Genomic DNA, 72089 nt, shown 5'->3' with positions numbered 1-72089 from the left:
TTTGGTTGATTCGGCTCATAGATGTGAGACGAACCTCAACCTGGTTCGCCGAACCATGAAGCAAAAATCCAAACTTTTGATAATTTCGAGCTATAGAAGTGAGATTGAGCATAAGATAGAAGTATACCTGTGTATTAGAAGCATTGGGTTCCTCATATATGTACTCATCATCTGGATTTGGCTCATAAAAATCATCATCTTGAGTTTGTGTTTGTGTTTGAGCTTGAGTTTGAGTTTGTGTAAAATTATTCTCATAATCTAAGAAATCAGCCATTTTGGAATCATTGTTGTAGTTGATATGTATTTTCCTAGGTTTTTTATACGAATTATGACCCTCCTCATCCTCCATTGAATCAAGAATTAAAATGTTCTCACTTTCTCCTTCTCTTTCTCTCCTTCTTAACCAAAACTTTGATTTTTTTTCCCCAAAATTTTTCATCTAAACAACCTTTATAATTCTGAAAATTATCTTAATCACTTAATAAAATATTTATTCACTAATCCAGATTACTAACACTAATACGTAAAGGGTAGATTTGTCATTAAAAAAATTGGGTTAAGGGGATATCTGATTTTGTTATTTCACAACCTTTTTTGTCTTTATTCAGTATGCCTAGAAAGATTTCAGTATTCCCAAAATCAGGGTTCTTCTGTAATGCTATTACATACACAAACAAATTTACTCTTACTACCACTAATTATTTACTTAAGTTTACAGTATTGCTAAATTACTAATTACTAATCCATACAGCATTTTATACACTCAGTCGTCAAGCAACATGGATTCCATTTCTCTATAAATACCACCACAATACTGTCTTATCTCCTCACAACATTTGAAGAGTATTCTAGGGTTTCCTTAAGAGTTAAGATCTACCATACATCAATGGCTTCCATCTTCATGGATATGTCAAAGAAACCTGCTCCTACTGTTGTCTCCTCAAACACTTTGAAAAACAAGCTCGGTCTTCTTAAGAACCCTAACCCCAAACGTTCTGCAGCTTCTTTTGTCCCCATATATTCTTTCCCACTTAACATGATGAAAAACAAGAAAGGGTCTCACACTACTGATGTTCTTCGTCCCAGTTTCACTACTGATCTTCTTAGTTCGGGTATATATAAGATGCATATGTATCTTCAGCCTTTAAATCCAAGTTTTTGTTTTCTGATGTGTTTCCTTCTAACTTGTGGTGTTTTTCTCTGAGTTTTTATGTATTTTCAACCTTTAAATCCAAGTTTCTATTTCTGATTTGTTTTCCTTTCTAACTTGTGATGTTTTTTTATGATTTTTTTGTGCAGATGTGTTTGATTCTGATATGGAGGAGGTGAAGCTGTATGACAAAGAAGAAAAAGATGTGATGATGAAGAGATGGAGTGCGAAAGAGCTGAAAGAAGGTATTCAATTGAAGATCAACTTGCCTGGGTTTGGGAAGGATGATATCAAAGTCACTGTTGAGGGTACCTCTCTTGTTATCACTACTCTTCTGGGTAAAGAAGAAGATGATGTTCTTGTTGTTGGTCCAGATGTTAATGAATATGATATGAACACTTTTATTACTTTCAACCTGGATCTTGATTTCCTTAACTTACAGGAATTGAAAGCTGAGATGAAAAATGGACTTCTTAAGATCTCTATTCCTAAGGAGGTTGAGGAGAAGGATGTCATCCTTGTTAAGGTTGAATAATAGTCGATCTGGTCAGCAGTGTTCTAGATGAAGAAGGCGGTGGTTGTTGGTTTTTATTTCTGTTGTTTTAGCATAAAATTTCCCTTCTAGTTAGTTTATCTTCAGTGTTTTAGGGTTTATGTTATTAAGACTTTTGTGGGTTGTGGTGATCAGATTGATGTTTCAAGTAGTGGATTGTCAATGAATCATCATGTACTAGTTATTCATCAATCTTAATCACAAACAGTTGTTTATGTTATTTTGTCTCTTTAAATTTCTTTTCATTGTTATGATTTATCATCAATATTCCTAGTTGATGGAATATTCAGAGATAGCTTCCATTAAAATACAGTGTTTATGAGCTTCAGGCAGAGAGAGCTAGGTGTATTGGAAAATACAGTGTTGTTTTCCTTATTTTGTTGTATTTGTGGCTAGAGTCTAAAGTTCAGAATTCGTACACTTAAAAGACACTTTTTTTACAGTAAAATTCCTGGAAATTTTGAAAACCTAAAACCCATATTCGTTTCTTAATTCATAAGTTACAACTTTTCTGTGTCCTTGGATTGTCAGACTCTGCATTCAAAACAGCTTTCCTAGCCTCATTCTGGATGATAGCTTAAAATGGCAAAGCTCAAGCCTCGAGACAAAGCCAAGGTCAGAAATGGTAACACAAATGGGGTAAATTGAAATTTTGAATAACTGAAAAGTTTTACTGGACTCACATATGACAACTCACGGCAGTCTCACGTTTTGTGTACTTAATTCAGAGAAATAACGTGCTTAACTTGAGTATCCTATCCACTTATTGTTGCTATGTTATGTTTGGTTTGGACTAAATGACTATATGCTTTAGAAAAAAAGGGTAAGCAACAATGCAATGTTATTCTGGTGGATCCAGTTTTAGAGTCACATGTCACTGATAAGCCCATTTAAACTAAACGAATTGTTTTTCTTGAAAGAAAAAAATAAGCAAGAGAAGAGAGCTCACCTGTAAGAGGGGAGGAAAAAACACTACATTAGAGCGAGTAGAAATAGCATAAGCTGTCTAGGAATGAGCCATGACTTTGGCTTCCTTGTTGACAAAGCTAAACTCGACAGAATTGAGCATACCAATCTTTTCCCTAATTCTATTGTGGAATCCTTAATACGCCCAAGGAAAACTTGAATGATTAACCTTCAAAACATTGATGACAGTTAAATAATCACCTTCCAGAATGATGTCTCTGAACCCTTTGGTGATAGCCATCTCAATACCTAATAAAGCACCATATGCCTCAGCTTCAATAGGAGAGATGAAACTTGACTCCTTAAGTCTGACCACCTTAAAATCTAAGCATACTGTCTGTAGCTACCGCTGCACAAAAGCCTTTCTTCCCAGCGGCACCATCAAATTTACTTTGATTTTATTTTCAGTAGTCGGGGACCATCGAGTACATTGAGAGTCCAGCAAGTCCTGCTCAGTAGGAGTAGTCACAATTTATTTAGGATGCACATCCATATTGTTCCAGTAAAGCGCCTCTTTTATGATGGACTGAATGTTGAGGTCGACACCCTTGAATATAATGTTGTTTCTGGACTTCCAGATGGCTCAGAAAAGGCAAACTCCCAACTTCAGCTTAGCTACACCCCCGCTGTCAGACAACCATTTTTCATCGTGATCTTTACATGAAAAATCGGGAGTCTCATCAGCTCTGAAATTCATTGTTTCCTGTTTCTACAAAGTTTGCAGTCCGAATTGACGTCTTTAACAAATCTCCCTACATCGCTAGCTGCACACAACCAATCCATTATTTAGCATTCTCCATAAGAACATATGTATCATTGGAGGGATAACATTTATCTTCCAGAACTTCTTCCAAGAGATTTCATCATTACTAGTATACTACTAGAAGCGGAAGGCACTGCCTGTACTTAGGTGATAGACCCTGCCACCTCAGGGTTTAGATGGGCATGGGCACATTTTAGATGTTCGTGTCCATATACAAATTAATGGATTAAAATTTCAAGTTTTACAAAATAAATAAAAATTGTACATACAAAATGGATTCAAGATAAAATAGTACAAAGGATCAATCAAGGTACGTAGTGCTGTAGGTTAACTAAGTACTTACAATAATTATGTACTCTTTAGATTCTAATAGTCGAACTTCAGTTTAAATAAACCGAAATGCTAGCTTGATTAACTCCTACACATTATTATCAGTAGTTGATGAACCGATTCCTACCTGCAACCACGGTGACGAAGAACCATTGTCTCCCATCTTCATATCCTTTAGATCACTTAACTTTGCCAACTTCACATTATTATTTTGATTTTGTTCCTCGTCATTTTCATCATCAGTCTTTCTCATTTCTGGAATTTGTCCATCTGCGTTGTTTTCGTTGGCATTGTTATTAGTAGACAGACCTATCCATGGAACTTCAAATCCTAACTTGTTGTTCTCACCCTTACCCACGGATGGTGGCGCAGGTAGATTAAGATCAAGTACTGATAACTGCAAATCTTCGGACACAATCTGCTTAGTGTTATAGAATTGAGAAGACGATGATGACCGTTTATGAAAATCATGGAAATTTTGGTTTCTATCTTTTAGTTGTTGTTGGTGATGAAAGGAAATTGAAATAGATGTGTTATCCGGGGAGTTGGAAGTAACCCAGTGACATCTTTTATGTCCACCTAAAGCTTGTCCAGACGAGAAAACTCGATGACATATGGAACACTCATGCACTTTGGATTTCCTCTTCGATGTCATCGGAGATGGGCTACCACCATAACTTTCACGCTCAAATGATTGATTGATATTCATAGTTGATTTAGGCGAGACAAGATACTCATCGTTTGTGATTACGTCTTCGTCCATTAAGATACTTTGATCATCGTTTTGATATTGCTGCTGTTGTTGATGCATTTCATTTTTAGCAGCAAAACAGCCTTTAACTTTCTTGTGACTTGCTCTATGCCCTCCTAACGCTTGATGAGAATTGAACACTTTCTTACACGCTTTACATTCAAACAACCCTTTAGATGATAGTCCCTTGGCTTTATTACTGTTATTATGGTCATAGCTGCTTTGTAGTAGTAGTTGATGATGACTATTATAATGATCAGTTCCTGATGACATGTAAAAACCATTTGGTTTACGCCTTTTGTTCTCTTCTTTACTAGCCGAAGCACAAGATTCTTCCGTTTCGGCTATGAAGATGGGATGATCAACCTGTGCACTTGATAGTAAAACTAAACAGTTTGCAAGGTCTTCTTCTTCTGTTGATGGGCAATTCATCATATTATTCGAATTAAATCCTACTTTTGCTCGTTTCGACCGGATTCCTTTGGACCATGTACGTGCCACCCCGTCTTCTTCATCTGATACTTGAGGTGTTATGACATGATTATTAAGCTCATCACCATACCCTCTCGATGAACTGCATTTTCCGTGCTCAAGAAAAGCTTTCCACGACGAGAACTCCATTCCACAATTCTCACAAATTCGACAATTCTTGAACCGATTTGGATTAGTTCGCAAGGCATACATACGCTTATTACTTGGTGGGTGATGCTGATCCTCGTTATCGTCTGTGTCGTTTGATGTATCTTCGTCGTCTAAGATAATATTCTCATCTCCGATTCCATGAGCTCTCATATGACCACCTAATGCTCTTCCACAACCGAACCCTTTCTTGCAAATCCTACAAAAATGTTTAAATTTAGGCTGTTGATCCACAACCACAGCCATTAATGGGACAAACTACACAAATAAAAAACAAACTTAGTTATTCTCAACTGATTTCAGAAAACCTGTACAGATGATATCAAATGAGAAGGTTAAAGAGTTAATCTGAGATAGTAAATTAAGCAAGAAATGGATGTTCTTAATGTAGTAGACGATGATGATGGGCAGTGCTCATTTATATGGTGTAAAAGAGGTGTGACTAAATTAGTATAGTGGAGAGAGAGAGAATACCCTAGTTTTCAGTTAGAATACTGGTGAAGAGAATGTGCAAAATGAGTTGCAGAAGGATAGGTTACAAAGATTAGGAGAAGAGGAATTAGTGGAGAATTTTTCTGAATACAAAATCATGAACGGATATAATATGGAGAGAGAAATCGAGATTTAGAGAGTGAGAGTATTTTGTGGGGGTGCACTGCATGTATTATTATTACCCTCACCGTCTGGTCAAAATTTGTATACACTTACTTTGGTAGTCATCTAAAATTAACTAACTGTTAAGAAAATCAGTAGTAACATACAGTGAACTTATAAATATAGACAATTCAGGGTTCAGCCATTTTTTGTTCTAAAATGGCCTTCGCATCATGCATGCATTCCATCTTGTCTTCGATTCAAAGCCTAGCAATTCGTACCACCTAAATATGTTAAAGCCCTTGTATCATCTCAACTATCGCGGATTGATCTATCCTTAACGAATATTAATTTTTTTTAATAGGGCACAACCGCAAGCTAGTTAGAAACTATATTTAGCCTAGCATGTAACGCGTTGGGTGCTATACTTCCACTAAAATGAAATTTGACATCTTTAATCGCATGAAGAACAGTATTGGGGGTGGCTTAGGGTGCTCCGGCCACCCCCAAATCTCAAAAACTCACTCAAAAGTCATTTTTTCATGTGTATTTTTTGGAAAAAATAATAATAGCCCCCTAAGAATCTACCGTTTAGCCCATCGTGCTATTTTAGCTCACCTAGACTTTAAATCCTGCTTCCCTCGTTGCATAAAGTAATAAATAGTTTAGCTGCATGTCGAAATTTGGTGAGTTTTATGAAAGAGTATGATACATAAGTAGAAAGAATTAGTTTGTGAATGAATTTCATTAGCTACGCACGACCATTAAATTTACCATGTAAACCAAACCACCTAGACAAAGAAATGTATATCTAAATTGCATTTAGGCACCCCCTAGACATTATAGATCAAGGTGAAAAAGACCTTATTGGGTTGGTGTACCTTGGAATGGACTCCATGTATGATCAAAATATGCTTATATGGCATAACGGCACACTTAACGAGACTTTTGAGTTTTTGTTATTTTGAGTATTTTAGAAACAGTTTTAAGTTATTTCTGGATTTTGAGATACTGATTCATGGAATGTTTAGGACTACTTAAGAGTAGGAAGTTTGTGGTGGATTTGAGTCCACTAGGTGATGGGATTAGCTTCCAATTTGACTAATGATAGTAAACAGTGAGTGGTGATTAATGGGATCTGGTTTAATTAAAGAGACAAAGAGAGCATCTGCGTTGCACGTCGACGACGCTAATTTTTTCACACTTATCTTTTATTATTGTAGAACTATGATAATGCATCATAACATCTGTAGAACAATTTATTTTATTTTTTCTCATTCAGAAGTTAATAATTCAGCAATACTGCCACATAAGTTAAGACATACGTATAAACAACATTTATGGTACTCGTTCAAGCTGAATCCCAGCTGCATCAACGCATCTGATGAGTGACAGCCTTCAGCATAAAACTTCTTCTTTGATAAATTACCAGGCCCTAGCATCTCACAAACATCCTAGGAACCCATTCCTTGCCCATTAACCCTACAAAAAACATACAAATTCAAAAGACCATACACAGTACAACTAAGTACCAAATTTAAAAACCATATGAACGAATATTTAAAAACAACGTAAACTGAAGTTGAAAATTGTGGCAAAGATATCGTAAACTGAAACTGAAAGGCATCTATATCTATCAACTTTTCACTTTATGACTAATCCCTTTTATGAGAAGAATTTTAAGTGGGCAGGCATTTAATTGACCATTAATTCATATCTGTTCTAGGAAAATTAACCATAGACACAGAGAGAACAGTACTGGTGCTTGCCTGCTTACAATTTGCTGAACTGTGTCCCTAGATATTGGCCATATAAAAATTTATCTCGCTAAATTAAAAGGTCCTGGATTTTGCTTCCCCGCCTAACAGAAAACCGTATCTGGGACATGTGATCAAAATATATAAACTATAAGAGTAGTATGATAAAATCGAGACCAAGCATTAATCACTTCATGCACTCTGAAACTTGACTTCTTACAAAGTACAAACTGTGCTTAATTCGTCAAGCTTAACCAATCTTTCCTTTTGCATATATTTTTATCGCCAACTAACTGGATATCAAGATCTTGTACAACCTCACCATAAGATTTTCAGCTCAATTTGAGAGAACGATTAAGAAACAGTAAAGTTGACTATGACTTTCTATGACAATTCAATCTGAAAGAAGAATGATCCCGAAATAATCGAACTGAATTGAAGAGACTCTAACTATAAAAATTCGCACCCTATTTTGCTAAATTCCAAACCCCCCAAATTGAAGTAAAATTATCTCAAATTACCTTCCAAATTAACTCATTTTATAAGCCAAAATTTGAACATAATGGATTGATGATTTTTTTTTTGAAAGAATTGTACTTAACTTGCCATGTTATTATATAGAATAGTTTGTATGGATGTTTAAGCAAAATCAAAATCAAGTTCAACTTGACATTCATAGGTAGGATTATGTGTGAACTCAAGATTTTTTACAGCATAATGGATTTGAAGCAAATTTTAAATCAGATCCAAAGTCAAGTCTTAAATTTTAAAATGCGTAACAAACACTTCAAAACCATTTCATAAACACAAATCAAACAAAACCCCTAAAATTTATAGAACCCTAGAATTCCATATCACAACATAAAACGATTCTAAATTTAGGAAGTTACCTAATCAAATAAGAGAAAAACAATCGATTGAATTCTTGATCTCTGTCATTATTGTTCGAACCTAGTCGAAGATTCAGTTGTTTGGATTTATCTGATTGGAGAAAGGTATTGAGAGGGAGAAGGAGAAAAGAAGAACGATCGAATAGGGAGAAAAGAGAAGAGTTAATAGTTTATGAGAAGTCCTTATTCCATCAACGGTTTCCATCACTTCAATACAGACGATCCAACGGGTGTGATGGATAGTTTAGACGGAAAAACATATTCAATCTAACGGATGAGTTATAAATACGAATTATATCTGATGGCTCTCGTGAATTGTTCAGACGGAAATCCTTTTCCGAATTTCTTCCAATCTAACGGCTTAATTTTAAAATAGGTAAATCTGACGGCTATAAAATAGAGTTTTAAGATTCTGTTGCTGCCATTAAAAGGGGGGGAGATTTGAATTTATAAAACAATACTAGTTTATAACTGAACTGAATTAACCAAAATAGGGAAGCACGACCCAGGTCATTGATTTTTGATTTTTTTCTCCTACCTTTGCTTTTATTTAAGGGGAGGTTAACATTAGTATACATGTCATGTCGCAGTACACATATGTAGGCAACGTACAATTTGGTAGGCGAATTTGGTACGATCATGTCAAAGAATTATCATGTAATAGACATCAGGTTGTTGTTTTGTAGAATTTGAATAGTGTTAAATAGAATGAGTGAATTTCTGTCGAGTATAAGTCTCATCACACCAAAATGAAGTACGGATCGAGAAAGAACTGCAAGTCAACTGGTATCCCATTTTTTTAAACCGAATTATGTTATTATAAAAATTTCCTATCGGTAAAAAGAAGATTATCATTGATCAAAAAAGCGAGGATACACCGGGATTACACCATCCTGAACAACGAAAAGCAAAGCCCAAAAAGAAAAAAGACAAAAAATCGGTAACAGACTATCGACTCAGTGAGGATCAAAGTAAATGTTATACTGATTTTTCACCACTTCAAAAGAGTTATCATCTTCAAAAACTTTGATATCCAAAGCCCAAGTGAACAAACAATAAATTGCTTTATTGATCACAACCCTCACCTTACCCCTTGTATTAGATAAAATTCTTCCGTTTCTTTCTTTCCATATACTCCGCATAATGGTAGCATAATCAAATTCCAAATTGAAGTATTGTTGGCTTTATTGTGGTGTAATGAACTCCAAGCATGTAACAAAGAATCAACATCTATTGGCATAGATAAAACTAGCTTAACTAACACATAAAATCCTCCCAGATTTTCCTGGCAAAGGTGCAATAAAGTAAAAGATGAGAACTAGTCTCTACTTGATTGCAGAATAAGCAGTTTTATGGCATTTCATTCATCTTCTTCTTTTTCTTCTTTATAAGTCTCTACTAGAAAATTTATTATAAAAGTAACCAAAGAAAGAAACCAATTTTAGGAGGGCGTTTTATCTTCCAGGTAAGAGAAAAAATGGTACCAGCTAGAGGTGAATCTTCATCTAAAAATAATCTGTCATAGACTGGTAAGTAGAACTAACAGAAAATTGCTTGTCTTTAGTAATTAATCAATGCAGATCATCAAGAGTGTCCATTTTGAAGCTAAAGTAATTCAAGTCAGAAGATAAGATGGGATAATTAGTGTTTAGTATTCAGGTTTTGACCAACACTAGGTTTTGGTCTAACATTTATCCAATGTTAGTGTTTGGTACTGGACTGGATGTTGACCTACATTGGATGTTTACAACCACATTTTAGTTAATTTAATAAATTAAAAATAGCATAAAATTATGAATTTACAAGTCTACCCCTACTCTGTTCATCTGTTTCTTCCCCACCCAACTACCGGCCACAGGAACATACAACTATTGGCCGCAAGAACACCATCTTTAATCAACGGTATTATCTCAACTTCATTCCTTATCCGTTTTATCTTCTTCTATTCTTCCGGAACCCCATGGAAGTTTTTAAATTTGATAATAACAGGAAACAAAACTTGAAAAAGCCATAGATCAGAAGAACATCAATATCAGACCACAAATAACATCAATACCAGACCACAAATAAACCCCTTAAACTATTGTCGTTGTTGTTGTAATCACAACCAACATTAATCTTAGACAAAACCCATACTAGAAAATTCCACCACTGCCTTCAATTGTACCATCGATTCAAACCACATTTTAACTCCAAGCTTCATCTCCTACATCTTACAGAAAGAACCCTAAATCACCATCTCAGTTCATCTTTCTTCTTCTGAAATTCGAGCACAAACTCATCACTGGGTTAGAATTTGAAATTTCTACAAACCCAATGTTTGATATCCTCCTCGTGCTCTTAATCATCTCTTCAATCTCCATTAAATTACTTATTTAACTGAATCCTACTACTGTAACTCATTCAATTTCAATCTTTCCCAAAACCCTAAATTAAATCTTGGTTTCTTTCCCTGAAACAATTCTACACCATGAACGGCAACCCATTACTCCTCTCTGTTTAAGAACCCTAATTTCACCATTTTCTCATAACTAGATTAGAACCAAAAATTGATGCAAACTCTATGTTCATCCTCATGTTTAAGCTTATTATCACCATAAATTTCCTCCACCAACCTCTTCTTCGCATTTGCAAAAGCAACGAAAACATCTCATTCAAATTACCTTTTTTTCCATACTCATTAATCAAAGATGTCCAACAAACAACATTCCTTCTAACAGGCGCTTGTTCAAAAAACACCCTTGCGTTTTCTATTTCCCCCAAACTAACATAACCCGAAATGATATAATTCCAAGAAACTTCATCTGTTTCAGGCATTTCGTCAAGCACCTGTGCAGAATCAATACAGAGACACTTGCAGTACATATCAAAGAATTATTTGCAAACAAATCATACTGAATCCAAACTTTACAAGATGGCTATGTATCTGTTCTCCTAGTTAGATTGAAGAACATGTGGAACAAGCCTTAAACAGAGATGGGTATGTGAAATTACTTGGGTTATGGTCATTCTTTGGCATTACAGAGTACAAAAATAATGAATTTTGAGGAAACCCATTGACAGTATAAAGTCTAATCAAGGAGTTCCATGAGTAATCATTTGGTGAAGGTATCATAGTTTAGGGATGGGAAGGTGACAGTGGTGGGGGATATGATGTTGTTATGCAAGAAGAAGACGATGGAGGTGGAGATTATGAAAATGGGAGGAAAGAATATTTTACAGAGGCGCGGAAAATAAGAGTGAAGAAGAGAAACAGTTTGGGTTAGGGTAATGTATTAGATCTAGATCGTAGAGTAATTGAGTCCATTAAAGTCGTTGGATGGCTTAAAGTGCTAGGAGAGTGAAGGGGTAAAATAGTAAACGTATATAACCATTTCATTTTTTATTTCATTTTTTTGTTTTTATTTAATTTCTTAACAGAAGTAGAAGTTAGTATCTAACCGAGTCAATTCAAGTCAACATCCAGTCCAGGTACCAAGCCCTAACGTTGGACAAATGTTAGACCAAAGCCTAATGTTGGACAAAATCTGAGTACTAAAGGACAATTATCCCAGATAAGATAGCAAACTCTATTTTTGTGGCAACATTCAATCTTGTTGGGGTATTAAAATTTCAAATCAGAATTACCAATAAATTGACCCGTTTTAGCAACAAAAAGATGCTTAGCTTTAGAAAGAGCATAGAGATTTGGATAACAAGTCTTAATAAGAAAATCATGTAACCAGTTATCATCCTAGAATCTGCAAAGAGTTCCACTGTTGACTTTGAATTTAATAAACTTTAAGAAACTAGAAATATGCTTCATTATTGCTCCGTAAACATATTTTCCATAAATGCAAGTAGTTTTTTTATTTTGAAACCCAAATAACCTCACTAGGCCCATACTTCTCCATACCAATTGATTTCCAGAGTGGTTTATCCTCAACAGATCTCGAAGACCATTTGGTGAGTAGAGCTTGATTTACCTTTTTCGAATTTTTGATACATAGTCCACCACACTTTTTCTTCCTTGAAAGAGAATTCCACTTCACCAAGTGAATTATCCTTCTTCCTTTGTTACATTATGTTAAGGAAAGTATTTCTTAATTTTTTCAAAAAAAAATTCAAAATAAAGACATGAATCTCACTGATAAATGCATAATTTACATGATTTAAGTGTGCATTTCAGAAAAGAAGAGGAAACCAAGTACACGACCAACTTTTTCATTCGGAAACCTATATGGACAAAACCTAATACAATTTCAAGTACACCAACTTAATGATCATTGACAATATGTATGTAGAGTTTATATCTCTATCTCTTCTCAATCAGAAAGTCTAGACAATGGAGTCTCTAAACCTGATTGTTAAGAAGAGTACTTGGACGATATCAAAAATCAATACCCAAGATCAATCTAGTGGTATCCAAAGAATCCAATCGGAATTCTACCAAGTATGCAACTTGTCATCTGTCTTTCAAGATACGAATTCTACAAGAACGAGTCTCTTAATATACCACAATTGATATGGACGTATATACTAGATCATAAAGATAAACAATATAATGCGGGAAAAGAAAAATACAAGGCACCAAAGTTTTGTTAACGAGGAAACCGCAATAGCATAAAAATATTAGGACCTCGTACAGATTTGAATACCAAATTGTATTAAGCCGCTACAGACACTAGCCTATTATCAGACTTCGTACTAGAATATAGTTGAGACTGAGTCCACCCTTTAAGCGATTCATTTACAATCGCGCTCCTTACGTCTCTTGAACCTCACAAGGATGTACGCAATTGATTTCCTTAGATGACGTCCTTATATCCTGAGTGAAGATTTTCCATACCAATCTGCCTCTAACAGATAAGCTTATTTGATATCCCTTTAGATCAAAAATCGCAGGTTGGAAATCTGTTTAAACTAGACAAATTTAGCAAACCTCACAAATCCGGGACACTTACACTTAATTAGCTGAGAAGACTGGGTTCTTAACCACCTCTCACGAACAATCATGAACTAATCAATTAAGAATAGTTTTTAGATATCTATCTCGAGGAATCGCAAAGTCTGAGACGAATAGAACTTTGTGATTTCTATCCATATTGCCTGAAAGAGATTTCAAAAACCTCGATAACATAAAAGTAAAATCAGGATACACGAACTATCAAAGTAAAGATAGTCGGACCTGGCTTCACGAATCCCCAAGTGAAATCTTTTACTCGTAGACCTAATTATTTTTCTCAAAGGAAACCTAGGTCAATAGAGGACTTTATCTATCAACCAGGACATGGAAGTGTCACGTATTGAATTTCCCAGTCGAAAGAGTGTCTCTAGTTATAGATGTTCAAGACAAGGGGATTCTTAGAATTCAAGCTAAGATAACTTGAGATTCAAGCAAACACTTTCGTTGTTGAGATGAAAATTTAATTAGGGTTTCAAATAAGCATACGAGAAGTTTGTCTTGAAATTACATAGAAGAATATGTAAAGTGGTCCGGGTACATGAACCGTGTATAATCATAATTCTTAGCAAATATGCTTTATGAACTAGTAAGCAATATCTTGTTCATTTAAACACTTAAAACTTTAATCATGATCCACATCCACGAGTGTTTTAATGATCATAGATGTCTTAGAGGTATTTATGAGAGTCATATCAATGCTAAACACATTTATAAAATAAGTCTTTGAGCATCTCTTAATGTTTTACTAGGACAGTTGTGAATCGATTCGGGAACCATCGAGAAGTTCACAAGTCAGGGCGCTATGGTTCGTGAACCGGGTTCGCCAACCCTTCAGCAGCTTGTGAACTCAGATGTCAGCGGTTCGTGAACTGGGTTCGCCAACTGTTAGCCTTTTTCACCAATTTCAGATCATCATGGTTCGTGAATTGTCCCGTTATGAACTTGTGGTTTGCGAACTGGATCGCCAACCTTCTTCTATTTCAGAAACTCATATATCTATGGTTTTGAGATGGTTCACCAACCTACCCTGAGTTGGAATTACAGAAGTTTTGAAATTTTCTCTTTGATGTTTGAAACCTTTCCAAATAATAAAATCATTGCTTGGGCAATTTTCAAATGATCCATAAAATTAATTCTTAAAAAATAAATTGTTTTGAACTAATATTGATAAAGACCTATGAACATCCAATGCTTGAATCATATTTCGAGATATTTAACAAGACAAGCTTGACTCAAAATTTCTTCTTTGCAGTAAATCTACTAGAAGTCATACAACATACAGTACAAGAAACTTAACCTATTGTAGCACCCAATGGTTATGGATTAATCCCATACTAGTGTCGCGATAACTTATGGAGCAAGAAGTTTATTGTTGCACCCATTCTCTATTACTGCAGTAAGAGATTATACTTTTTTGCCACGCTCTTTTCATATTGTTGCTGCATTTTTATGGCAACAACTTGATTTTGTAACAGTAAATTATAGCTTTTAGCTGCACTTGAGAACTATTGCGACTAATTTTTTTTCTTTTGCAACATATATATTGAAGATGTGACAATACATAGTATAGCAATAGGTAGATTTTCTTGTAGTGATAGTCTCATAAAGATATAATAGTAAAGATTGTGAGTAAATATAATGGTTTAGTCTTCAAATACTTTATTGATGAAGTTCTCCAAATATCTTCGTCGATCTTCAGTCTTCGAGGTGATGTTTGATACTCAACTATTAACTTTTATACCTAGTCCGAGATTGACTTAGTAGACGAGAAATCAAGATGTAGTTTTGTCCATCTAATATTGAGCACAAGCTTGAGATAACAAAACTTGCGAATTCGACCGAGCAGTGCTCTAACAATTTCATACTTTTTTTAGCGACACTTCTTTCATATTATCTTGTATTACTCTTGTTTTCTTTTATTTGTTTATATTAGGTGAATCACCCTAAGAAGAGATAAAATAGTTATAAAGGAGTTAAAAAGTGAAATACTCCAACTTTTTAAGTTTCCAAGTCAAAGAGAAGTGAAAGAAGTGCGACGAAATCGAGCAAAGAATGCTCAAAAACATGAGAAGAGCCAAACACCAAGGTCAACTAATCCAAATCCATGAGATCCTAATATCCTTTTAAATAGAACAAAAATACAAAGTGAATGGAGAAATAATGAGGTCATTCCGAGTTCGGATGAAAAATTTACGAGCAAAACAACCGAAGCGAAAAACAACGATTTAAGACAAAAGAATCGGCATTGTTATTATCTATGCCGGCTGTAACTCTATTTCAGGCAGAGAATTTGTATTTTTGAGCTATAGAATTAATATTGTTCAATGCTTCATTTGTCGTGGATTTGGGCATTTATCATTTGTCTGCCCTAGAAAAAATTACAAGAAATTAGCATATAGTGGAACTCCCGATGATTATTATTAAGAGTGTCAGACAGATGATCAATACACAAACTCTTACTCTAACGAAGAAGTGCTCCATGAAGATCCGGTTTCAAATAAACTTCTAGGAATGTCATTAGAACTTTGAGAAACTGAAAGCTCCTTAGTATGTAAGAAAGTTCATTATGATAAAATGTGTCATAATAACGAAAACTTACAAAAGAAACTTGATTTTGTTGGTGCAAGCGATTATCTTAAACAAATACAAATCTTAAATAAAAAATCTAAGAAGGTCATGATCGAGAATAAATACTTCAAGCAAAATTAGATAACATGGAGAACTATGAGATGGACTTATTTTTTGAATCAGAACAAGAAGATCTCAAGGTTCAATTTGAATCATCTAAGAATGATTTAGTTAATGTTCTTGAAAATATTAAAAGGTTGGAAGAAGAAAATATGAGTTTAAGAGATAGCTTAAAGCTCGTTAATAGCTCAGACAAATTAACCTCAATAATAAGAGCATGTATAAATCATCGTGATGCACGAAGATTGGGATATGAAGGAATATACGCCCGAAGTACTTGTCAAGTGGTAAAATTTGTAAGGTCAAAGATTCTTCCCCGAAAAATGAAGGCTTTCACTAATGTCAAAAGTTAAATACCTCCATTGCCAGTCAGCGAAGGAAAGAGCAAAGTTATCGAGCTCCAAAGCCAGCACATACGCATCCAGGTAAGTACACTCCTTATGTTTAGTATTATTGTGTAAATAAAGGCCTCCTGCAAATTAACATATAATAAGGATGTCAGTAGTGATCCGACCTAGATCATATAATATTGTTCATGATAATATTGTTCGGGTATTATAAGTAGTGATCCGACCTAGATCATATAATAAGGATGATCCCGTTGATTATATGGGTTATAAACATCTAAAATTTAGGCAAAGAAATTGGTTTTATGATAAACCAAGTTTTCCTTATAAATGCTCTATGAAGTCCCTTCATAATTGACAAGATTATAGAAAGTAGACAAGGTTTGATGCTCTCAATTGGAAAAAAAGACTAACTTGCAAAAGAATAATCATCAATCCAATTTTCTCCTGAGAAATCTTAGAGATAATAATGGGAAGAAGATTTCAATTGTTCCTAAACCCACTAAGAATTGGATACCAAACAACATTAATGGAGCATTAAGTTCCAAAAATAAGGATCTCCCAAAAAAGGTAGAGTCTATAATTATGGATGCTGGAAATATCATGGGAAAGATGGATATAAATCTCAAGGGTTTTAAAAGTGATCCGTTTTATGATAATTAGAAGGTAAAAACAAGAATACGAGCAAGAAAACTAACTGAGCCAAAACCTACATAAACAAACCATAAGTATAGAAAAGTGTGCTTCAATCGCCCGTAATGAACAAAGCAATTTTCACCCCAACACAACTTGATTATTTTGAAAGTGCATATCCCGTCCAAGGTTTACCTAGTATGAAAAATGGTAAGGGAAGCACAAGTTTTATGGGGTATATATTATGTTTGGTAAAATATGGAATATCTGGTGATGTCGTAAAATTCATAGTGTGGTTCTTCAAAAAAGGTACGTCTATTGACTTGAAAAAGTTTATTATTATTATTATATGCTTGATGCCATGTTCAATTAGTACCAAAATACTTATTTTTGTTTTCACACTCTTATGTTTGGGTAAGTGATTTGGTAGAAATCGTAGTATCATCATGATTAATTATTTATATATTTGAGATTAAATACCCAATATTTTTGAAGACAATAATTTAAATCTCTTATTCATGTTGAGACATTGCTCCATAAAGATGAATTCATGCCAAGAGGTTACATGACCTGCTTTTGAGAATATTTATGTCTCTAGTCATGATTGTACGCACCCATAAATTGAAAAAAGTCGATATAATTATATTCGTCTCAAGGTGTTACCTCATCGCTAATAGTTAGTAAAAATGTAATGACTCAATGTGGTTATCAATGCTTCGTATGATTTTTATAGGTTCACCCTGCATGTTTGCCTCCTATGCAAGAGCAAGAACATGATCCATGGGAATAGCCACATAACAAGTTAAGAAGGATATGTGCTAGATAGTTATCTATTTAATCATAATGTTGATATTTAAACTTAGGTTACAATTTTTGGGTAGAAATCTCAAGACATGATAATCAAATAGATTACGGGTTCATCATTCACCATTAGTTACGAGATAATATATCAAAGGTGAAACACTTACAGTAGGCAAACCAATGCAATAAATGATCCATATACCTTGAATATGATTCATATTTACCTAACTTGATTTGTGAGTTCTTAAGCGTACAAGTTAGAAGAACCGTAAAAAGTCGATGTCTTTTGTTTTTGATGAGTTGCATAGAAGAAATTTCGATAAATATCGAATTATTGATTCAATCAATCGGAGTTATCAAGTTATTTTTTCTTATTCACAATTTCTTTTGACCATCTCACAAAATTGAAGCTTTACCAAAAAAATAGACTTGATATTTATCTCTCTTAATTACTCACGCCTCACGAACTGAATTGGACAGTTCGCGAATTTGAGAGAGCTAGAGAAAGGTTTGTGATCTCTTTTGTCACCTTCATGTAAACAAACTGTTTTGGACAGTTTGCAAACTGAGGAGAGAGAAAGGTTCATGAACTTTATTTGCACAATAAGTACAGAATGTACTAGACAGTTTGCGAACTTATGTATATAAGTAGTTCCACAACTTCGTGTCGACTGAGATGTTCACAAACTAATTTGAAAATGTCGCGAATTAATTAGGTATATGATAAATTTTCTAACTATAAGGTGGATTGAAGGTTCACAACTTAACTTGGTATACATGTGAACAAACTTTTGGTGTATGGTCTTTATTGACACACACACACACATACACACACACATACCAAATCTTGTTTATACAAGTTTGTATCTTAGTTAAGATGATCACAATACTTGATCTTCGTGAGTATACTTGTGTATTGCTTGATTTCCTCAGGACAGTTCTTTTCCATCATAAATTTATAGTTAGAATACCACCTCACTGTGATCGTTCCTCAAAAATTATGCTCTTAACTCTTACGTTCATAACTGACTAAGAGGGATAAAATTTTGTTGATGATGAATACATATTTACTTGTAAATTTGGTTATGTCCACAAAAATTCTTTACTTGTGAAGGTCTTCGTGTTGTTTTCTTTGAGAATGACATATAATGGGGGAGAGTTCAATTTGAACTTGTACTTAAACATTATATCTTTGTTGAGAGCGCGTCCGTGGAATTTTAGGAGATGATATTACCGCTAAAATTCTTTCCTAGGTGAAGATATACTAAGTTTCAAAACTTAGAAGAATCATCGAAAAAATATGGTATGTTATCTTTAGTCTTGATAATCTCTTACGACGTAATTCTTTATGGTCCCTAATTGAAACCTTTGTCATTTTATAACAAGTAGTGGGAGAATTATTTAATAGGAATCTACCAAGACATATGGCTTTATTGTGCTTTATCTAAGTGGGGGCGAATTATATGGACGGAGGTAAACTTCAAATCTAACAATAAGAGACAAGTAAAAACTAAGGGGGAGAACATACCACCGTAGTAAATTGCTTTGGTTTTGGTACAACAAACTATGAAATATGTAAAATACTACTATTGGCATAAAAACTTGAGTAGATTGATTATATATTATAACTACTCTAAGTCGAGTATTCCCATAAGTTATTATTATGCTACCGATCTTTAATAAGTACAGTATGAATGAATACATACAACATCGAAGGCGTTGAAGATTCAAGAAATCAAGAAGCATATTGGAATTAGAACATGATGTTTTTAAAATTCCATATGTAAAATGGTTTCTCATCAACTCCAGTAAGAAGGAAATCAGGGGTTCAATCCCCACATAAAAGTTTGTAATGGTGTAGTTGTATAGTTGGGCTATGGAAGGATGGGTCTGGAAGTGTGGCTAATTCGAATGGTTAGGTTTTGGTATGAGCCTGAGTCCGGATTTTGGGTATCAAGAAAAATAAAAATGGCTTCGTCATTGAAATTGACAAAGAGGTAGATTGTTAGAGCACTGCTCGCCTGAACCCACTGGTCACTACACCATTTTTAAGGATTAGCAACGGCCTCTGGCTGTTGATGACTGGGGTTGCAAGGACAGATCCCTGTTGCAAAACCGCGTGTTGCAGTTTTTCGCAACGACATAAGCTCTGTTGCGACTTTGGGTCAGCAACGGGGATTCGCAATGGCCGTTTCCGTTGCGAACATGTTCATTCCCAACCGAAGTCTTCCGTTGCTAAGTTGTTGCTAGTTACAGGAATACCCCTACCCGGAACTAAATGTTATTGGTTCTGGTTCTAATTTAGCAACAGAACAAAGACGTTGTTAATTTTTTGCAACATAAAAAGAAAAGGTCAAGTCTTCATTGACCTGGCCAAAATCCATTCCCCCTGCAGTTACCCAGTTCCCCATATTCAGCATTCCACAGATATAAACTATGACACATTCATTCACTTTCATTTCCACATTCACCATTATGAAAAAATACTTTTCCAATTGAAGTTAACAACAAGTATGAGTATTTGATAAAAACTATGTCATTCATTTAATGGACATATACAGAAACATACTTAGTTCCTAAGTTCAGTTCGTAGAAAGTTTTGAAATTCCTAAGTTCTTCTAACTTAAATCTCTATAAGAAGATACTACATTAACTTACAAATCTTGCAGCTGCTAAGGGACCTAATGGCTGCTGCTTTGGTCTCCAACCTTTCTGATCTCACAACAGAGCATCATTCAATTAACCTGCGAGCAAAGCATCACAAATTCTTCTAATCAGATATCCAGTATGCTTATAATAATTGAGTCGAAGACTAATAGGCTATATAATCAAATCAAAATAACCCACATACTTCACACTAACACGTAGCTCATGCAAAAGATTGAAAGTATCAAATTACACTAAATGAAACATGTATGCCTAGTTTTCCTAAAACCCACAAACATCCCTATCACTACTTATATGGTTCTGTTACTCTTGCTATCAATAGACATATGGTGCAAGTCCATACAACAAGCTTAATGTCCTACCTGGTGGCGAGTTCAATTTCTGTTGAACTGTATTTTCCCTGGTATATTCAAGAGATGTCAGTTGATTGCTTCAGCTTTAGCAAGGCGCATTTCAATTTTAGTTGACATGACTTCATATTTGCACATCTCAGGCTTAATCTGCATGCCTAGAAGTGAAATCAAAATTCAAATGATTTGGAAATCCAAGATAACACTAAAAAACAAAAAAAAGTATAACGTACACTAGAAAACTGATAAACTATATCAAAGAAGCTTGGTGACAGACATGTAAACCACATGCTTAAAATAAAAACGAACCACATGCTTAAAATAAAGTTCAGGGTTGGAAACAAACAGGCACAAGCAGCGCCAGCTAGCAAACTCAAGTTTCGGCAATATCTGCAGCAAACCCATCATAGATGAACTAATAAAGTATCAAACTCTGCCATGGCTTACTTGCATACATGATTAATACTGGTCACGAACAATTAACAACAACACTTTAACGTTTACTAAGAGTATAAAATTATAAAATTTTGAGACAACAGAAGTGTTTTTGTACAAGGAAATAAATCAAAATCAGATATGGTATTTAATGTAACCAGGCAAAGACGAAAATGAATAAATTGAATATTACTTAGTGAAGAAGAAAAATATACCTTGGGAAGATCAAGGTTGATCACATGAGCAACTCTAGTGACATTTAAACCACGAGATGCAACATCTATGGCGACCTGGACAGTGAGTTTGGAGGTTAAGTCGTTTCCGGGGTGTAATATAAACAATGCGCATTTCTTTAACTTAATTCAGATACATAAGAGCATGGAGATACGGAATATTAGCTAAGCTATTTCGAAAATTGCGAAGAGCTGCTTCTCTTTCACTTTGGCTACGACCACCATGAAGAGAAACAACGTGCAGACCTTGCTCTATCAGGGTTCTGCAACTTCATCACACCTAGTCTGAAACATCATATTAACATAACTTGTCAGCATCTCATAGGTGCTTCAAAAGCTCAAGTCATCAATCATGAAAAAAGGTCATTACCTTCCTTTCAACAAAAAGGTAATACATCATTTGAAAGCCAAAAGGTAACCAATAAATGGCATGTACTATTAGACACAAGCATACACACGGTTTAACACTGAAAATACGACGCTCATGACAACCAAAAAACCAGAAATAACAAAAGTAGGGAGTTCAAGTAAGAAGCTAGACCTCTCTTATATATGGCTCGAACCCCATGTCCAACATTTTGCCAGCCTCATCCAAAACAAGGTACTTATTTGTTAGTTATGAACAATCAAAAATACAGGATAATACAAAAGAAATAACAGAAACAACACATATTTCTTATTTTTCAAGCTTTATATAAACACTGGCAGCAACACGATATAGAACGAAGGCGATTTGCTCATTCTCATCTTCTTCAAGGATGGAACAAGTATCAACAAACATCCAAACAGCTTCATCAGGGAAGTCTTCTTCACGAGCACTATGACATGCCAGGAAAACGAAACAAAAGCAAAGACTAATAATTAGCATGCCAGGAAAACGAATCAAAAAGCAAAGACTGGTGGAATAGGAAATCGTGAAAACATGTATAAAGAGCTCAATGGATTAGCAAGCTTACAAAGAGGGGAACTTAAGCATCCAAAAATATGTATGTCGACCTGCATATTGAAATAAATAAAGGCTTTTAAGACAGTATGTCAGATCAACATGCCAGGAAAACAAATAGCATGTTGAATTTCAAAATCAAATACTTTTGAGTTGTTTGTAACTTACTAATCCATATTTATCTTGTTGGCGATTCCTTACAAGATTGCATTGAGCTTCTTGTTTCTCTTGTTGTTTCCATACACCCTAATATCTTAAGTACGACAGACCTAACAATAACAGCAGGTTGACTGGTGGAACTTATGCGAACAGGGGGTAGTACAACATCGGATCGAAGAAGCTCCCTACTGCTGAAATTGGATCTGTGGGTTGGTAACAGTGAGATGGTGGCGGTGAAGTGCAAAGCTTGCTGCTGAAGTAGTTGCCTGCGAACAAGTGGAGTGCTGGTGATGGATGGAAGTTGTTGTTGGGAGCGGAAGATGGAACTGAAATGTAGATGCGAATTTTGGTGGGTGTATGCAGGTGATAGGTTAGTGGCTGGAAAAGATGATGCAGATGGAGATGATGATGGTATGCAGATGGGTGTGGTGAACTGGAGATGCAAACTGTGATGATGAATAAAGTGCAGGTGATGAAGTATGTTATAGCTTGAGATGCAGGTGGTAATGGATTGGTGTAGTTGTATGCAGGTGAGATGAATGCAAACTGGTGGAGATGCAAAAGATGGACAGGGAATGGTGGTGACCATATGCAGTAAGTTATAACCCACCTTTCCTCTTCCTGACATTGCCTTCAATCATCTCCATTACTCCTTCAATGTTCTTCAGATCTCCAAAGTACTTCAGTTCTTCAATCTTGACAAACCCTAAAATGGAAACAATCAAATCGTATTAGATTCACATATGAAACCCTAAAACCGAAAGAAATATAAGAAACCGAAAAACTAAAATCGAAAGATTCAGATTCACAAATGAAATCGAAAAACTAAATCAAAGATTAAACCCTAAAGTCGATAAACTTAAATGGAACCCTAGCATTCTATAAACTTAAATCAAAATCTCTCAATATTAGAATCAAAGTCTCTGAACCCCAAAAGTCAGAACTCAAACCTTAGATATCAAAATTTGTAAACTCTAAAAAATATGTCAAAGATTATACCTGATGATAGAGTTCAACACGATGTGATAGAGTAGGGTTTAGTCTTTCTGAATAAAGAGCTCAGCTGAGCAGGTGGAGATGGAGATGGAGATGGAGAGGAGATGAGAGGAGAGAGTGAGTCGAGAGAGAATACGTGCTTGTGGTCGAGAAAAAATGAAGAAGGAAATGGATTAAGGGAAGGATAAGGCTAGATTGGGATTAAGGGTGGAAAAAAAGAAGAAGAAGTCTTGACCAAAGTTTGACTGGGGTGTGTTTATCAGCTCTAGTGTTCCGACCGCACATGCGCTTCACACACTTGAACAAATCGCAGTTGCAATTCGCAACCTACACAGCGAGGTTGCAAAATTTGCAACAGATTTCGTTCGTTGCTAAATTTTCGCAACGGGGATTAGCAACAGCCGTTTCGCAACGGACCTAGTGCAAAGTTGCAAATCTGGGTTGCAAAATCCTTAAAATGGTGTAGTGGGTGTTGGTATGTAAATTCAATTGTCAACTATGGATGCCAAAATGCATTCTTGATTTAGTCTACTAAAGTCAGTTGCAGACTAGATTAGGTTCAAGAAGTAGAGTTTGGAATCAAATATATCCTTGAAGATTGAATAAGACATCTTTAGATAAGTTCATTAAAGGTTAATAATAAATGCTTGATTCTCTTGTTTATTCCATATCTCTATCTATCGAAACAAAGTGTTCACTCTTTGGTACAATTCTTATGACGATAAATATACTTTCGTATATACACCTGAGGAGATTTTGATCCTAAGAATTTTAGTGAAAATGACGTTTGAACTTTAAAAGGTCTTCATGTCACAATGAATAAGAATAAAAAATCAACGAGCCAAGAATCACTTTATTCCGAGTTATGACTAACAAGTTATGACTGGTTTACTAAAGCTGGAAAATGTGTAGCTAAAGTTGATTTCGCGAATAGGAAATTGTACACGAAATTTTAGCAACAGTTCACGAACAAAAAACCACAACTACGTGACCATAGACCTATTTTAGTCAAGTACTTGGTGTTTACTTTTCTAGATAAGGTGGATTTATTTTTAAGAAACCTAGCCTTGATTATTCATTATAAATATAGGTTTCATGTAACTACAGAAACCATCACTTGGAAAATTGTGTGTGAGTTGCATAAGGTTGTTTTCCACATCTTTGTTCTTCACGAACAAGAGTGACCTTTTAAAGACTTTGCTTAGGGATTGTAAATCACCGGTATATCTAGGTGATTATATATCATAAATCCTAGATTTGATAGATTCAGATACCCCTATAATATTTATAGTTGATCTTGTAAGGTATCAATTAGGTTACCGTTAGGACGTGTAAACCCTAATTGTTGAGGATCATCTTCTAAAGATAATTAACGGTTTACTAGAAGATATTCACGAGCATATTATAAAGATAATTTGCATTCTACTATAAGATCTACAAGAGTAATTCCTAAATAGTATAATTGTTTTGCTAGGAGTTATACAGGTGCATGAATACAACTGAAGCAGGTATAACATCTTGTTCGAAATCTGGTACTACGCAATTTGTGTAACAACTTAAATTAGTGTGTGTTTAATCTAGACCTAGTCGCGGGGTTTATCTACAAGATTGTAGTTTCCTTGTTAAAAAAAATTCTAGTGTTCATGTTATCTTTTTTCCCCATTTTATTATTTTAAGGACTTGTTCTTGCTAAATTCGTGACTTGAATTATAGATTACAAAACTTGTTCTTGTTAGATTTCGGTTCGTTTACAGTTCGAGTACATACTAGGTTTACCTTGTTAAAACAATCTTGTATACAGTTACGTAACCGAACATACAAATTGTACAAGGATTGTCCATATAGGTTCCCGAACGAAAAAGTTGGTGGTGTACTAGTTACCCTTTCGCTTTCAGGAACGTAGTTGGATATCAAGTATCTTAAATTGGGTATTTTTTCTTTCATTTTAATCCTGAACAATCAAGTACTATGCACACTACATTGTACGACAATATGATTTATATGCACTATTATAAATTTACTTTTACTGGTGGGAATTAGTTTGTTCGTAGTCAGTTGACTCACTAATGATCAAACTAGGAATTTAGTTACCTCAGACCGTTCTCACTTCTAAAATCGGAAGTCTTGGCCGGTTCACAAGATTGCTAATTGTATTAATTTCTTTTGAAAGAGTCTTATCATTTTCGTCATGATAACTTATGCGATAATCACCTCATGCAAGTTTCTCAAGAAAACATGTTAAATAACATGAACTTTTTTTAAAATGTTACATAAGCTAGATGTATTATGAATAGTTGGGTTCTTTTTGTTGTTGTTGAGTTTTGGAGATTCACTATTTGTATCATTTTTATCCTTTGTAGAAGATGCATTTATCAGCATTGCTCGGTCGAACTCACAAGTGTTGCTATCTCAAGCTTGTTATCAAATTTAGTTGTTAAAACTATATCTTGATTTTTAGTCTACAATTAGTTAAGTCTCAGACTAGGATAGAAGTATATTTGAGAAACGGACATCGCGACAGTCATCATTGCATTTTACCGTTTGAAGGCGAAGATCAACTGAAGCTTTTGGAAGAACTTCTTCAAAAAGGTAAGTGAAGACTGAACCACCTATTTCTCAAGTTATATTCATCTTTATATCTATGAGACGATGTCGCATAACTAATTAGACTATCACGCATATACAAGAATTTTGAGTCAAGTTTATCTTGGTAATTAGTCCTTGAAATATAATGACTAAGATTAATGAACATTTGTTCATACTTGACGAATTTCGGTTAAGGACAATTTATTGTTCGTAATCAAAATCATGATTCAAGTTTCATCATTTGAAAATAACCCGGAACAGTGATTTGTGTTATTGATGTTATTCGTGAATATTTAGAATCAATTTAGAGAGAAATATAGAACTATTGTAGATTCGGAATATAAGACAGTGTAATCAGTCTTACAAACTGGGAAACTGTTATAAATCTGAAGTCGTATTATATGTACTCGTACACGTAGCGAAGTAGCTATATGTCGACAAAAGCATATTTGTGGAACGCATATCCGTATGCACATCCTGTAGAAATCTGTTAACTCGTGAACCAGATCGGTATGCATACCCGTATGAAAACCGTAAAAGAAATGTGGTCACGAAACTAGTTTCGTATTCCTACCGGTACACATACCAGAAAAGTTATGTGTTCCAGAACTCGGTTTGTGTATCCATACCGATACGCATACCAAAATTGTTTCATGGACTCCGAAATCGGTTATAGTCTTAAGGTACAAATACCGGTACACTTACCTAAATAATTATGTGAACTCCAGAACTTGGTTTTGTTTAATAGTATAAAAATTGGTACACGTACTGTGACTAACCTGACTCACGAACGACTATGTATTTGTACTTTGTACATCTACTAACCATGTCGATTATTCTCAAATGCAATAAAATTATTTATATGAGATAATTAGCATTTGATCAAATCTCTAAAAACACCATAGACTTGTTTGATCACATGATTGTGACTCAAGGTTAAAGTCTTAAGTGTTTATGAAAACGATATTAACCTTATAAGTTCAAATCGGCTAGTTTCGGCTAACCACCTTGAACACAGTCTTTATACACGGTTCGGTTACGGTTTCACCTAACCAGAGTGTATATCCTGTTTATGTAAATCAGACTCAAAGATTCATCTAACGGTGGATATTTTTTGCTTGGTTCCAAAGCTATCTTAGCTTAAACCCAAAGCAACCTATGCTTTGAATTCTATAAAAGAGGAACTTCAAGCAACTAGAATTTTGAATCCCGAAACTACTTTTCTTGGTGTGTCCTAGTTGTAACTAGAGTCATCCTCTTCCTGAAACCCTTTTAGGGTTTAAGCGACTACAAAGACTTCATTGAGATTCGTGAAGCCAGATCCAGTTATCTTTATCTCGATAACTCGAGTATCCTGATCTTGTTCGATTGTTGAGCTGCTCACTTGAACAAGACAGATAGTATTCATCAAAGTTCTCTTCGTCTCACACTTTGTTGATTCCACAAGTTTTATACTTGTGTGGTGAATAATAATCTAGCATGCACTTCATGTTGCATAAGTCCGGATTTTTAGGTTAGCTAGACTTTGTCTATTACTATCGATTTCCGATCACCTTGATCAAAATATTTTTTGATCGTAAAGGAAATCATATATAAGCTTAATATGTGGGAGGCAGATTGGTTTAAAGTTTTCGATTGAGTTGAAGCAACTTTTTGTTGGTGTGACGTCATCTTAAGAAATCAATTGCGCGGAGTCCTGCTGGGATTCAATAGGCGTAAGGAACGCGACTGTAACTGAATTGCTGGGAGGGTTTAATTCGGTATCAACTATATTACAGCCTGAAGTTAATTGGTAGTAGGCTAGTGTCTGTAACAGCTTAACACAGTTTGGTGTTCAATCTGGACTAGGTCCCAGGGTTTTTCTGCATTTGTGGTTTCCTCGTTAACAAATTTTTTGGTATATGTGTTATTTATTTTTCGCATTATATTGTTTATCCTTATGATTGAAATATCACAGGTTGTACGTTAATCAATCATAGTAGATACATCCATCCTTGTTCGTTGGATATGACTTGATTAATTCTTGGACATTGGTCTTTGGTTCCATCCAAGTTATCTCTTGGTAATTAGGTTCACGAACTTGGTTCAGTAAACGTTCTATTTATAAGGGTAAGGAGATATAAGCTCGTTATATAATTCCTTGATTGAGTTTAACTCTCGGATTTTATCGGGTTTACTCCATAAAGATTGCCTAAGAAAAAGTTGGTGGTGTATTTTGGTATTCTTAGCGTATGTATATCGTTGACAACAAAATTATATGCAAATCCAAAGTTGGCAAATAATGCATTTTCAGCAAGATGTCTCACCTAGATTTTTAAGACAAATCAGGACAGGATATGGAGAAGTCATTTGGAAGGCTGTTCAAGAAAAAAGATATGGATAATATCATTGGGTCAAAGCTAGCCCCATGAGAGCACACCGTGTCTCATCACTGGGGTTCCTACTCTATGAGTTGTTCAATGATCAGTTTGTAACGGTATGTAGTATATGCATATTAAGAAAGTCAGTGATACACGAGAGCGCATCACAATCTATACACCTTTAGTTTGTAGATGAGTGTAACACTAGCTAATGTTGCATGGTTAGTTGAGAGGAAGGATAATGAATCACTACTTTTATCATGAGGTACCCGTACTCCAACAATATTTTTTACGTAGTTTAGGTACACCCCGTCAATGTGCATTAGACATTTGGTTTTACTTGATGCGGTTTAGGTACACCCCGTCAATGTGCAGTAGGCATTTGGTTTTACTTGGTGCAACAAGAATTTGTTTTGTTTTCTTTCTTTTTTTTTGAACAAAAACAACATATATATTACAAGTGAAAACAGTTTACATCATAAGCCAAGTGAAGAATTAACAATCCAGGTGGATGTAACCACCATTCCTCACAAAGGTGTAACCTACGAACTGCTTTGGCTAGAGCATGAGCAGATTTATTTGCACTCCTATTTACATACACACAAGACCACTCAGAATTACAATGTTGATTATACAAACTGACACACCTATTTAACAGAGAATTTGATTGCCAAGGAGGTAGAGGTAAACCTGCAGTTACATAGAGAACTAGATTTTTACAGTCAGACTCAAATATAACCCTATTTCACTTCTGTTTTGCAGCCTATAACATATCTTCAAGAAGAGCCCAAGTTTCTGCTTGATTAGCATGGACAACTTGCTTTAACATTCATTTTCCTGCAATAAATGCCCATGTAGAGTTTCTCAATATCATAGCAATTCCAGCTAAATAAAAACATTTTCCAAATGAAGCATCAACATTCATCTTTAATGTGTCCGGTGGTGATGGAATCCAATGATACACATGACCTACAGGATATCTAAAATGTCTAGTGTGATGAGATGCTGAAACAGTATTTGCAATATCAGTTAAATACTTGAAAAGTGGATATAACACAGAGTTAACATTTACTGTTGCCTGTTGAAAAATAACTTGGCATCTAAACTTCCATATGTGCTAAAGGATAACTGAGATTGTATGAATATAAGGATCTTCAGAAGAAAAACTTATTGCTGCATCAAGAGAGGTCCGAGAAGTAAACCAGTCATTCAAAGTTTGAAACTGATGAATATAACGATAATGATGGGGTAGACAAGCTCTACATATAGCTTTTGCAAAGGAGCATTCAAAGAACATATGGTTGATATCTTCAATATAAGAACAATTACAGAGGGTGCAACTTCTTTCAATTATATCAGTATGATGTAAGTTGGCTTTAACAAGTAATGCATTATGAATGAGCTTCTATAAGAAAATCTGCAGTTTGTAAGGAATTTGTAATTTCCAAAATTTCAGCCAAAAACTGGTATTGAAAGACGAAGCTGAAGGTATTGAATTAATATTACACAGATGGTTGTACGTTGATTTTGTAGTGAATTTTCCAGTTGATGTAAGTGGCCAGACTAAAGTATCTTCACATTGTAAATCTATTGTAATGGTTAAAATAGAGTTTACCTGAAGAGGTGTAAAGAGTTTATGCAAAAGAGGAATATTCCACTGAGATGTACCTGAAAACATTAACTGAGACACCCATTGAACATTATTTGTATTTAAATCATCACTTGGAATCCGGTTGTGTTTCCAAATGTTAATGGAATTACCTCAACCAACCTGCCACTTACATAATTGTTGTACAATTTGAATTATGTGAGCAATACTCTGCCAAATCCAACTTGAGTTATTATTAACTGAAGGAGATTCATACTTCAGATCATGATAAGGAAAGTATTTGTCTTTTAACAAACGAGCACTAGGTTCTGTTGAGTTATGAATCAAATTCCAGGCTAATTTCGCTAGCATCACATAATTATAATGAGTTAAATGCTTTAATCCTAATCCTCCAAATCTTTTGGGCATTCTCATTTTATTCCAGCTAATAAAATGACTATTATTATGAGAAGATGAAGTATTCCACTAATAGTTTCTTTGGATTCGATCCATTTCTTGAATAGTTGAATCTGGAATTTTGAGCACTTGCATATGATAAGAACTCATAATACTTAAAACAGAATTAAGTTGAGTAGTTTTACCACCTTGATTTATGATCTTACTACTCTATCCTTGAAGCCTGGCATTCATGTGATCCAAAATAGGCTTACATATTCATTTCCTAAAGTTCAAAGATGGAAGGAGTGGCCCAGAAGGAATAACTAAACTCAACTGGTAAAGAGACAGCGACCTCCGGAACTGCTCGACACCGAATTGCTTGAAGAAAGCGTTCTTTCTTGCTCTCTCTAGAAGGACGACCTCCAAGCCTTTCTTTCTGAGAAAAAAGCCGCAAGAACCGAGCAAGCACCAGAGGAATGCCCAAATATTTTTCACCAAGTCTCATGGTCTTCATCTGAAGAATGTTTGAGAACTGAATTCTTTGAGCAGGAGAGACATTTTTACCGAAAAAATTGTTAGTTTCTGTAAATTAACACCCTGACCAGAGGCTGAACTAAACTGGTTAAGAACATTATGAAATTGTCTAAGTTGTGATGGAGAAGCTTCTAGGAAAAGTAAACAATCATCGGCAAAAAATAAATGGCTAACCTCCAAAGTTTTCTTCACCACCTTAATGCCTTTTAAATTACCTGCTAAAATCTCAGAATGAATGATTCTTGAAAAAGCTTCTACTACAAAGAGAAACAGATAAGGCGACAAAGGACCACCTTGTCGCAGTCCACGGGAAGGAGTGAAAGAAGCTGAAGGATAACCATTAATAAGTAGTGAGATATTTGATGTAGTAATACACTGTTGAGCAAGATGAACCCAGTCCTCATGAAAACCAAGAGATCGAAGAATATCAAACACAAACGGCCATTCCAGTCTGTCAAATGCTTTCAACTTGTCTAATTTTAGTCCAGTATAAGAAGTTTTACCTTTTCTTTTTTGTTTCATTGTATGGAATAACTCATGTGCCGTGATGATATTATTTTGAATGTGTCGACCTGCAACATAATCACATTAGATTGGGGAAATGATATTTGGTAAGAGTGTTTTAAACGGTTTGCAATCAGCTTGGATATAATTTTATAACTAACATTGCACAAGCTGATTGGCCTACAATCACTAGGAGATTATGGATGAGGGATTTTGGGTATAAGTATTTGAAAAGTACGGTTAAGCTCTTTCAACATAAACTTATGCATGAAAAAGCATTGAACCATGGATATTACCTCAGCACCAATAGTAGTCCAACAATGTTGATAAAACCCTGCTTGAAATCCACCGTTTCCTGGAGATGCCCACAGATTAATCTGGAAAACGACATCTTTGATTTCTTCTGCAGAAGGAACTTGAAGTAGATTGTCATTATCTGCATCTGTTATAAATTTTTGAAATTGAAACAGTAAAGAATTATCTGAACTAGGCTTAGAAGAAGTTGCGATAAAAGAGGAATGTTGAAGAAGAATGTTCTCAATATCTTCTTTCTTATCATACCATATTCCAAAAGAATCATTTATTGCAGAGATGTGGTTTTTCTTTTTGTTGTAGTTTGCTTGAGAGTGAAAAAAAGAGGTATTTCTGTCAGCATCATAAGAATGAAGTCCTGCTTTTTGTCTATAATAATCCTTCTGAATATGTAGCCAATGTTGAAGATCATTAGTTAAATTACAAACAACTGGATGATTAGAAGGGAAGTTCTGATTATAACAATCACTAAGTTGGTGATTAAGGTTTTGAATGTTAGAATCTATGTTTCCAAAGGAACGTTTCTATCATAACAGAAGTTGATGTTTAGTGCATTTTAGTTTAGAGGTAAACTGATAGGATGGATATCCTAAAAATTTTGCGACCAACTATTATTAACGACATCAGAACATGATGTATGAGATAACCAACATCTGTATTGGAGAAAAGGGCTATTTCTGTGACCTAATTCAGGAGAAGTAGATAACAAAATAGGAGAGTGATCCGAAGCCACATGAGGGAGATGTTGTAAGGAAGACATAGAATAACTAATCAACCATAAAATATTAACCAAACCTCTATCTAGTCTTGATGCAGTATAATCATTGTCTGATTTGTTATTCGACCAAGTAGTAGAATGACCAGAAAAACCCAAATCTATTAATCCTAGTTGTTGTATAATAGGCCTAATCAAGCGAGAGTGTTGATGATGTGAAGCATGAGTAGAATTTGTTTTCGTATCAGATATAGTGAAATTCAAATCACCAACTAATAACCAAGGAACATCCACATGAGGTTGCATTTCTAAAAAAATAATTCCACTGATTTTGATTTTCAACAGAATCACAAGCTCCATACATACAGCTTAACAAAAAATTAGAATGATGCGTATGAGTGTGTACTAATGCATGAATTGTGTGTCTAGTTGTATGCATAATATTAAGATCAATGCCTTGTTTCCATGCAATTAAGATACCACCAGACAGACCAACTGACAAAGCACACCAAAATTAGGATATTTAAAATGTTGCATATAGAATTGCATAGTATAATTCTAATTTTTCGTTTCTGAAAGAAAGAAAATGTCAGGGTTATGATTGTTAATGCATAAATGCAAGTAATCCCTAGTAGAAGGATTGCCAAAACCTTGGCAATTCCAGGAGAAAAATTTCATGTTTAAAAACGAAAGACAAGAACAAACGGTAGAGAAGATAAAAAGCAAACAAAGTAAAACAAAAAGTTTTTTAAAAGGATTGAAAGGTACCTGTTGTCCAGTATCAGTGATATTAGGATTCAGAAGATGATTCGTAGTAGCAATGTCTGAGGTAGATGGCTCAAAGTTAACATTGGTATTAGCTTCAGTAAAGTGATTACCCCTTGTAGATTCATGTCGAGGCTGACTCGTAGAAGCTTGATTATAATCATCATATGAGAGTACAACAGTGCTGAGATTTCAGCATCTTTTATGACGAGTAAAGGTACGATTATTAAAAGAAGTACTTGGCACAACCATAGCCGAATCCTGGCGGGGTAATGCTTTGTCAGCTGGTGCAATATAAGAATTTGACTGCGAATCTGTAGCCGTGAAGTAAGACAAAAGCATACCATCTAGTGGACCAGACTCAAAAGAGACCGGTTCTCTAAGATTTGATCTTGTTTGATGGCCATGTTGCACATACAGATTAGCAAGCTCTTATGGATTTCTAACAGGCAAGACTATTTGTTCTATAGCAGGACCAAAATTTCTGATATTACTTTCCATATTGATACGTCTATTCTTTCTATCACCATATAAGTCAGGATCATGATTTGGAACACGACATTCTGGGCAAAGTTTGTAAGGCTGCTTTTCAAAAAAATAACCCACCAAGCGAGAAACACCTGCAGCATTAGCAGCATGAATAAATTTCAGCATCGGAGTATTAACATTCATCATTATCATTGCTCTGAATTTTGTAGAAGTAGTTGGATGAACTCCATCCGGTTCAACAACAATTGTTTCTCCCATAATTTCAGCAAAAAACCTTAAAATTTTTGGATAAGTTAATTCAGAAAGAAGATTTTTAAATTATAACCAGAAAGGAGAGGTGTCAAAGTTCAGGTGTTGATAAGGATAAAAAGGATGCCAATCTCTAAGTACTATTAGATGACCATCAAAGTTCCAAGCACCTCCAAACAAAATTGCATCTTTATCATCAATTGTGTAAAATCTAATAACAAAGATATTAGGATCAAGAGCTCTCACCATTAGTTTCCAACTGTTATTACGCTTTAGATGAGGCCAGATAAACTTAGCAACTTTTTCTGCATTCTGCCACAACATGATTCCAGGAGCAAAAATCTTACCAACTAAACAAATTTTCCAGTCTTTGATGCCTTGAGAAAGAGCAGTAGTTGAATGAGTAACAACTCTTGCATTAGAAGGAGTATTTCCTAAAGAGATACCTCCATGTGTTGTGAAATGTTCTGAATATTATCAGACATCAACAGAAGATGGAGATTAAGATTTGGATAATTGGTTTGAAAGGATAAAAGAAAAATAATGACCTGAAAAGTATTTATAAATGAAGAAGATAAGATTTCAAAGTACAAACAATAGGGAGGTGTAACTATGAAGGAATTATTTCGATGATAAACACTAAAATGTATTGAAACTAGAGAAGGTAAACATGATAAGTTTGCACCAGGTGTTGAATCTATAGTACAAGGTTTATGATGCAGATAGTAAACGTTACCAAAACCAATCTTGAAATTCCATGTATCAGGTAATAACAGAAACCCTATAATATGATAATAAAGATGCACCACTGCATAGAAGATAAGCCAACAGACCTGTAACCAATGAAACTTGAGCCAACTGAAATTGGGAGACATTGTTGCAATCACTGATGCAGACAACACGTCTTCAATACTGCATAACTTTGTATAAAACCAAAAGAAAACAAAAAACTACATTAAAACTAGCCATCAATGAATCAGAATTAAACAACAAAAACTGATAGATTCTAATACATGAAAAGAAGGGAAATTTAAAATTAGGTTAAAACAAAGTAGATGAATAAGGATGGACACGAAAAGATTAAAAAGGAATAAAAGGGAAAAAAGGGAGAAGAAAAGATCATCCAAGATACAATCAAAGAAAAAGATACGGAAGATAAACAAAGATTTTTGAGAAAAAGGACGGGAATTGATGTTTGACTGTGTTGACTTTTCCGCTTGACTTATCGCCAGAGGCGTCCCGTATTTCGCAATGATGTTTTATTTGTTTTCTTTTTGTCGGTAGTATAAAATTTGATGCTGAAAAATTTCGAACTCGGAACATTGATATCATCACCTAATGACTTTACTACAGCGACATAATTCCCATTTCCAAGCCAAAATTTCTTTCACCACTGCCACTAAAACGCGAATCCGGCATCCACCCGCCAAACCACAGATCGGATAAGATATTCTCTACTCAGACTTCCATCTTGTTTGTTTGCAGCTGACTCGGCGTCTGGATCTGAGTCAACCTCTGACACGGGCCGAGTCAGCAGTCAGACCGTTTGTTTTGCATTTTGAGTCAGATCTGACTCGACCTATGGCTCAGACATAACCCCTGACTCGGACCCATTTGAGTCAGATAACAAAATATCCCTGACTCACGGGACCAAACCACTGACTCACGTTTTTTGAGTCAGATCTGACTCAAAACAAACATATTGAGTCAGATCCAGATGAGTCAGGTGATTTCACTCAGATCCAGATGACTCAGATCCAGACGACTCAGATGAGTCAGGAGTAAACAAACATAGTCGTATTATATCTATACGAAGTCTCCAAAGTCCCTATTCCCTCGATTCTCGAGCAAACGACAGCTGTCCTTTCTCTATCTAACTTTCCCGCCTTTCTTCCCACTAATAGACTAATTAGCGATAAATCGCGAGGGTTACCTAAACTAAAAACACTGTTTGTATTCTGTTTTTCTCTTTCTTTTAGGGTTTCCCGTTCTCTCTGTTTCTCAAGGTTTTTCAAAATCAAACAATGGGGGATTCGGGTTACCCCGATACTATCCCAAGGCCTCTTCCTAATCCATTGATGGGTGGAATTATTAAGAAAATCCATGTTGAGAATTTCATGTGTCATACAAGCTTAGATATTGAACTTGGCGAATGTGTTAATTTCATCACTGGCCAAAACGGAAGTAAGTTTCTTTTTGACCTAGTTTTTCTTTTTTGTGTGTGTCGGTAAATCTCTATTTAATATTGATCAAGCTTTTAAACACTTACTTTTTGTTTGATTTCAGGTGGGAAAAGTGCTATTTTGACTGCTTTGTGTGTTGCTTTTGGTTCTACGGCGAAAGGAACACAAAGGGCTGCGACATTGAAGGATTTTATAAAGACTGGATGCAGGTGAAGAAAAATAACATTTTGTTTCTACTGTGTACCTTCATCACAGGTTTTAGTATGTTTTCTGTGGGTTTCCAATTTGTTTTGCGGGAAATCGTTAGAAATGGCTTACTAGGCAAATGATTACAACCAGGAACACCAAGAGATGGAAGAAAGAAACGAGAAGATGATTGACATTAGTTGGTGGTCTGTAATCTTGACTGGTAAAAGAGGAAATTACAACACAAGCCCATCCTTCAGTGTGAAAGCTAGGTCATAAGAGAAAGTTGTAGAAAAATAAGTGTAAGGCCCATAAAAGTGTTGTAAATTCTTTTATCATCCTAAGCTTATTGTTTTTCAACATGAAAGTCACTCTAAGGTTGAAATAGGTTGCCATAACAACGCATTTGAAGTATAATTAACTTCAACAGACCAGTTTAAGGAAATTATATAGAAGAGATGAGTATGTTGAGTTGCAGGAGTGGTAATATTATATGAAGTAAAAAATTGCAACTAAGAAGTTTGTGTGAATCAAGAAATAATCATCAGGATCAAAGATGATGATTATGGTAGTGTTTACTGGGATCTGGAGGCTTGAGATATAATAGGAAGAACAGGAAAAGAAGTGGGTTTTTGGTTGTTAGACTACAACTTTGTTTTGTACGAATTGGAATTTTGAAACAAACCCGGTTGCTGTCATAATGTTGTTGATCTCAAATCTATTTTTTTGTCTGACCTTGTGTTTTTGTTGTATATATACTGTTATATATGTTGATCACCTCTTCTTTTTAGAGCTCACTGCTTTATGTTGTTAGGTTTAGCACTTGATTCAGGCACGCACAATCTGCAACCGAATAATGCTCTAATTTGTTAATTGTTACATTTGCTTGCAGTTATGCTCTTGTTTGCGTTGAAATAAAAAATCAAGGTGAAGAGGCTTTTAAACCAGAGATCTATGGCGATGTTATTATTGTCGAGCGTAGAGTCACGGAATCCAGTGGCTCCACTATTGCCTTGAAAAACCATCAAGGTTATATCCAATGCCGGACTTGTTCATTTCTTACAAATTCCTCAATGTTTATTGAGTTCTTCTACCATATGTTTTTGTTACATGTTTGTTTTATGTTTCTGCTCATATATTGTTACAACTTACATTTACTTTAGAAGCTCCATTTTCACTTACTTGCAGTTGTACAATGAGTACAAATTTGTGTGATAATATCATCAATCCATTCATTGGTTAGTAATTAAATGAGTACAAATTTGTGTGATAATATCACCAATCCACTCATTGGTTAGTAATTACTGTATGTGTAAGAATAGGTAATTTTTTACTTGAGTCTCATTTTAACATATGTTTTCGGTACTTGCTAGACTGTAAGTTCCTTTTCTATTGCCTCGAGGTCCAAGGAAGCAGAAGGGTCATAAGTATGTACTTTTCTAGTGGATACTTGTTTGTAGCTTATCTGTCTTACGTTTTCCAGGAAAAAAGGTTGCTTCAAGGAGAGCTGATGTCATGGAAATAGTAGAGCATTTTAATGTGAGTATTTTCACTTAATGCTACCATGCTATCAAAATGCCATCTTTAAAGTTTTATTACTTATGACGGTTGCTTCCAATTTTTTTTATTTTTTTTTTACTTATGACGGATTTAACTGGATATGCTAACTACTGTGATCAATTATAGCATATCAAAGATCACCTGGGCTATCTAGGTGTAAGACGAAAAGTAATCATTACCAGTAAAATGATGTGTCATGAATCAGTTGATTGTCTAGCTGTCTGAGTGTTTATCATGTATGATGTCATCTCTTAAACTCGTGGAACCTCAAGAGTTCATAAAGCGCTTATCTGGCTGCTTTAGCTATAGAGATTCCAGAATGGCATTTGAGATTAAAATTCTACTTGATATAATCAGATGATTAAGGTAAAACTAATAAACATACTGATTTGTCAGATCTGCCTTAGGTACCATTCAAAGCATCTGATTCATGTATTTACATGTATTGGACTTTTAAGTTCTTTAGATGCTCGTAGCACTACATAAAGTCAGACTTCTTTGTACTCTTATTAAAACTTTGAATACCCTCTTCCAAAATCTGATTGAGATATGCAAAATACATCTGAACACATGTGGGTTAAAGAAGCAAACAACATCTACGTATTAAGGCTTATGGATTAACATATGGCTTCATGTGATTTTCATCTACAGGCTCATATATGTGGACTATAGCAGTCTTTCTCGAGATTGCATGTTGCTTTAGACTTCTACTGCGTGAAACCTATAATTTGCTTAAATATTTGATACTCTGTTTGGACTTATATTTTTTAATAAAAAAAAAAGGGCCACCAAGGCATAAATTGAGTAAAGCAAAGGAAATTTATTTTTTAATTATTATTATTATTATTATTTTTTGCTCAAATTGATCCGTTAAAGCTAGTGATTTGCTTCTCTTATGCAGATTGATGTGGAGAATCCATGTGTTATAATGAGTCAAGACAAAAGCCGAGAGTTCTTGCATTCGGGAAATGACAAAGATAAATTCAAGGTAAATTGATGCTTTTCTGACTGATAGAAATGGCATATTATGACTTGGGTATCATTTATGGAGTTTCTCTTGAATACTCATTAGTATTTCTGTATATGTTTATTAGTTGCGATTGTCCGCCCAGAACTGCCTTTATTTAAGTCCGAAGGAATCTTTAATGTACAATGCTTATATTGGACTTGCAGTTTTTTTTTAAGGCTACACTTCTTCAACAAGTACATGATCTGCTGCATAATATCGACGATCAGCTATATACTGCTAACGCCCAGGTTGAGGAATACGAGTCATCAATAAGACCCATAATGAAAGAGCTCAATGAGTTGAAAGCGAAGATTAAAAGCATGGAACATGTTGAAGAAATATCCCATAAGATAAAACAGCTAACGAAGAAACTTGCTTGGGCCCATGTGTATCATGAGGACAGGATGGTTCAGGAACAAACTGCCAAGCTGGAGAAGTTAAAAGAGCGTATACCCGCATGCCAAGCCAAAGTCGATCGACAATTGGTTAGTCCTAGATACTTTTACTAGTCTGTTTGCTTTATACGTCATTATGACATGCTTATCTTCCAGATTACTAGAAAAAAGTCTTTCCGAAAAAAAGTTTTTCAGACTTCCTGTGAAACAATGAATTTATTCCCAAATTTTGAGGATATCTGTGGCAGGCTTAATAGCTTTTGTTAGCTCTGTATTACAGGGTAAGGTGAAGGAATTGAAGGAACACCTTGCAGAGAAGAGAAATCAAATTGCACATATGATGGAAAAGACAACAGAATTCCATAGATTGAGGGACGAGCTGCAACAAGATCTTACTTTGGTATGTTGAAGTTCTCCGTTCTATGCTATAGATATTAGTTAAAGTTTTTGGATAGCAAATGTCTTACAAATACTTGAAATACGCATCACTAGTCCCCTGTAAAACTTTCGATTTATGCTGGTTTATCTAGTTATTCTAGTATAATGTTTTGCAGTTCCACTTCCCTGGTCTGCGAAGCTGGTATGTCTAATGTTGCCCACCGTAGTTTTTTACAATATCCTTCAGGTCCCTTTTCTCAAATATCCTTACTGACGTTCTTATTATCAGGTTGCTAAATCAAAACACGAGCTTGAAGAGGAACATACCCGCAAAAGAAATCATATCCAGAAATTGGTCAAGCGTGTTAGTTCGCTTGAGAAGCAAATTTATGAATTCCAAGAGCAACATGTTAAAAATACTCAGGTTTTTTCTGCCTCCAAATTTATATTGATGAAGGGTTTGTTATAAAGTTTTCTGGAGTTTCTCTGTAGCAAAGTTTTACTTCCTTTGTTTTTTAGTATGTTTAACTGATGATGCTGGTTGTGTTTTCTTCGATTTTTTTTGGCAACTCTTGTGATGTCATTAATTGCTAGAACTTAACGAAGTTAAAATTTTACTGTATTTTAAAACTCAAAATTTAAATTGACAGTGCGGGTGCAGTTGACCAGTTGCGGCTTATTGTTTCGTGGAATCATTGGAATTTGTGATATCTTTTTGTGTTTTGATATTTCACTGCAGGTTGAAGAAAGTGAGCTGGAGGAACAATTGAAGGCACACCAGGATGAATTTGATGCAGCCACTGCATGTATTACAAGGTTAATTAAAATGGTTTTGGTTTAAACTATTTACTTGGCGTAGTTGCAGAGTCATACTTGTCTGTATTTCTGTAACCGTTGTACTTGCACTTTTGCAGATTAAAGGAGGAAGAAAATGCCTTAACTGAAGAGGTTTCAATGACCATGCGAATGGTCGATCAATATGTTCGTGAGGTATTTATAAGCTATAAATTTATCATGATGAGTGTTTGTTTTTGTCGAATTTCCATCTTCTTCCAATAGTAAGAGAAATAAAAATATATTTCTTAATTTTTGGAATCTGGCTTTGAAAAAGATGTGGGGCAAGGCACTAGTGATTAGGAAGTAATCAATAGTTCATATACTTCACTTTTCCTTTCTTGGTGCCACCCTCTTTAATTCTCATCAAATCCAACATTTAGACCTTCCTTGAGGGTACTGTGACGGGTCTTGGACAGAGTGCCAGTGACATCATTTTACCACTTGATATGGTTGTGCAATACAGTTTTTTCCACATATATTTGATGATTTCTTAAGCGACAATAAGTTTACCTATTGATTCTGCTTCTTACATAGTTTGTCATTATATATGCATAGGTTTCAAGTGGGTCCATAATTTTGCACAAAATTCATTAGTGGGCCAGTGGTCAAGCTATACGTCCATAGCACATTTGTGTTGAATATTGAGAATTTCAATCTTGGTTAGCATGTTGGTGCTCAAAAACGGTTGTGAACCTACCTTTTATTGCTCTAGTTCAAAATGCTTTTCATTATCATCTCCGTTTGTGAATTTCACGTTAAGTAAATTAACTAATTAAGTATAACCATTAATGCCACAAGCTATACTGCAGTTGCTAGTGAAGTTTATTCTTGCACTTGAACAAAACCCTATGTTCTGTCCAACATGCCATGGCTGGTTGTTTTCCCTGTTTTGGTTCCCCCCTTTTTTTTTTCTTCCCTTCTTCGTAAGAGAGAACTACTTTACTTCCGCAATTCTCTTCTTATTTCTCCAGCTATGGTTGGATATTCCACTCCAATCATTTGCCTTGAACCTTGAACTAAGCGATTCTTATTCGTTGTTAGTAGATTCAAGAAGCTGAAAGCAAGCGCCGTGATATTCTTGCTGATATAAGTGAGCTTCGCCAGCGCAATACGAACAAGGTTTGGTCTTACTTAACAGTGACTCATAATTCATGAACTACTCTAGCTGAAGACTGAGAACACTTCTTGATGCCTTCGTATGGTTAGCTAATGTTTAAAATTGGAAGTTACGTCGGTGACTGCCGATTAAGAGTACAATTCAAATAGAAACAGATAAATAGGCTGATTGCGTGGCCGATGATGTGAAGAGTGATCTTTCAAATAGAAAGTAATTAAAAATCGTGCCAAATACATGACTGATGGCTATTCTGCCACATGCCTACTATGACAGAGTTTTAGCAGACTTTCTCTGCTAAATTGTATTGTATTCCGAGTCATCAAGAAGACATATAAAATGTAAAATCATATAGTTTGTGTAAACTTCTCATCAATTTGTAGGTTGCTTATATGAGGTGGTTAACATTCATTTCTCACAGGTGACAGCCTTCGGAGGAAATAAAGTGATTCAACTTTTACAAGTAATTGAGAGGCGCCATAGAGATTTCAAAATACCTCCAATTGGTCCCATTGGGGCTCACTTGGTGAGTAATGGATATATTTGAGTGTTTTGACAGTGCTTCTCTTAATCAATCTGTATTATACCTGCTTATGCGATATGCGGACTGACGTTTTTCTTAAGTTCTATCATTCAATTGTTATGTGAATCTAAATAACATGGCCACATACATTTTTTAGTGGTCAGCATAAAGAAACCATTTAGGGTTCTGTTGGTACCGTTGTATATTTTCTAGGATAACCATATGAAGCTTGTGAGAACCGAAAAAAAGAACACAAACATAGACAAGGATATTACTATTTCCTAGCCTGTAAACTTACGTACGTTCCAGGAGATCTCCATCGCAATGATTGATCGTGCGGCTTACAATGCATTAGATTTCTCTGGTCCTACTTGCGTTTAGCTCGCTGGCTGTAGCTCCAAGTTTATCCTAGTGTTCTTTGAGTTAAGAAGTTCGCCTTGTTTATCATCACAGAGCTATAGAAGCCAAAATTTAATTGCTAAATCAAGTCTTTTACATTCACAAAGGTGCAGTCTTATACACAGTATGCTAGATGGTTCTATTTAGGAACCCGAAGTTGCAGAAACTTACTAATTTAAACTGCTTGAGTTTTTTTTTAGAAACCCTTGATAATAACAGGGGTGCATTTATGCACTCATGTATTGATAACCAGGTGCTTTGCAGATCTTTATTGTTTTGGCTTTGATGTGCAAGACACATTATCTTAACTTTTGTGTTTGGTTCCTAGAAATGTGCTTGCAATTCATGAAGCATTAGTTATGTCCACTTCTTTTGTGTCCTTCAATTGTGCTTCAATGTTATATGTGGAGGGAGAAGCTCCTGCAAATCTCAGGAAAAACTCATTGCACAACTTAACGATTTCAATATGTAATGCAGAACCTTGTTGGTGGGGATAGGTGGGCCCTGGCTGTTGAAACTGCAGTTGGGATGTGGTTCAATGCTTTCATCGTAACGGATCATGAAGATTTTCTGCGTTTACGAGAATGTGCTCGAGAAATAAACTACAACCTTAAGATTCTCATATATGATTTCTCTAGACCTAGGTAATTTCTCATCTTTCATTCAGATTTTGACCCAATATTTTATTTTATTTTTGTTTTGTTTTTTTGAGTTGATTTCGACCTGACAATGTAATTTTCTTTTTCTAGGTTGAATATTCCAGATAACATGCTCCCCCAAACTAATCATCCTACTGTTCTTTCAGTCTTGCAATCTGACAATCCTACTGTACTAAATGTCTTGGTGGATATGGTAACTCTCTTGTTTTTTTTCTTTCTTTCTTTTCGTTGCCCATTTATTTCTTTTTGTCATCTTGTTAGCTTATTCTTACATTAACTTAACATGACAATTTATTATGTTACACAACAAAGTTCTTGTAGTTGGTAATAACTTTCTTGACTCTTTAGAAACAGCATTTTGGAGTTTCTTCTACTAGTTTTAGTTTCTGAGAGCAAGAACGGTGTAAAAAGAAGTTTTCGTTTTTTCTTGATAAGGAAAAGTAAATCAAGAAAGAAGATCTGTATGCTCAGACCTTACAAATAGCCGCAGCATGATACCTTTATACCGATCTTAATTTTTCGTATGATTTGTTATAAGAAGGCTTGCTTCTTTTGCAGGGTCATGCTGAGAGACAAGTTCTTGTGATTAACTATGAAGCGGGTAAATCAGTGGCTTTTGACCAGAGGATCCCTAACCTGAAGGAGGTTTTTACATCAGATGGGACCAAAATGTAAGATGTGGAGCTTTTTTTTTGTTTCATACCTCTATTGACGTTTAACTAATTGAATTTCTTTTCTTGATTAGCATTTATAACGCGTTTCAATATTTATGGGCCAATCTTTGTATCCTCGGGTAATTTTACACTTGTATTAAGTGATATTTGACCACTTTGACTTTTTAGGTTCTCCCGGGGTTTGGTTCAGACTACTCTTCCTCCTAACAAATGGATAAGGTCTGGACGACTTTGTGGCTCAGTTGATGGTCAAATTGATAGTTTTGAGGAAGAAGCATCAAAAATCCAGGATAAAGTTAGACAAGGTCAAGTGAGGAAGAGAGATGTGGAGGGTAGCCTTCAGGATCTTCAGGGGAGACTAAACGCTGTGAAAGTAAATATCTTTGCACCTTACGTTTTTATTTCTTGAAAGTCTGATTTGAAGTAAACTGTTGTAATATCTTACACTGTCTAGTCTAAAATTTTACAAGTCATCGGTGGTAGATACTGGTACAGCTAGTATGTTATGATAGGTGTGTAGTGTTTCATATCAAATTACTTGGTTAAAGTTACATTTGAAATTAATAAACTTGAAGTAGTTAAATCAGCAACTATTAGAAAATAAAAGGGAATGGAGGTGTATTGAGGTGTATTGACACCTAGTTCTAGACAACATAGAACTAGTCAGAACTCATGTACCAAGACCAACATTAACTGCATAGAATTTCCTTATTATAAATTTAAAATAGCATGCTATTAATGGTGTCGACTTTCATAAGTCAGATATTCACGATATCGAACAAAAATAGAAAACTCCCTCTTACTTTAGTTGCAAATGTGCTAGTATTCACACTTCTGCCATGTGTTCTTCTCAAAAAAATTAGGTAAAATGGTTGTCTTGGCCTTTGGTTTCCCACAAAACTCTTGGTTTGTCGACCTTTTTCACTTCCATTGCATATGTATATTTGTTAATTTCAGAGTGCATGTTATAGTTCAATTGATAATACTTGGCCACTGATAACACATGTTTTGGACGACTCTATTTGATGTTTTATGTTATGCTATGAACTCTAAGTACGGCAAATCTATTAACCGACAAATAACAATCTTCGGTTGTCTCGAAGGATCATGGTAACACAATTAGTAAGTGTAGAACTATTGAAGTTTTTTGTTGATGCCCTTATTTGGTAAGCATGTTGGGTTAGACATTGGAATCAAGTAAATGCCCTTTTTTTCTTAATTGCTTTTGACTATTGCCAACAGCTAACTTGTACTGCCCACTATCTTCCTTATGTGTTCGTTTAGAGGAGACGTCTTAATGCCGAGAGGGATTTAACGTCAAAGGAATTAAAATTGCAAGATTTGAAGGATTCATGTAATTCATATGCCGCGGAACCTAGTTCGTCTTCTGCTAATGTTAATGAGCTTCGCGAAGAAATCTTGGTTTGTGCTTTTAACCCATTATATCTTCAAGATTCATTCAACTCTTCTCGTTTTAATTGTTTCTTTTCAATAATTTCTCTTGTATATTTCATCTAGAAAATCGACGAGGAAATAAAAGAAAAGGAAGTGTTCTTAGAGAAACTTCAAGATAGAATCAAGGAGGCTACGGAAAAAGCCAAAGAAGTGAAACCATCAATTAGAAACTTAAGTGGTACGTGAGACAAGTTTATTTCACATGCTTTTGTAACTTTTATTCTTTGTTACAGTGCATCTGCTTTCTCTGTAAATGCTTCTCGTGCCTTCTGGAAATGTAGAGTCCGCGAAAGGGGATATTGATGCTTTAGATAGAGCCGGACAAGAGCTGATCAGATTGGAGGATGAACTGATTACTGAAGAAAGGGTGATTAGTTATTTGTCATTTCTTCTATTTTTTGTGTAAATGTTGATTCTAATTAGAATCCTAAAGTTGAAGTTTCCAATGATAGGCGAAGTCTCACTATGAAGGGCTCATGCATAGTAAGGTCCTTCCTGATATTGAAGAAGCTGAAAAAACTCGCCAGCAGCTTCAGAGCAAACTTCAGGTTTGTATTATTTTTTATTATTCGCCTAGCATATAAACTTAAACTTTGACTTGCTGTCATTTAGAATTTATTTGGTAATGTAACTTGTATGAATCCTTCTTTGATTTTATTAAGTTAATATCCCATGTAGTGGAGTCCTTGCCAGATTATTTGGATTATATGTTGGATTATTGCCCTGAAGGAAAAAAATTGAAGAAACAAAATGTGGCAGGGGCTATTATTTCTTGTTCCAAAGGACAAACAATAAATATAAACAGCAACTATGAAAGATAAACCCCTTGCAGTATGCACAAACCATACTCACTGCAAGGATAGAGGTTGAAATTTTCTGCTGTTATTCACGTATAATATTGTCCTGGGAGTTAATTTTTTGCTATAGTGGTGCCCTTAAAGCAAACTAATTTCTAGACATGTTCTGAAGCCAAATAAAATTATAAGATGATGAGACATCTGTGATTTCTCTGTAGTGAATGCTTTACCAACCAAAATCGGAAGTGAATCCATTCCTGGAAACTGCCTCAATGTACTACAAAGGAATCACAGATGTCTCATCATCTTGGGTCCGAAATATAAGATGATTCAGCTGTGATTTCTGTAAGTACCCTTGCAAAATTTTATGATATTTTTAATACAAAGGTCTAGAAGTTTGCACAAACTTGTAAACTTTCGGACCCAAGATGATGCGACATCTGGGATCCTTGTGTAGTCCATTGAGGCAGTTTTCCAGGAATGGACTCACTTCTGATTTTGGTTGGTAATGGCTTGTTGAGGACAGGAAGAAATTCCCCTCTGCCCTGTTAATATTAGATGGCTTAATGAAATACCTGATGCTCCACTGCTTTTTTCGCATGCATCCAAAAATCTTGGTTTCATTGTTAAGTACTTGTTATAGCTGTTTAGGGATATGATAATGTGTTTGTTGAAAATGCAGGAGAATATTAAGAAGGCATCCAATTTTTGTGCTGAGAGTGAAGTTGAAGCTTTGGGAGGCTGTGCAGGAGAAACACTTGAGCAACTTAGTGCCCATTTAAATAAACTAACGCAGAGACGTGAACAAGAGAGTCAGCGGTAAGTGCTCAAATCATTTAATTATATTTGTATTGCCTGACAAGAAAATATTAAGTTTATACAAGATTCTTGCTATGCAGATATTCTGAGTCGATTGATGATCTAAGAGCATTGCATGAGAAGAAAGAGCGCAAAATAATACGAAAGAAACAAACTTACGAAGCTTTTCGTGAGAAGTTGGATGTAAGCTGGGTTATTTTTACCATCGTTTACTGCATTAAATATTTCTTATTCTCATGACATGAATACGTTTATCATTAGGTCTCTACCCTCTGCATCTATAATGGAATAAACATGAGAAAATTCATGTGCGGAACTAGAAGTCTAGAAGAACACATGTCTTTAATTGTTGCAGTTACTTTTAGACAATGATAGTACATCTCGTAACAACCTTTATAATTGCATCCTAATGTTATTTGTTTTTATCTGTTCCTCCATTTTGGTCAAATTTAAATCAAATCGGATTTTCTGGAACTGGTATTTTTATACAGTATTCAGGCTTTAGTTCTCGATGCATTCGTTATTTTCCGTGTATCCAAATTAAACATACCACTTTCTGATTCCCTCTAATAGCACATGGTGTAGAACTTTGGTTGGAGAGAAGTTCAGTATCTTGTGTGCTAATGTTCGTCATCTTAAAGTGATAGAAAACAAGGTCATGCCGGATATTATACAGAAACCATTTTTCCAACCTTTTATGCATTGTTCTCTCACTATGTGTTCCGGCAAATAGTGTTGTCTAGTTTGTGATTGATAATATATTTATATATTAGCTGGATCAATTGTCTATGTGACAGTGACACTCCACTTTGTAGATTTTTGCCCCCGTGTCTGCCACTTAAGGACACTTTGACAAGTACTTGCACATAACTGATGTTGAATGTGATTTATTGTATGGGTACCTGCGTGAAATTCTGTTGCAGTTTATTAATTTATGTCTTGCATTGTTTAACAAAGCAAACTAGGAAGCACACAATTACTGAAATAGGAAAATTTGTATGCATACGTCTGTTTTCGTATTTCGGAATTTTCTAGCTCATCATCCGACCCATCAAACCAGTGTCAGACAAACACGCTTAGTCTAGTGTCACTGCTACATACTTTCTCAGTTATTATTGTTATGTTATTAATAATTTATTTTATCATGGAATTGGAAGCAGAATCTATTACTCAGTTGATAAAATGCGCTGCTGTTCTTTGATCATGATTTGCAACTGTGTACTGTATGTCCTAATGTTTGTATGCCTTTCGTGACTCCTTTATTTTTATTGTAGGCATGTCAGAAAGCCCTTCAGCTGCGTAAGAGCAAATTCGATAGAAACGCTAGCTTTCTAAAGCGTCAGTTGACTTGGCAGTATGTAAATTTCCATTATGAAATCTTTTAGTTATTACTTACATTTAGCTAATAAGCATCTAGAAGACTGTTTTTTTCTTGGTGTTATTTGTCTGTTGTGTTTGTTAAGAATCGTGCATATAATTTTTCTTTCCTGGTCTATTCTAATTAGCAATACCTATCTATTAGGTTCAATAAACATTTAACAAACAAAGGAATCAGTGGGAACATTAAGCTTAGTTATGAAGAGAAGACACTTGCGCTGGAAGTAAGTAACTGATTTTGGAAAGCAGATTCTTTTTTTTTTCTTGCGCATTGGCTTCTGTATTATTGATTCAATTTTGCATTTCTCTATGGTACCACAATTCTTCCCTGCTTCTTAGATATTAATTTTCGCCTTCGTATTTTGTTGATCACATTTTCAAGGTGAAGATGCCCCAAGACACGTCCAACAACAATGTTCGTGATACTAGGGGGCTTTCAGGTTTTTATACATTCCTTTTCTTTTGAAATGTATAGATTAATTAGTATTAATCGAAATACAGTTATAATTGCTGTGGGTGGTGGACATTGTCATATGGTAGTTGATAGATTTTGGTATCAGTTGCAGATCTTTATTTTTAATCGTTTTAATTTCTTTTAGGTGGTGAGCGCTCTTTCTCTACTTTATGCTTTGCACTAGCTCTCCATGATATGACTGAAGCTCCATTTCGAGCAATGGACGAGTTTGATGTATTTATGGTATGTTTTCCGAACACTAGAATGGTCTACTTCAAATAATGTAAAATGCTTTAGCGATTGTCATGAGTCGTTCTCATGCTTCTTTGTGTGTCCTTTAGGATGCTGTTAGCCGGAAGATAAGCTTAGACACTCTTGTGAAGTTCGCTGTTGAACATGGTGCCCAATGGATATTTATTACCCCTCATGATATCAGGTATTGTTTTACCAGCATTTAAAGATGGGTTGTCTGTTGCTTTCTGTTATAGGTATTGTTGTTGCCTTGACTGGATCTTATCTTGCTGTGTGCATCCTCGGCTTAGGAACATTTCATCCCCATGTGTACCTATATTTATCTGTATTATTTTTCTGTAAAAATATGCAGTGTGATTCAGTGAATATTTTTCACCCTGACTTCAATGATCACACGATTGCAGTTCTCTCAGTTGTCACCATCATTAACATCTAGGGTTGTAACCTTTATCATAATACTGCGCGAGGCAATTTCTTTGAAGAAGTTGCTTTTCTCTCAATAGACAAATTAGCCATCGTTTGATGTTTTCTGTACCAAGTCATAGTGACAGTGTCCAATAACTTACTTAAAATTATCAAATGATTTTTATGCTCATACCATCATATAGATGCACGAATTGATTACAACTACATTTGATTATCAGTTATATTTTTTCCTGCCACCTTTCAACCATAAATTCTCTTTCGTGCAAAACAACAACCTAACAAGCAATAGTTTGTGTTATGGAGAGGCTTAGCTTTGTTCATTTTGCATCAGGGTTAGAGTATGCCTTTATCACTTTTCTAGACATTATCTTGGAACGCAAGCCAGTGACAATTAAATTTTAGCACAATATGTTTTTAGTTACTGACACTTGGATGATTTACTATGTTGTTTATGAATCTCTGTTTCAGCATGGTAACACCGGGAGAGAGAGTTAAGAAGCAGCAGATGGCTGCTCCTCGTTCCTAATTTCCTGGAAATGGTGGTTAGCGCTGTACATAGTTTAACCAACTGGAGTGATTTGTATATCTTCGTCTGAATTAGTCTTTTTTGTTGGTAATATATACTGGAACATCTTGAAGATCGAATATCCGATTTCCTTTTGTGAATAAATATCAACCTAGTACTTTACAACATATCTTAAGTGCTATGATGGTGTAGATTGTTGCGTTCTATTTTGCTTAGCTGTTCAAAGCAATTTCACTTACAAATGAACTGTCCATCAAAATCAATCTTTTTTTGGATTCAAATCTGGTACACTGGTAAGCTTTTGTCATTCTTTGTTGATTAATATGGGATGACGGGTGTATTATACTAGATTTCATGCCGAGTAATTATCTACTTGGGAGGGGTGTATTCTTTGAGTGCAGTATAGTGGACCCTCTTATAACATGGGTCAAGAAAATTCCACCATTCGATACATGCTTCGAATGTCAATAGTGGATAGAAAGGAGCACAGAAGATATCAGATCATTTTTCTTATCTTGTACTTTCTTTGTGAATGGAAACTTCTACCAGTATAACTGAAATTCGATCAAGAAGACTCCAAATGCAGGTTCTTGGACTGAAATTAGTTGTCCTTCTAAAAAGCATAATATAACTGGACCTTAGAAAAAAAGAATTTTTGCAAGTGAGTAACAAATTCTCTTAAAAGTTACAATGTCCCTGGTACTTACTTGGCAACAGGTAAGGGCCTTGCAACAACTATCATATGCTCGTATAGATATTATGGTTATCCCGGGCACTTATATTATTTTTATATTAAATAGGTACTGCTTCCTCATAAGCAGGTTGCTTCTGTAGCATAGTGGTAGTGCGTTCGCTTCGTAAGCGAAAGGTCGTGAGTTCGATCCTCACCAGGAGCTTATATTTTTTTGGGGCTTTTGATTCAGTTATTCAATTTCCAAATTGCATTTTTTATTTCGGGCTTTTGGGCTTGTATCTTTTGATTCAGTTATTTGAATTACGAAAATTTTACACCACCTTTCTTTAACATGAGAAAAATTTGTGAATATCTGGAAATTTTACACCACCGTTCTTTCGATTAATCGTCGAATATGTGAAAATTTTACACCACCTTTCTCTTAATTGTCAAATACATTATGCTAAGGCCCAATTCATGTACTATCAACGTTGCCAAATCTTTTGAATGATGTTTTTGGGACCATGATTTTTTTTTATTTGGAACCATTAAGTTAATAGGCTGGCCATTATTGTTTAAAGACAAGGGATGTCCGAGTAAAGCGAATGACCATATTGTCCCTTTCCTTTACTTAATTAATATTTATTTAAATAAATTATTTTTTTAACTTTTTTTTTGCTGCATTCTAAATGAATAAAATTTATATTTATGATACAATAAAAAATATTAAGCAATCTCGGTGGTCAAGGAAACGGTTTGAAGTCGAGAAACAAGCTGAGCTCCAACGGACCAACCCCTTTCCGAATAAAAAATGTTAATAAATATTTATTTTTTATTAAAGGAAAAAATAATTCATAGTATAAAGTGTTTACAAGAAGTTGGTGAAAGTCTAGCAACAAGCCGAGCTCCAACATTTTTTTTGTTTTATTTTTAATAAAAATGCTTTTATTATCGGATAAAGTGTATTATTACAAGAAACTAGTTGGAAGCCTAACAAGCTAAGCTACAACAACGTACTATTGCACTAATCGAACAAGTTGTTGTGTTAGCCTACCAGCGAGCCTCATGAGGAACCATCCAATGAAGCCGAAGCGGATAGGGGGCTAATTATGTCGCAAGGGGGCAAGCTAACTCCATCTTCCATGTTAAATTCTGCAATATTGCGCCATCAAGGACTCAAGCCTGTGACCTCCTGGAGCGCATGAAACCTTTGTGGAACGGGGATGACCAGCTGAGCTAGGTACCCTTTTTTTTTAGTTATTATTATTTTATTTTTTTAGTACTAATAAACTATTTATTAAAACAATAATTAATAATGATCATACAAAGCTTTTGGTTGGTAACCTAACAACAAGCTGGGCTCTAACTCCTCTTTGAATAGCTACACCTAATCTATAAAAAATGAAACTACCTACGCCACTACTAGCATCATTACTAAATAAAAAATTCCTAAGACGCTTGAAAAAAACAAGAGTATCCTCGCCAAGTTCTCCTAAGGTAGAGAAAGCTAGAACGCCCAAACCATATCCATGGGCAGCACACTTGTCCAAGTATTTGGTACGTCTACGTGAAACCGCACCAGAAATAGCCTTACCAGGGACAAAGGAGCGGACACCATCACCAGTGAACGGAGAGACACCTGTAACATCCATACAAACATCTTTCCCATTTTCCTAGTTAAGTACAAGGATGTCAGCGGGCTTTAGATCTCTGTCATCATCCGTCCGAAGGCCGAGAGAAACCTCCTTGCGCGCATGCACATTGACTTTGTAACAAATGTCAATGATAACATTACGAACAACATCATGGCGGAACTTATATCCAATATCCTTAGCACAATGGAGTGCATGATCTCCAAAAATGTCCATAGATTTGTCACAACTTGGGCATAAACTATTCTCAACAAACAGAGGAATAACAAGACGATAACAAAGCACAACTCTAAATTGTCTAGGTCTGAGACATTGATTAAGCCCACTAATGGGTACCGCCAAAAGATAATCTTGTGCATGCTTGACACGGTCACATTGCCAAAGGACAAAATCTCTTGTAGACATATGAATTAATCATAATATTATCATTGACAAAGAGTTTGTTGGTAGCCTAGCAACAAGCTGAGCCCCAACACCCTTTTTTAAATTATTATTAGTATTTTCATTTTAACTTTTTGAATTTTTATTCATAGGTACGGTTTGGCTAGGTCATTTTTTTATAGCCGAACCTCAATTTTTTTTCATATGCGAGCTTCTGTATATAACACCAGTTGTTGTGTTCGGTTAAGTCGATTTTTCTCTTAACCAAATTTTAGACTGTAAGAAAAAAATGTTGAGTTCGGTCAAGTCGATATTTTTTTTTTCAACCGAACTTTTCTCTGAAAACCTATGTGTTGAGTTCGGTTACATCGCAATTTTTTTCTCCTAAACAAACTTTTCTCTAAAAACCTATATATTGAGTTCGGTTACGTCGCAAATTTTTTTCCCAACCAAGCCCTTTTTTTTTTTAGTATCTAAAATTTTATTGCTATCAGGAAGTAAAAGTGTATTGGTCTTGTGTCAAAAGATCAGCTGAGAAATTATCATTTGTTTCCATATTGGAAGCAGTTTTCTAACTGTTTTGGGAACATGATCAGTTACCTGATTGTCCTCACGACTAATGAAAGAAAAAAAAAATACAATGGTTAAAACTTAGCGCTAAATTTTTAATATTTCCATCGAATGAGTAAAAAATCTCCATTTATTGATTGAGTTACCAGCTTAGCATCAGCTTCAACTTAAATACTTGAGTATTGCTTTCGTTTTTCCCAACTCAAAGCTTCTTGAATAGCCATGCATTTTCCTATCTTTGGACTTATAACTCCACTCATATTCTCACCCGATTCCATGCCATAGTCTTTTATGATTACGTGAAATAACACCAGTGTCAAGTTGATAAGTGTTATGATAAAAAGAAGCATCAACATTAAATTTTAAAATTCCTTCTAGTAGGGGTAGCCACGGGGGCGAATCTACACTGGGCCAGCTTCCACCACCACCCCACCCCAATTACATGGGAAAAAATGGTACCCATGTAATTTTTACTTAAAATAATCTTATTCCCCCTAACATTTATGCCAAAACTTGTATAATTATATAGTTCTAAACTAATTTCAAACTTATTCGAATAAACCAAAATTAAGGATAGCTTGTAGATAATCCTTACTATACCGAAATCAAGATAGTTTCCTAGGTTTGAAGTTCGTGGATCATTCGAATAAACATCTAAAGACTAATCAATTTCCATCTATATCATTTACAATTTTTTTTCCTTCTCCGATCACTTAATTTTTGTATCTTTTCTTTTTACTGGTTGATGCGATTTTTGTTTATTATGATGGTGGGTTTTAGATTTTTGTTTCAGATTCGATGGAACTGATATATTTTAAGGGGAAACGTGTAGCTGCATTTTTAAAAATAGATTGTGTGTTACGTATGTATTGTTTGATTTTGCTGTGGTAAGAAAACTAAATTGTGTTTTACATAAAATCTTTCTTTCATGGCTTAATAATCATCATATGGTGACTTAGCTAGATCAGACTTTGTTGCATATTTCTTTTGAACAATTTTATTTGGTGATTTAGATAGATCATACTTTTTTTTTTATAAATTTTATTCAATAATGTAGGTATTTTCCGGTTTGAATGAACTTTATGGTATTTAGTTTGCTTTTATATTTATGTGTGAGATTTTTTTCAGTTACATTTTTAGTTATGTTCTTCAAGAATAAAGTGTGCCCCATTGAATTTTTGTTCTGGATTCGCCGCTAGGTAGCCAGTTTGAGACTCTATTAATTCTCTTATTCATGAGAGAATTCTCTGTATCATGCAAATGAGATGCCAAATGATAAGTAATTTTATGCATAAAGTTATAAGGGTTTAGAGATACTCCCTGAAAGATAAATTCACATCCGTCCTTCCATACAACTCATATCCCTATCATCAAAGAGTATAACCACTTTTCATCAGAATTGTAATTGTTTGATGAGAACCAGCTTATGACCCATGCAAAGACACTGTTGCAATTACACCTTACTGGGAAATATTTATATTTGTGTCCCTCTATACTGCTTTTGCATGTCTACACTCAAAAAATTAAGTGCTCAGTGGTTTCTTCATAGTTCCCACATATACTACAATGAGTATCAAAACCACTGTTATAAACAACAAGCTTGCTCCTAGTAGTATTAAGGTCTCTGATACACTTCTATGCAAAGAGTTTGATTATGTGTGCAACACTGCAACCCCATAATTTTTTCCAAACTGAAGAGTGTATGTTAATTTCATTGACTTGAACCTGTCTGTTACACCTTGTCAGCATGTTGTATGTACTTTTAACAGAGAATTCCCCATTCTTAGCTGGCATTAAATAATGACATCTTCTTTGGTGAGATCAATGAATAAGCCTTGAATCTTAATGGAAGTATTAACATAAAATAATTAATTTAAAAGGTTTACATTCCAAGTATTAGTGTCAGGTAAAAATAGTTCAGAAACTATTTCATAAAACCTGAATAAATCATTACTTGGTGAGGGTGGTTCAGTCATACCTGAGATCCATCTATCTAGACATATTTTTGTTTTGTTACCATTATTTATCTCCATGAAGAAATTCTGCTGGACAATTTGCAGAACTTTAGTAATACCCTTCCATGTGTATGAACAGTTTTTTGCTTCAACTTGTTGATGTAGAATATCACCACGTTTTAAATATTTACCACCCAGTATTTGAAGCATTTGTGAATTGACTCAATGCATATTCTCCATGCAAGCTTGGTAATTAAAGATAGATTAAGATTTTCAAGATCTCTAAAATCAAGTCAACCCATGTCTTTAAGTTTACAAACCTTGTGCCATCTAATAAGATTCATACCTCTGTTAGAATTGTGATCCCAAAAATTTTCTCTCTCAATAATAGTAAGATTTGTGATGAGATTATTAGGAAACTTGAAAGTACCCATTTGATACACATGAACCGAGTTAAGAACATGTTTAATCATGGTATACCTTCCTTAGAATTCAAAGACGTAGAAGAATGTAGAATTCATGTTTTCAAAACTCTCTTGAATAAAGTTGAAAGATTCTTGTTTTGAGTGACCAAGAATAAGAGGAGAACCAAGAATATGAGTCTAAGTATCTGCAATTTCAGATTTAGTGTGTTTGCTGAAATGACTCTAGATTTATCAAAGTTGATAACTTGACCATATTGAGAGCTAAAGTTGTGAAGAAGCTCCAGAAGATTGTTAACTTATGTGAGAGTTGCTTGAGTACAGATCAAGCAGTCATCTGCAAAAAGCAAATGATTAATGGTTGGTGAATCAATTATCCCCTTTAATACCTTTGATAATGTTGTTGTGTTGAGCTACAATTAGATGCCTTGACAAGAACCCCATAGCAATAATGAAAAAATAAGGTGAGAGTGGATCACCTTGACTAATACCCATGGTTGGATAAAAAGTTTCGCATGGTGAACCATTCAGCATAACAGATAAAGAAGTAGTGCTAATGCATTGGTAAATTAGATCACAGAACTCATCACAGAATCCAAAGTATTTGAGTACCTTTATCAAGAAACTACATTCAAGTATGTCAAAAGCTTTTGACATGTCTAGTTTAAGAGCCATCCATCCTATCCGACCTCTCTTTTTATTCATTAAGTGAATAATTTCTTGAGCTACAATTGTGTTATCACTAATAAATCTTCCAAAGACATGTTGCTTGAAGGGTGATATAATCTTCTCCATTAAGGGATTCTGTTGACAAGAATCTTGGATATTATTTTATATAAAATATTACAGGGATTTTGTTGACAAGAATCTTGGATATTATTTTATATAAAATATTACATAAACCAATTTGGTCTATAATCTGCAACACATTTAGATTTCTTCTTTTGGGGGATAATGGAGATGTAAGCTTGATTTGCTTGAGGATATGTTTAGTTTCAAGGAACCTGGTCACCATTAAACAAACATCTTCTCCAACAATATCCCAATGACTCTTATAGAATCCATCTTGAAAACCTTCAGGGCCAGGAGCACTCCAATTTTCCATACTCTTAAGTGTATACTGAATTTCTTCATGAGAAAAAATTCTAGTAAGGAGTATATTATAGGCATCAGAAACTAAGGCATCGGAAACAATAGTAGGCAATATACTATAAAGCTTTTTCTCCATAATAGGTTCAATCGAAGTACTCATACCTTTGAAGTGAGAGTGAGGTGTTGAGCAATCTGATCTCTTAACTATAGACAATTGTTGTCATGATCTTTAATTGAATCAATATTGTTCCTGATTCTTTTCCTGTTCGTTTTGGTATGAAAGTAATTGTTGTAGTTGTCCATATCTTCGATGAAATGATCCCTTGATTTTTGTTGATAGAAATCACTTTTAACCTTATACCATTTTTTCAGTTCCTTGTTGATTAAGATGATTTAATTGTGAGTATTTGAATCTGGAGTTTAAGCTTGTAGAGTATCCATTTCCTTTTGCAGGTTGTCAACTTTTTAATTGACGTCACCAAAATATTCTCTATTCCGTATAGAAAGATCTCTTATGGTATATTGAAATTTCTTGACAATCTGAAAAGTAGGTGAGCCGTTGACACTATTTTTCCAAGTATTAACAATAACAGTATAACATGATTCATCATTTCACCAAGTGAGGAAATTTTTTAAAGGTTTCCAGCAAGTAGGTATAGTGCTGTCAGTAAAAAACATTACTGGACTATGATCACTACCTACTTGAGTTAAATGAAAAATCTTAGAATTGGGAAAGTCTATATTCCATTCTGAAAAGACGAGGGTACCCAAATACACCACAATCTTTTATTTATCAACCTATAAGTCCTTTACCAAATGTGATCATCTATGGACTGAGTCGAGACAATACAACAACTTCGGTACACACTTCGTGTGATCGTCTATGGATACGAGATCGAGACAATACAACAAAAATATCACTTGTGTGTTTGCCAATGAATTCAAGATCCAGAGGATATGAAAACGAAGTGATCACTTGATAGTAGGCTCGGTAATAACCGAAACCCTATAGGATCAATATCAAGTGTTACAGATTAACATACAAGTGCAATTTACTTTAATTATAATAAACAATTATAATGCGGAAAAATAAAATAAATGGCACAACAAGATTTTTTTAACGAGGAAACCGCAAATGCAGAAAAACCTCGGGACCTAGTCCAGTTTTGAATACTCTCAGAATTAAGACGCTATACAAAATCTAATACCAACTTCGTATAGTTGAGACCAAGAAGACTGACCCTAGATACTTAGTTTCGTCAGTATCCCTGCGCATCCGACTTCCAGAGTCGCGCACGTGAACAACAAGTCCTTTGGATCGTATTCCAAACATCAAATGAAGAATATGTTTGGTAACCACTCTAATCAATCTTGCTAGAAGATATGTGAGTTGTTTAAAAAGGCTCTTCTGTTTAATCTAACAAACTCCTTTGTCTGGATAGATCAAACTGAATGTTGATTACTGAAATAATCAAATTCTAGATTTTCAATCAATCAATATTGATCTCAAAGAAAAACTATGAAGCGATGCCGATCTCACGTAACTAATCAATCAAGTCTATCAAAGATAAACTGATCCTAGTTGGATCCCAGCCGATCAAGGTTTGTGCACTAAATCCACAAGATACGAAAACTAATAAGAATTCTTCTTAGTCTTCAAATCTTCTATTGCCTTCAATAACCTGCACAACAACACTTGAATCCTCTTGTGATCAATCACGCACATAGCAGAGTCTGTTAACAATGGATTATCACAATATTTCTTTAAATCTGAAGATGGTTCTAAAGATATCGTCAATACTTTGATTTAGTTCGAGTGAGCCTTATATCGGAAGAGAAGGTTCTCAAGAATAAACAAACTATGTGCAATCAAAGTTTCAACAACCGTTAGTCAATCAAATCAATAATCGAAAACTAATATCACTGCAATTATCTATTTTCCCACCAACGGTACTCGTAGAGCTTCTTGATCCCACATAAGTCTTTAAACGAGCGATCGTAAGAAATTTCGCCTAATTAGGGTACTTTCCTCTCCGAATAGACGGCTCCACCAGAAACAACAAGAAATGAAGTTTGACTGGATCTTAGGATAGTTTGCAAGAAATGCAAACTCAAGTATTTACAGAACAAGGTTGTTTGGACAACAAGGAAATTCCAAAACCAAAAAAATTCTCAAGATATGCATTAAAGTACCTAAATTCGGTTTTCCTATTTCCAATTAATGTTAACCAATATTTCCGAAAACTCTCATGAAAAACTTCTATTATTAGTTTATCACATTAACTAATAATATATTCCATAGGATATGTTTTAATCGCTGGTAATTAAAACATATATGATGAAAATCATAATTAAATGCTTTTTACTTTTTCAGACTTGGGATTACCTTGAGCATCAAGGAATATCTTTGAATAATAAATGATAAAAATTATGTACATGTTGAAATTGTCGACATTAAGAAGTTTCACAGCAAACCCTAATTCCGAGCTTAACACAGAAATTAAAGAGATATGTAAATATTGAAAACTCGTTTTGCTCCTTGGTATCTGTTGTACCAACCTCACAATGTAAGTTGTGATCGATTATACCATGTTTCCCAAACCAGGTTATGACCGGTTACACCTTGCTTCCCAGAGGTAGCTTATAATCGGTTACACCTTACTTTCTGAGTTAGCTTGTGATCGGTTACACCTTGCTTCCCAAAGGTAGCTTGTGAACGATTACAACTAACTTCCTAATTCATCTTGTGACCGGTTATACCTTGGTTCCAAAAGTAACTTGTGACCGGTTACAACTTACATTCCAATATAGCTTGTGATCGGTTACACCTTGATTTTCAATGTTGCTCATGACCAATTACAACTAGCTATATTATATAGGCTATGACCGGTTATACCATAAATCGTTACAAGTTAAGATAAGTTCTACCTTGTCATCTTATATTGATCATTCAAAATATATTCAATAAACAACCTGACCAATCATGATTTCCTTTCGATTATGAAACAAGTTCATATAAGTACTTCCTTTAAAAAATGTTATAAAGCATTGTTTCCTAGGGTGAAATCATTCCTATATAATATAATCAAATAATTATATACAATAGATTATGTCGATGTCGTATTTACGAAGTTCCAAAAGATAAATGTTTATTATGTTTTCCTTGATACTTTGATCATACTATTATGACCAAGTCTCACCACTAGAGTGTTATATACAATATATACAACTTCACATGTTATGCTTTCAATATAGCACGACTTGAAAGATACATTAGGAATGGAAACAAGATCAAGTCAATATTACTAACCTCAAGTGGAAGGATGATTTCGTCGTTGTAGTCATTACTTCTTCTCATTCTTCAGGTCTTCGGAGTAATACTTGTACATCTCAACATTTCTAGACTTTCTAGTCTAACCTAAACGAAGTCGACTCTATTATTTAATCAAGCGACGCTAGATGAGTTTGATACTAAAACATGACAACCAAACTTGACATACCAACACGTGGTGGGTTCAACCGATGTTTGATCTAACACATTCACCATTTACTAAGGCCATGTCTATTTTGTATCTTCAATCTCCTATACCTAAGTTGTTGTTGGTCCAGGTGTAGTCTTTTCCTACAAATCCGATATCCTATAAACCACTATTAGAAACAATTGAATTTACCCAACCATCAGAAGAAGAAGAAGCATTGTTACTATTATTATCAAGTAGGTGGAAATTTAATGGTGGGTTTGGATGCAGAATTTTAAAGGTGGAATTCATGTGTCCAGGGTATTTGGTGGAATAATGATTTCCTTGGTACGTTTGGTTGCCAAAATCCCTTGGATTCACGTTTTCCTCGGGATTTATAATTCTACCAAATCTCCCATTTTGAATACCACCTCCCCCCTAAGATTTGCTGGGAAACTTAGGAGGGATTTATGGACCCATTTTTTTTAACCTCAAAAACCATATTTTCTCCCTCTAAACAGTCCCCAAACAATACATGGGATTTAAACGATGGAAATGCTAAGAATTCTAGGAAATTTCACTTGGTTACCAAACACACAAGGAATTTATATGATTCCCAATATTTATAATCCCGTGGAATTATATATCCCCCGGAATTGTGAATTCTACAACTTGACACCCCGTAAGTATCCTAAGAGAATCCAAGGACTTATGTTAGCACTACCAATTTTATTAATGTAATCCCATTGATTATTTTTCTTAGAATAACTAGAGTAACCATACATACAGGTGAGGAGAAATTCAGGCTTACTTGGATCAACTTGGACAATTAAATTAAACATGTTACAACTTTTATCAACAATATCACATTGGAATATATTTTTCCAAAGAAGTACCAAACCACTAGAGAGACCTACAGGTTCTATAAAATCATAGTTTGGATATTGATATTATTTTAAGAGAGGCTTGCTTTTACCTTGCTAATTTTTGTTTCACACAAGAAGAATATGTATGGGTTTTAAGACCTTATCAAATAATTTAAATTGTTTCTAGTATTATCTCTTTTAAAACCCTACATATTCTAAGATATAATTTTCATTATTGACTGCTCATTCATAATGAAAATGAGGAGAAGAGACATTAAAAACAAGCTAATTAATAAATAATGCAGTTTGGAAATGCAAATGCAACGAGTATGTATAAGATAACTATTGCAACAAAAAATATATTAAAACTTATAGTTTTGACTATAATAATTTAAAATAGTTAAGATTAAAAAGCAATCACCTAAAACGTTGTGAATAATAGTTACATGTGTCTCCTTTTCCGTGACAACTGCTTATTTAGCTCCGGTCGTGACCATGCGAGTTGTATGAGTGTCAGTGTTGGTATAAGAGATGGTTTCTGGTGGAGAGGTCTCAGCATCAGATAGGTGAGAATTTGGATCTTCAGAACTCCCAAGTCTATTGTCATCATTATCTTCAGTTGAGTCTTTCTTAAGAAAAAAATCTAAGTTTAATGCAACACCGTCTTTGGAAGGAAGAATTATGGTAAACTTAACAAACTTCTTCTGAGTTCTTGTAGAATCAAGTGCAGAGTTGGAAGTGATATTTGATATGTTTTTCTGAGATTGCTTTCTTTTCCAAAGAAATATGACTTTTCATGGGTTTAATGAGATAATTTGTGACATAACACTCCGAACCTTAGCCAAAATTGAAACGATTAACACTTCCGAGTTTCGGAGTGTTATGTCACAATTGAAACTTAACAATTGTGACATATTTTGACTAAACTTAACAATTGCAGCATCTTTGCAAGAATCTTTAGAGTGATTAGTGACATAACACTCCGAACATATGCTTTTGGGTTTCCTTTCATAAAATAACATTTGCCCATCTAGTGATTCTTGCATTAGTGATAGTTTTAATTCCTCTTCTCAGTGGCATAGAATGATCGATATTAATACAAACCTTGACAGGGTCACTTCTTATAAGGTTCAATACCGGTGACTTTTCCCATTAATTCTCCCATCTTGGTCACATAATTCGTAGAATTGTTCCTATTAAACGAAGAAGATCACAACACTATAAAGAGATTTGATTAAGAACTCTCTTATATGAATAAACTAATCAATTGTTGATTTATTTTAATATTTTTATAAATTTTATTCAAACTATCAATAAATATAAACTATTACGTTTTATTTTAATCATTTGTGTCATTCTTTTGATAGTTACGATTGCATTGATTGATCCCATTGATTATCTCTTTGCTTTACTTTCGGTTTATGATATTTAGTTTCCGTTTGCAATAACCTTGATTTATCGATCTCATAATATGGTTCTGTTATGATTGTGTGACTTTTTGATACAATAGGTTTTGTATCAAACCTATTGGGTTGCTTTATCAAATAATCATAAGTAGATATTGATCAAACTCATGTGTTAAGTCACAATTATACTATTATCAATTTATGTTTTATAAGTTGCGTATTTAGTATGCATATGAGTTTCGGTTTTAGCTTTTTACATTGGCACGTAATAGATAAGACCTTATTCGGCCCTTCTCTGGTAATGGTTGTCTAGTTTGTTATTCTTTTCTCCCGCAGGGAATATAAACACACATGGGGAGAGTTCTATATTGAACTGGTGCTTAAATGTCATATCTTTGTGGGGTGAATGGTTGTGGAAACTGAAAAAGCGGGGGTCTAACAACACCACCCAATATTTCGCTTAGCAATCTGTATGGACTAACTCCGAAACACTTTCTAGAGAATCAACTAGACAGTCAAACTCAATCTAGGTAAAAGTATCTCAAGGAGTTAATATCTCTCTCTTGTTTTGATTTACTCAAGCTAATAGAAATCAACGAGTCCTAATCAAACACAAGGAATAACTTGGATGGTACCAAAGACAAATGTCCAAGGATCAATCAATGATAATCAACAACCAAAGGTTGGATTAATCTAATTGATGATCTAAACGCACAACTTGTATTATTTCAATTATAAAGATAAACAATATAATGCGGAAACTGAAATAACACATACACCAGAAATTTTGTTAACGAGGAAACTGCAGATGCAGAAAAACCCCGGGACCTAGTCTAGATTGAATACACACTGTATTAATCCGATACAGACACTAGGCTACTCCAAGCTAACTTCGGACTCGACTATAGTTGAAACCCAATCAGTCTCCCACTGATCCAGGGTACAGTTGTACTCCTACGCCTCTGATCCCAGCAGGATACTGCGCACTTCATTCCCTTAGCTGATCTCACCCACAACTAAGAGTTGCTACGACCCAAAATCGCAGGCTTTAACAATAAACAAATCTATCTCACACAGACAAGTCTATCAAAGGATCAATCTGTCTCCCACAGAAAAACCCTAAAGTTTTTGTTCCGTCTTTTGATAATAATCAAGGCAAACATGAACCAATTGATATCCGTCCTTATATTCCCGAAGAACAGCCTAGATTAATCAATCATCTCACAACAATCTTAATCGTATGGTAGCGAAACAAGATGTTGCGGAATCACAAACAATGAGACAAAGATGTTTGTGATTACTTTTATATCTTGCATATCGGAGAAATTAAACAATCTCAAGCCAATCAATATGATTGTACTGTTATGATAGAAGATGCAAGATCAGATCACACAACTACGATAAAAGTAGTATCGGTCTGGCTTCAGAATTCCAATGAAGTCTTTAAGTCGTTAACCTGGTTTTAGAAGAAGAAAACCAAAGGTTAAAGGAGAACCGACTCTAGCACGCAAATTAGTATCACACATAAGGTGTGGGGATTAGTTTTGCAGAGTTGCTAGCAGTGCCCTTATATAACCTTTTAAATCAGGGTTTTGCCTTAGTTACAAAGCAATCAATATCCACTGTTAGATGAAAACCTGATTTAGATTCAAGCTAATATTTCTCAACCGTTAGATCGAAAACTTAGCTTGTTATACACAAATGACTGTACGCTTCTAGGTTTGTTAACCGCACCCAAACATGTACATTTTTGGTTCAACAATAGTTTAACCGAAAGGTTAACCATATGAGCATTTCATACCAACCATGTTCTTCTTCACCATAACTAGTTCGAATGACTCAAATGAACTAGTTAAGAGAGTTGTTCAATTGAAAGGAAATCTTATGTAACTACACAAGACACAATTGAAGCAAAGATGATTTGATTCACTCGAATCGGTTCATGAACTTTAATAGCCACGGTTTGCAAAAGCATTCCTTAGTCTTTTAAGATTAAGTTCAGAAATCATCTTTAGATATATAACCTTCTCAAGTTCGCAGACTAGGTTTGCGGACTTAAGACACCGGACAGAGTTTACAAACTCCAGCAGAAATTCTCGGGATGAGAACGTCGCCGGTTCGCGGACTGGATTCACGGATTGGGTTTGCGGACTTGGCTCACGCAAGTAGTTTGTCAATTCCAACAGAAATTCTCGGGTTTGAGAACTTCGGCAGTTCGCGGACTGAGTTCACGGACTTGGCACTTTCCATACTTCCGGTTCTCTTGATCAACAAAGTTCGAGAACTTCGGTTCAAGGAATTCATTGGTTATGTAATCTAAACTCTCATTCCAATCATTTAAACATTCTCAGAGGACGTTATACAGTTGTTACACTATTTCTTGTCAAAGCAATTTCCAAAGTGATTGAAACATTCATGACTTTCGTCACTAGGTAAAGACAAACTTGGTCGAAGCGAAAAGCTTACCAACACATATTTCGAGATATAGATAGGCGAGGTATACTCGGCTCGAAACACCAAATGTGTATAATCTAGTCTATATATATAGCATACGACTTTTGTCTCAAAGAGTAGGAGATAGAATAGATAGACTTTTGAGTGACAGATAAGTTCAAGTCTCCACATAGCTTTTTGTCGAGAAGTTCCACCGGTTCCTTGAGTAGATCTTCTACTTGTATGATGAATCGCCATGAAGTCCTTGAGCTCCACTACACTTACTATCCTAGTCCGAGACTTAGATATAAGAGACTAGAAATCAAGACTTATAGTTTTGATCACTAACATTGACAAACATGCTTGAGATAACAATGCATGCGAGTTTGACCGAGCAGTGCTCTAACAATCTCCCCCTTTGTCAATTTTAGTGACAAAACTATCAATACATATGGAATACAAAAAAGATAATGAAACTTTAGTAGCTCCTATTCCACATGTCTAATCTTTAACATTCCTCGAAATCTTCGTCACTTCCAAGTACTCCAATGATCCCAAAGGTTGTAAGTTTAGCATCACCGTTGTTGAAGATCCGTAGCTATAACAATGAGAAAGAATCGGTCTCGATCATTGTTATACAGTGTCATAGTATTATTACACAGTGTCAAAGTTCAATTGTATCACAACTTCAACAATAATACTATGGTGATATGTATCACTCCCCCTTAGTCAATACTCCATCTCACATGAAAACCACTCCCCCTTACACAATGATCCGAAAACCATATGTATTTGTAGTGTGAACTACATATTAATTGTCCCCCCTTTTGTCAATAAAATTGGCAAAGGTACAAGAACGGGATCATAATGAAATTTCCGTAAGAGACATTTCATGACTGAGAGAAAGAAACACACATCATCTTATTTAGATGCAATCATATAGCCGAAGCTAACATCATTCATCAAGGATTTTAAAGATACAAGATAACCCCTCTAAAATTCCACAGCCACACACCCCTCAAGATATGACCATTAAGCACAAGTTCAAAAGAACTCTCCCCCATTTGATGTCATTCCCGAAAGAACAACAACGAGCGACCTTAATTTCAAGATAAACGAAGGATTTTTATTGGACACCAAAACCATGAGAATGATTTTTATATCCAAAACTCAATCAAATTATTCATAAGTAAACTCATGAATAATTTAATCGGAATACATAATCAAATTAAACACAAAAGTGATCAATTTAATTCATTGTGCTCAACATAAGTAAACTTACGGAGCAACGACTAAGATAACCATACAAGAGAGTGATTGGTTTAATCGTTCATATACTCAACATAAGAGAACTTATGGAGTAATAACTAAATAACCAAACAAGATTATTAATTTAGTTCTAAATGCTCAACATAAAGTATCTCACGGAACAACCAACAAAGCTAATAAAAAATAATCAACTTGGTTGTATCGTGCTCAACATAAGATACATTATGGAGACTCACTGTAATACAAAAAAGATGGATCAATGAGGATCAATACCGTGGAATACACAAGGATTCATTCTTTTACACAAGCATATACAATAGCAATAATCCTTGGATACAAAAGATTTTAACCAATCTTCCGTCAAAGATTGACAATATATGCTTAACTTTTGTATATGTCAAAAGTGTATTCATTCCTAAACCAATAAACGAATACCGACCATGAATGACTTTACTTTTGACAAAATATGGGACAACATAGTTCACGGACGTAAACACCAATATCTCATAACAAGTTGCAATATAACAAATCATAAATACTGCAAAAAATCATCCTCCAAATAGTTTTAGAATTTAAACCAAAAACCTAAAAGCAAGAAGATGAAAAATAATAGCTATGTGTAGTCACAATCATCGCTATTCAAAGCACTAGTTATTCTTCCAACTAATCCAAAAAGAAGACATACTAGGCAACAGTGAAAACAAACAACACAAGATTTGAAACCCTAAACCTTGTCAGCAACTAGAGATTGAACATGGACGAGTTCATCAGTTGCCTTCTTTAGTTCGTTTTTCAGAAAACCAAGATTCCTTGTTGCAATCCCAAGATGATCACGAACAACTTCAAAGTCATGAAGAAGATTTCCTACCAGTTGTGAAGACATTTGAACCGGTAGTTTGTTTTCATGATCAACAGCATGAAAGCATGTTATGGAGACATTAATCAACTCACTGGTCTTGTCCAGCTTGACTCCATCAATCTTGTTACTTCCACCCATTGTGCACACACAAAAAGAATTAAATAGAATCTTTTCACCTTATGGAACATAATATTTAAAGCACATTCCAAAAAACCCTAGGAACCATGGCGTTCGTGTGGGTCCGGTGCGTGTACTAGTGGTCAAACACATGTGAGACCTGGCGAAAAGAAGAAGCAAGCGGAAAACACTTGGCGGAGGGATGAAAGGAAGGGACAAAACAAAAGAAAATCTAGATAAGAATATAACTCCCAAGAAAACTCAATACACTCCTGCCAACTTTCTCAAGATAAGCATCTTGAGAACAAAGAGCATCCTTCTTAATTAAAAGAGGGATGTAACCCTATGCAGTCATAGTGTATTAAGGTGAGCATTTGGCTCATCATCATTAACTTCTTCTTTCTCTCCTTCAAAGGGATTTAGAGAGGAATTACACATCATAGTTGAAGAAGGTTTAACAAGATAGGAACTCGAAATACCTGAGCCAGTTGCTATCCAAGTCTTTTTGATGCCCCGTTTGAGTTTGTTTATGCTGACCTTAAGTTATGTGACTCGATTATTAATATGCATGAAGTCTGGATCAAGAGTCTTGGAACCACATTCTTCTTCAGGGCGAGACAAGGAATTTACCCTTCTTTTCCTATGCCTTTTTCTCTTTTTAGAGTTATTTAGGAAGTCAGTAGCTCTACCGTCGTTCTTCCTCCTACCTTTGTTGGTGTTTTTTGATGCAACGACACAACCAAAGAGAAACTTATTATGGTGTCTTGTTTGATTGTTATTTGGCCCAACAACATGAGGGACAAGTTTAATAACTTCTTTAGACACCCATGCAATAATGTTGTAAAGTTTTTCATTCCTAATCCGAAAACGACATTTCTGCTCATAATGTCTTTTGTTTCCGCAGTAATAGCAGTTCAAGGGTTTACCTGTCTTTATACGAGCAGGCTTAGAAGGAGAACAAACCTTGTCTTTAGATATGTTGCAAGCTGCGAGCGGATTTTCACATGAGGAATTTTTGATAACTTTAACGAAATTGATCTTCCTAGTTTTTGGAGCGTCTATTCCTTTATAGCCCAGACCACGTGTATCACGATGTTCTTTACATGCTCCAATCATAGAAGATAATTTTGTAGAGCTAGTATTGAACCTTCTCAGATTCTCATCCAGTGATTTTACTTTATCAAGAGCAGCAGCAAGGTCAGTTTCCAAGGATTTTTCTTTTGCAAGGAGACTGAGTTCTTTGTCATTAAAACATTTTTGTTGAGAGTCATATCTTGCGTCAGCGTCTACAAGTTTTTCTTTCAACAAATAGAGATTCCGGAGAAGATTATCACATTCAGACCTTTTTTTGCGTAAATCTTCATCACGATCTTTGACGATAGATTTTAATAGTCTATACCCACCATCATATCCTTTAAAGAGTTTTCTCAATTTTCTGTTTTCTTGAAAAAGAGGAGCCATGTATTTACTCAAGCAAGTTGTTGACTTCTTTTCTTTCAAAGCACGATCAAACAGCTTGATATATTGAGCAACTTCCTCGTCAATACTTTTCCCTTCTTCTGAATCACTATCATCTGAAAGATCATCCAATTGTTCATCAAGAGATTTTTCACAGAATGTGGATTCAGTTACTGGACAAGTTTTAGAGCTTTTCTCAAAAATCCCTTGAGATTCACGTGAGTGGCCCTGAACTGATGTTGTGTTATCAGATATTCTCTTGTCCATAGAGTCATATTGCTATAAACACAGACTTGTAAGGTCTTGAACGTGTTTGCCTGCTCTGATACCAATTGAAAAAGTGGGGGTCTAACAACACCACCCAATATTTCGCTTAGCAATCTGTATGGACTAACTCCGAAACACTTTCTAGAGAATCAACTAGACAGTCATGCTCAATCTAGGTAAAAGTATCTCAAGGAGTTAATATCTCTCTCTTGTTTTGATTTACTCAAGCTAATAGAAATCAGCGAGTCCTAATCAAACACAAGGAATAACTTGGACGATACCAAAGACCAATGTCCAAGGATCAATCAATGATAATCAACAACCAAAGGTTGGATTAATCTAATTGATTATCTAAACACACAACCTGAATTATTTTAATTATAAAGATAAACAATATAATGCGGAAACTGAAATAACACAGACCAGAAATTTTGTTAACGAGGAAACTGTAGATGCAGAAAAACCACGGGACCTAGTCCAGATTGAAGACACACTGTATTAAGCCGCTACAGACACTAGCCTACTCCAGCAGGATACTGCGCACTTGATTCCCTTAGATGATCTCACCCACAACTAAGACTTGCTACGACCCAAAATCGCAGGCTTTAACAATAAACAAATCTGTCTCACACAGACAAGTCTATCAAAGGATCAATCTGTCTCCCACAGAAAAACCCTAGAGTTTTTGTTCCGTCTTTTGATAATAATCAAGGCGAACATGAACCAATTGATAATCCGATCTTATATTCCCGAAGAACATCCTAGATTGATCAATCACCTCACAACAATCTTAATCGTATGGTAGCGAAACAAGATGTTGCGGAATCACAAACAATGAGACGAAGATGTTTGTGATTACTTTTATATCTTGCCTATCGGAGAAATCAAACAATCTCAATCCAATCAATATGATTGTACTGCTACGATAGAATATGCAAGATCAGATCACACAACTACGATAAAAGTTGTATCGGTCTGGCTTCACAATCCCAATGAAGTCTTTAAGTCGTTAACCTGGTTTTAGAAGAAGAAAACCAAAGGTTAAAGGAGAACCGACTCTAGCACGCAAACTAGTATCACATATAAGGTGTGGGGATTAGTTTTGCAGAGTTGCTAGATGTCCATTTATGTAGCCTTTCAAATCAGGGTTTTGCCTTAGTGACAAAGCAATCAATATCCACCGTTAGATGAAAACCTGATTTAGATTCAAGCTAATATTTCTCAACCGTTAGATCGAAAACTTAGCTTGTTATACACAAATGACTGTACGCTTCTAGGTTTGTTAACCGCACCCAAACATGTACATTGTTGGTTCAACAATAGTTTAACCGAAAGGTTAACCATATGAGCATTTCATACCAACCATGTTCTTCTTCACCATAACTAGTTCAATTGATCAAATAAACTAGTTAAGAGAGTTGTTCAATTGTAAGAAAATCTTATGTAACTACAAAAGACACAATTGAAGCAAAGATGATTTGATTCACTCGAATCGGTTCATGAACTTTAATAGCCACGGTTTGCAAAAGCATTCCTTAGTCTTTTAAGATTAAGTTCAGAAATCATCTTTAGATATATAACCTTCTCAAGTTCGCAGACTAGGTTCGCGGACTTAAGATACCGGACAGAGTTTACAAACTCCAGCAGAAATTCTCGGGATGAGAACTTCGCCGGTTCGAGGACTGGGTTCGCGGACTTGGCTCACGCAAGTAGTTTGACAACTCCAGTAAAAATTCTCGGATTTGAGAACTTCGGCAGTTCGCGGACTTGGCACTTGCCATACTTCCGGTTCTCTTGATCAACAAAGTTCGAGAACTTCGTTTCAAGGAATTCATTGGTTATGTAATCCAAACTCTCATTCCAATCATTGAAACATTCTTAGAGGACGTTATATAGTTGTTACACCATTTCTCGTCAAAGCAATTTCCAAAGTGATTGAAACATTCATGACTGTCATCACTAGGTAAAGATAAACTTGGTCGAAGCGAAAAGCTTACCAACACATATTTCGAGATATATATAGGCGAGGTATACTCGGCTCGAAACACCAAACGTGTATAATCTAGTCTATATATATAACATACGACTTTTGTCTCAAAGAGTAGGAGAAATAATAGATAGACTTTTGAGTGACAGATAAGTTCAAGTCTCCACATACCTTTTTGTCGAGAAGTTCCACCGGTTCCTTGAGTAGATCTTCTACTTGTATGATGAATCACCATGAAGTCCTTGAGCTCAACTACACTTACTATCCTAGTCCGAGACTTATCTATAAGAGACTAGAAATCAAGACTTATAGTTTTGATCACTAACATTGACAAACATGCTTGAGATAGCAACGCATGCGAGTTTGACCGAGCAGTGCTCTAACAGAAACCGATGGAAGAATTTTGATAATCTCTTCCATGATATGTAAACTTGATCAGTTTGGATCTTAGTTTGTTATATCAAACAATGAGGTAACGATTTATTTGTATTGTGTTAATCGTTTTCCTGTTAAGAAAAGTTGATTTTAATACCTATTCTTGCTTTTGTTTAACGAAATATGGTACAATTGTTAAGTTTCAATTGGTTCTGGTTAAGAAAAACTAAGTCAATTCTAATTTTTGTTTTTTCTTAACAAAAGGAGGTTCAATTGCTTTAGTCCAACTGATTCCTGATAAGAAAAACTAACAATCTTAGTTTAGGCTTATTTAAATGAGGTACGGTTATTCAACCTGACGTCATTAGGGCCGACTTTTTTATTCCCAACCCATAGACAAGGTTATACGATGTCCAAATTTGCGGAGATTACCAAAGTACCCTTACGCAATCGGTAGTTAGGAAAGTGGTATTATCTAGCAATTACTAGTATTATCAATCTTGTGGCCGTTAGCAATCGGTAGATAGGTGAAGTTCATAAATAACTTCATAAACTACCGATTATTCTAGTTCCCAAATTCGAAAAATTGAGATTTTGGCCAAAACAAAATTTGGGGCAACTTCATAATCGGAGGTTACGTTACCTTATTTACCTACCGATTATCGTAGTTCCCAAATTCGAAAAATTGGTGATTTCGGCAAAAACAAAATTTGGGGCAACTTTATAATCGGATGT

General features: G+C 35.0%; 3 protein-coding genes, 1 long non-coding RNA gene and 1 other non-coding gene across 5 annotated transcripts; 3 read left to right on the top strand and 2 right to left on the bottom strand.

Moving 5' to 3' along the window:
- The first annotated feature begins 886 nt into the window (after positions 1-886).
- Positions 887-1685, top strand: LOC113294617 (heat shock 22 kDa protein, mitochondrial-like). Its single transcript, XM_026543002.1, has 2 exons — positions 887-1112; positions 1300-1685. Exons 1-2 carry the CDS (start codon positions 887-889, stop codon positions 1683-1685), a joined length of 612 nt encoding a protein of 203 aa, XP_026398787.1.
- Positions 1686-3654: 1969 nt separating this feature from the next.
- LOC113292640 (zinc finger protein ZAT9-like) lies at positions 3655-5520 on the bottom strand. The gene has a single exon (XM_026541525.1). The coding sequence runs from the start codon at positions 5396-5398 to the stop codon at positions 3851-3853; it is 1548 nt and encodes a 515-aa protein (XP_026397310.1). The 5' UTR covers positions 5399-5520; the 3' UTR covers positions 3655-3850.
- A 1472-nt stretch (positions 5521-6992) lies between these two features.
- Positions 6993-8534, bottom strand: LOC113293218. The gene is made up of 2 exons (XR_003332140.1): positions 8394-8534; positions 6993-7228 (listed from the first exon to the last, which is right to left on the bottom strand). It is a non-coding gene; the product is annotated as an uncharacterized LOC113293218 (long non-coding RNA).
- Positions 8535-36048: 27514 nt separating this feature from the next.
- On the top strand, positions 36049-50356 carry LOC113297233 (structural maintenance of chromosomes protein 6B-like). Its single transcript, XM_026545659.1, has 28 exons — positions 36049-36275; positions 36378-36483; positions 37353-37489; positions 37944-37999; positions 38922-39008; positions 39194-39514; positions 39705-39824; positions 40092-40226; positions 40542-40618; positions 40717-40792; positions 41684-41758; positions 42175-42279; positions 43153-43319; positions 43425-43527; positions 43893-44005; positions 44177-44381; positions 45293-45430; positions 45527-45641; positions 45745-45830; positions 45916-46011; positions 46943-47079; positions 47160-47262; positions 48354-48433; positions 48602-48680; positions 48839-48896; positions 49056-49153; positions 49252-49346; positions 50057-50356. Exons 1-28 carry the CDS (start codon positions 36116-36118, stop codon positions 50112-50114), a joined length of 3186 nt encoding a protein of 1061 aa, XP_026401444.1. The 5' UTR covers positions 36049-36115; the 3' UTR covers positions 50115-50356.
- Positions 50357-50938: 582 nt separating this feature from the next.
- Positions 50939-51010, top strand: TRNAT-CGU. The gene has a single exon. It is a non-coding gene; the product is annotated as a tRNA-Thr (tRNA).
- The last annotated feature ends 21079 nt before the right edge of the window (positions 51011-72089 follow it).

This window comes from Papaver somniferum, chromosome 7 (genome assembly GCF_003573695.1).
Source record: "Papaver somniferum cultivar HN1 chromosome 7, ASM357369v1, whole genome shotgun sequence".
Lineage (NCBI taxonomy): Eukaryota > Viridiplantae > Streptophyta > Magnoliopsida > Ranunculales > Papaveraceae > Papaver > Papaver somniferum.
Note: the sequence above shows the minus strand (reverse complement) of the source record. Positions and strands in the feature narration are given on the sequence as shown.

Excerpts from the sequence above, each read along its gene's own strand:
- LOC113294617 (XM_026543002.1), top strand. The coding sequence starts at position 887 with ATGGCTTCCATCTTCATGGATATGTCAAAGAAACCTGCTCCTACTGTT. Across the intron at positions 1,113-1,299 it reads TACTGATCTTCTTAGTTCGG|ATGTGTTTGATTCTGATATG; the intron begins GTATATATAAGA and ends TTTTTTGTGCAG.
- LOC113297233 (XM_026545659.1), top strand. The coding sequence starts at position 36,116 with ATGGGGGATTCGGGTTACCCCGATACTATCCCAAGGCCTCTTCCTAAT. Across the intron at positions 44,382-45,292 it reads GGAGACTAAACGCTGTGAAA|AGGAGACGTCTTAATGCCGA; the intron begins GTAAATATCTTT and ends GTGTTCGTTTAG. Across the intron at positions 48,681-48,838 it reads AGAAGACACTTGCGCTGGAA|GTGAAGATGCCCCAAGACAC; the intron begins GTAAGTAACTGA and ends CACATTTTCAAG.
- LOC113292640 (XM_026541525.1), bottom strand. The coding sequence starts at position 5,398 with ATGGCTGTGGTTGTGGATCAACAGCCTAAATTTAAACATTTTTGTAGG.